This window comes from Callospermophilus lateralis, chromosome 4 (assembly GCF_048772815.1).
Source record: "Callospermophilus lateralis isolate mCalLat2 chromosome 4, mCalLat2.hap1, whole genome shotgun sequence".
In the NCBI taxonomy this organism is placed as follows: domain Eukaryota; kingdom Metazoa; phylum Chordata; class Mammalia; order Rodentia; family Sciuridae; genus Callospermophilus; species Callospermophilus lateralis.
This window is the reverse complement of record NC_135308.1, coordinates 77322496-77394584: the sequence shown is the minus strand read 5'-3', so window position 1 is coordinate 77394584 and position 72089 is coordinate 77322496. Positions and strand designations below refer to the sequence as shown.

At 36.4% G+C, this 72089-nt stretch overlaps 1 pseudogene; it reads right to left on the bottom strand.

Moving 5' to 3' along the window:
- Positions 1-55347: 55347 nt before the first annotated feature.
- LOC143398352 (serine/threonine-protein kinase NLK pseudogene) lies at positions 55348-56518 on the bottom strand (annotated as a pseudogene).
- Between the last annotated feature and the right edge of the window lie 15571 nt (positions 56519-72089).

Sequence of the window (72089 nt, the reverse complement as noted above, 5' to 3'; positions counted from 1 at the left end):
ATATTCTGCTATCAATTGCTGCATAACAAATACTCCAAAACTCAATGGAGTAAAACTGTTGGTCAGAAGTTCAGGTGAAGCCCAGTGGAGACAGCCATTCCTGCTCCATGATGTCTGAAATACAGACCAAAAGGGCAGCTCTATTCAGGTCAGGCCATTCTCACAATGAAGGGAAAATGTAAGAAGCCCATTCAAGAAAGGTTATGGTTCATAAACCAACTCAGTGTTGTTCACATGTCATTGGGCAATTCAAGTCACACATCAAATCCATCTTCAATGGGGAGGGAATGTATGCTCTCTCCTGACAGCATTGAAAGTCACACAGTGGTGGGCAGGAGTATACAACAATTTGGGGTAGAGTAGAAGGCAATAATAGACTCTATTATGCTAATCCTTGTATTTTTATAAAATCTTAGAGAATTCTTAAGGCAACATAGCTTTGAGGTCTACTGTGCTAAGCTTGAACTTCAAACAAACTCAAAGCATCACAAATGATATTTTTACAAAGCATTTCTTTTGAACCAACTCAATTTGCTATCTAAATGATATCCATAGCTTTATGAGTATGCCTTTGCCTGTAAAAACAATAACATACAAATGATAAATATTTCAGAATGGAAAACGATGATATGCCAATTTCTGCACTCACCTTCCAGATCAAACTGAAAATAACCAACAGCTGTCTGGGAGCGTTTCAGGTTTTCAGTGAAAAATTCTTCTGTAGGCATGCACGTGCTTAAACAAATATTTATTTGCCACCCTTTATTTTAATTTCAGCCACTTATTCTCTACAAGCAGTTGTTTCAAGTGAAAGGAAGAAGGGCTGCCAGAATGAGGCATGTCAAACTCTGAGTGTGTAACAATGAAAATGCAAAGTATTCTCAGCATTGAGTAATGACAATCTAATGAAAGATACTGATGATGAGGTTGTCCATAATATTGTTTGGTTATCATTAACAAATCACATTATCTTCCCCTTCTGTCTATAGCAATCAGTCTTCTGAAGCAAACTATATGGCAAATTCTTTTGACAGAAGGCAATTTCATTTCTCCATTTCCTCTTTAATTTCATAATGAAATCCTCATGAATACTAAAGGTTTCTGTGAGTAGTACAATAATCATCTATTGTATTACTGATTGAAAAGAACTTGCTGCACATTCAGAGAGATATAAAGGATCTGATTTTCAAACAAATAGTTTTGATAGGCAGATTCAGGACAAATCTAAATTGTATTTAATTATGCTACTGTGCAGGACTCTTATAACAGTTTTTCACATGTCAAGTTAATATCTTTAAGAACTATTCTAATATGTAGAGTGTATTTCTTGATTAGCTGCATCCATTTTAATACCATTTCTACACATCAGTACTTTGAGAATAATGGCATAATAGTAGGAAGTCAAAATATTTTCCTAAATAAAACCTTTAGGGATAACGTTTTGGAACATGTATGCCTATGGGAGTGGAGGCTTTCTAGTATTAATTTGATGGCCTTTCTAGAAACTGAAAATATTTTTGTTTCCATATACTCTGAATCTCCTACAGGTTTAAACTCAGTTTGTAAAGGAAACATATATATATTATAAAAAAATGTGCTGTTTCAAGTGTGTATGGTATGGCATCCCCAACCTAATGACCGATTTGCTGTAGTCAAGAGCTCCAGGTCCCTAACCTGAAATAAAAAAAAAAAAATATATATATATATATATATATATATATATATATATATATATATATATATATATATATCATCCTTTGTGCCCATTGTACCTTTACAGTGTTAATAGAGAAAAATATGAATGTTTCCATGAAGGTTTTTACCTAGAAGAAAAAGCAAAAATGATTTTTGAAATTAGATTTCAGAATAAACTCGGTGTAAAATTACCATCACATGGAAAATCTCACCTTCATTACATTCTAAGTCTTCTATAGTTCAGTAGTATCAAAATACACTTTTCTTGAATTTTCACCTTTTGATATTATTTCCTTATTAGTCCTTCTTTAATGCATCTTTTTTGCTTAATTAAATGTATTTTTGTATTCCTTTCTACCTAGTCATTTTAAAACTGCCTTTTCCCAAAATAACTGCATCATTTAACAAGTTGGTGAAATAACAAGACAGGAAAGGTGACCCAACAGATCTGTGAGTTGGACTACTTGGCATTTCACTTGTATCAATTTCTTTAACTTGCAAAATGAATGGCAGATTGCATTAGAATTTGACTGATAATAATATTCAAGATACTATTTTAGCTTGATGTTGTGACCAATCTACTACATTTTTTTTCAGTTGAATTTTCCAAATGAATAGCATATCTTCTTTGATTATCCTGATTTAACTCCACAATTGGCAAATCCTTAAGTCAAGTGAAAAAAAAAATTCTATAAATTTCTTTCTAAGACTCTTTCCTCTAAATTGCGTGCTTTTGCAAGACATAGAAATAGCACTCAGGAAGAAATATTGTAAGGCAACTTCTAATCGTAAAAATAATTATGACTTACATAATTACTAAGATCCAACTCAAAGTGAGCCATCTTAAGTTGGTCTTGGATTTCTGAAATATTCACTATACAAATGCATGAATTATCAAATACTCATAAAAAGATATTAAACAGCAGTAAAATATTATTTTAAAAGTTTAACTGAGAACTACAAAACACTGAAGTACAATCAAGGTGATGAGAGTCTAATCTCTTCAGTCAGCACTAGAATATGATTATAATTAAGAAAGGTGGAACCTAATCAACTGTATTATAAACTGTCATAAGAAGAAGTATTAGAGTGAAATACATGAAAGATAATTCAGAGATGTGAAAATACAAATGGCTAATGAAAAAAAGTTGCAAGTTCAGCTAGAAATGTAACAATTAAAATAATAATGTGGAGTAGAGGACTTAAGATGGCTGCGAATAGAGTGCATCACACCCCGTGTACTGTGCCACAGCGCGGGTGAATAACGAGTTAGAACGACAAAAAACTATCTTGTTAGGAACTTACAGCAAAAGGGGGATGCACCAAAACTTAGAGGAAGGATTTCCAGCACCGAGGTATGGTAATTGAGTCCCATACACGAGCCAACTGGGCGACCGGAGATCCTGGCTGACTGATCTGCATGGCCCGCCCGGCGGCTACAGGCAATGGGGAGCCCCTGAGAAGCGACCAGCAAGCTGCAGATTCTGTGGAATCCTGCCACCTGAGCACTCACGGAGCCCCGAGCTGAGTTCGGGATTTCAGATGGGGAAGGAAGCAGTACAGTTCTATCCCCCACAACGGAAACTCCACCAAGGAAACCAGCGGCCACCATCTTGGAGAGCTGAAGTAACCACCGCCACTCTCCGACAGATTGAAACAATAAAACAGGTGTGTTTTACTCAGCTCATCTCCCATACAGCGGGGAATTCACATAAAATCTCTCCTAGGCTCTCCCTGGGAGGGATTATCAGAGCAAGCCTGCATAAAGACTGGGGAAAACTAAGATACCCGATCTTCAACTCCCCCTCCCATCAGCGGGAAAAACGAAACCTGTATTGCCAGCGCAGGGGGAGGGGCAAGCAGAAAAAATCAAAACAATAGAGTGCGGGAGCTCTCAATAGCCACCCTCCACGCCCAACAAATGGCAGGCCCAGAGTACAATTTGACCTGCCGAGAGGCATCACTCAGGGGAAATCTTGTCTAGCAGGAGAAACCAGGGCTACCAGGAGAAACCAGGGGACTAGAGGCCAGGCCCTGGCAACTGGGCGGCTGGAGTCCACCCCTTGCCAGCAGCCGACTGTGCAACTGGGCGGCTAGAGATTGCCTGCTCACCAGCGACAGCCGGCCCATTGCCCCTGCGACTGAGCAGCTGGAAACCACAAGCCCGCTGGTGACCGATCACCCGCCGGCTGCCCGCGCAACTGGGCAGCTGGAGACCGCCTGCCCGCAGGAGACAGCCAGCCCATTGCCCCTGCGACTGGGCGGCTAGAGATCGCCCACCCACCAGCTGACAGCCGGCCCATTGCCCCTGCAACTGAGCGGCTGAAAACTGCACACCCGCCGGCAACCACACGCCCGCCGGCGACCACATGCCTGCCGGCGACTAATCGCCCGCCGGCTGCCCGCGCGACTGGGCAACTGGAGACCGCCTGCCCGCCTGCAACTGACCACATGACTGGGCGGCTAGAGATCGCCTGCCCACCAGCGACAGCTGGCCATTTGCCACTGCGACTGGGTGGCTAGAGACCAACCGGCCACCGGCGTCCGGGTGCTGAAACCAACCAGAGACAGTCCAGTCCCACCCCCCCATTCGGACACCCCGGCAAGGAGCCTGGGGCCCGCCATAGCAGACAGGTGACGTCACTGGAGCTCGGCCTTGAGAATTACTTCCCACCGGAATCCACGTTAGCAGGCAAAGTCTACCAACACAAAGGAGAGACAACAGAGATATAAAAAACCAAAACAAATTTATAGAAGAGAGCAGAAACACAGCAATCAAATAGAGCTGGAAAGTAGCATGAATATCATGAAAAAAAAAAAGGGAAAAAAGGAGTACAAAGAATGCAGGACAGCTTAAATCTACAGGAGGACCTAGAAGCATCAGAAACGTGGATAGGGAAAGAACTCAAGGCATACCTAACGCAGATGGAACGGAATATTAGAGAAGACATGAGACAACAAGTCCAAGCAATAAAAGTATATTTTGAAAATGAATTAAACAAACAAATTCAAATGACAAAGAATGAGCTTTACCAGGAGATAGAGATCTTAAAAAAAAATCAAACAGTAATCCTAGAAATGCAGGAAACTATAAACCAAATAAAAAACTCACATGAGAATATTACAAATAGACTAGATCAAGTAGAAGTCAGAACATTGGATAATGAAGACAAAGTTTATCAACTTGAAAAGAATATAGTCAACACAGAAAAGACGCTTAAATCCCATGAGCAATCTATTCAAGAGATATGGGATGTCATTAAAAAACCAAATTTGAGAGTCATCGGGATATAAGAAGGCATAGAGAATCAAACCAAAGGAATGGACAACCTATTAAATGAAATAATTCTAGAAAACTTCCCAGAGATGAAAGATGGAATGGATTTCCAAATCCTGGAAGCCTACAGGACCCCAAACATCCAAAACTGTAATAGACCAACTCCAAGACATATAATTATGAAGATAGCCAACATACAGAACAAGGAGAGAATATTAAAAGCTACGAGAGAAAGGAGGCAGATTACATTCAGGGGTAAACCAATTAGGTTAACGACTGATTTTTCATCACAGACTTTGAAAGCGAGAAGATCCTGGAACAATGGATTTCAAACACTGAAACATAATGGAATCCAACCAAGAATACTGTATCCAGCAAAATTAAGCTTTAGATTTGACAATGAAATTAAAATATTTCACGATAAACAAAAACTGAAAGAATTCGCAGTCAGAAAACCAGCAATGCAAAGCATTTTGAGCAAAATACAACAAGAAGAGGAATTGAAAAATAGTGCCCAAAACTAACAGCAGGAGGTATCCCAGTAAAGGGGGAGGAAAATAACCAAAAAGTAAAAACTAGCCAAACTAAAATAAATAAGTAAATAAACATGACTGGAAGTACAAACCATATTTCAATTGTAACCTTAAATGTTAATGGCCTAAACTCACCAATCAAGAGACATAGGCTAGTAACCTGGATCAAAAAAACAAATCCAACAATATGCTGCCTTCAGGAGACTCATCTGATAGGAAAAGACATACACAGGCTGAAGGTAAAAGGTTGGAAAAATCATACCACTCACATGGCCCTCGGAAGCAAGCAGGAGTAGCAATACTCATATCGAATAAAATCAACTTCTAACCTAAGTTAATCAAAAGGGATAAAGAAGGACACTACTGTTAAAATGAACCATCCACCAACAAGACATAACAACTATCAATTTGTACGCACCAAACAATGGAGCTGCAACATTCATAAAACAAACTTTCCTCAATTTCAAGAGTCAAATAGACTACAACACAATAATTATGGGTGACTTCAACACACCGCTCTCACCATTAGACAGATCCTACAGACAAAAGCTGAATAAAGAAACTATAGAACTCAATAGCACAATCAATATCCTAGACATAACCGACATATATAGAATATATCAACCATCATCAAGTGGATACACATTCTTCCCAGCAGCACATGGATCCTACTCTAAGATAGATCATATATTATGCCATAGGGCAACTCTTAGTAAATATAAAGGTGTGGAGATAATACCATGCACCATATCTGATCATAATGGAATGAAACTGGAAATCAATGATAAAAGAAGGAAGGAAAAATCCTACATCACATGGAAAATGAACAATATGTTACTGAATGATCAATGGGTTACAGAAGACATAAAGGAGGAGATAAAAAAATTCTTAGAGACAAATGACAATACAGACACAACATACCGGAATCTATGGGACACAATGAAAGCAGTTTTAAGAGGGAAATTCATTTCTTGGAGTTCTCTCCTCAAAAAAAAAAAAAAAAAAAAACAACAAATAAATGAACTCACACTACACCTCAAAATTATAGAAAAGGAAGAGCAAAACAACAGCAAATGTAGTAGAAGACAAGAAATAATTAAAATTAGAGCAGAAATCAACGAAATTGAAACAAAAAAAATTGAAAAAACTAAACGTTGGTTCTTTGAAAAAATAAATAAGATCGACAGGCCCTTAGCCATGCTAACGAAGAGAAGAAGAGAGAGAACTCAAACTACTAACATACGGAATGAAAAAGGCAATATCACAACAGACACTACAGAAATACAGAAGATAATTAGAAAGTATTTTGAAACCCTATATTCTAATAAAATAGAAGATAGTGAAGATATTGATAAATTTCTTAAGTCATATGATCTGCCTAGATTGAGTCAGGAAGACACACACAATTTAAACAGATCAATAACAAAGGAAGAAATTGAAGAAGCTATCAAAAGACTACCAACCAAAAAAAGCCCTGGACATGATGGGTATACAGTGGAGTTTTACAAAACCTTCAAAGAAGAATTAATACCAATACTTTTCAAGCTATTTCAAGAAATAGAAAAAGAAGGAGCTCTTCCAAATTCATTCTATGAGACCAACATCACCCTGATCCCGAAACCAGACAAAGACACTTCAAAGAAAGAAAACTACAGACCAATATCTCTAATGAACTTGGATGCAAAAATTCTCAATAAAATTCTGGCGAATCGAATACAAAAGCATATCAAAAAAATTGTGCACCATGATCAAGTAGGATTCATCCCTGGGATGGAAGGCTGGTTCAATATACGGAAATGGATAAATACTATTCACCACATCAATAGACTTAAAGACAAGAACCATATAAACATCTCAATAGATGCAGAAAAAGCATTTGACAAAGTACAGCATCCCTTTGTGTTCAAAACACTAGAAAAACTAGGGATAACAGGAACTTACCTCAACATTTTAAAAGCAATATATGCTAAACCTCAGGCTAGTATCATCCTAAATGGAGAAAAACTAAAGGCATTCCCTCTAAAATCTGGAACAAGACAGGGATGCCCTTTATCACCACTTCTATTCAATTTAGTTCTTGAAATACTAGCCAGAGCAATTAGACAGACAAAAGAAATTAAAGGCATAAAAATTAGGAAAAGAAGAACTTAAATTATCGCTATTTGCGGATGACATGATAATATATTTAACAGACCCAAAAGCGTCTACAAAGAAACAGCTAGAGTTAATAAATTAATTCAGCAAAGTGGCAGGATATAAAATCAACATGCATAAATCAAAGGCATTCCTGTATATCATCAACAAAACTTCTGAAGTGGAAATGAGGAAAACCACTCCATTCACAATATCCTCAAAGAAAATAAAATACTTGGGAATCAACCTAACAAAAGAGGTGAAAGATTTATACAATGAAAACTATAGAACCCTAAAGAGAGAAATAGAAGAAGATCTTAGAAGATGGAAAAATGTACCCTGTTCATGGATAGGCAGAACTAACATAATCAAAATGGCAATATTACCCAAAGTTCTCTACAGGTTTAATGCAATGCCAATTAAAATCCCAATGGCATTTCTTATAGAAATAGATAAAGCAATCATGAAATTCATATGGAAAAACAAAAGACCCAGAATAGCAAAAGCAATTCTAAGCAGGAAGTGTGAATCTGGAGGTATAGCGATACCAGAGTTCAAACTTTGTACTACAAAGCAATAGTAACAAAAACAGCATGGTACTGGTACCAAAACAGGCAGGTGGACCAATGGTACAGAATAGAGGACACAGAATCCAATCCACACAAATACAAATTTCTTATATTTGATAAAGGGGCTAAAAGCATGCAATGGAGGAAGGATAGCATCTTCAACAAATGGTGCTGGGAAAATTGGAAATCCATATGCAACAAAATGAAACTGAATCCCTATCTCTCGCCATGCACAAAAGTTAACTCAAAATGGATCAAGGAGCTAGATATAAAATCAGAGACACTGCATCTGATAGAAGAAAAAGTTGGCTATGATCTACATACTGTGGGATCGGGCTCCAAATTCCTTAATAGGACGCCCATAGCCCAAGAGTTAATAACAAGAATAAATAAATGGGACTTACTTAAACTAAAAAGTTTTTTCTCAGCAAGAGAAACAATAAGAGAGGTAAATAGAGAGCCTACATCCTGGGAACAAATTTTTACCCCTCACACTTCAGATGGAGCCCTAATATCCAGAATATACAAAGAACTCAAAAAATTAAACAATAAGATAACAAATAACCCAATCAACAAATGGGCCAAGGACCTGAACAGAAACTTCACAGAGGAGGACATACAATCAATCAACAAATACATGAAAAAATGCTCACCATCTCTAGCAGTCAGAGAAATGCAAATCAAAACCACCCTAAGATACCATCTCACTCCAGTAAGATTGGCAGCCATTATGAAGTCAAATAACAATAAGTGCTGGTGAGGATGTGGGGAAAAGGGTACACTTGTACACTGCTGGTGGGACTGCAAATTGGTAAGGCCTATTTGGAAAGCAGTATGGAGATACCTGGGAAAGCTGGGAATGGATCCACCATTTGACCCAGCTATCGCCCTCCTCGGACTATTCCCTGAGGATCTTAAAAGAGCGTATTATAGGGATACTGCCACATCAATGATCATAGCGGCACAATTCACAATAGCTAGACTGTGGAACCAACCTAGATGCCCTTCAATAGATGAATGGATAAAAAAAAATGTGGCATCTGTACACAATGGAGAACTACGCAGCACTAAAAAATGATAAAATCATAGAATTTGCAGGGAAATGGATGGCATTAGAGCAGATTATGCTAAATGAAGCTAGCCAATCCTTAAAAAAACAAATGCCAAATGTCTTCTTTGATATAAAGAGAGCAACTAAGAACAGAACAGGGAGGAAGAGCATGAGGAAAAGATTAACATTAAACAAAGATGAGTGGGGGGAGAGAAAGGGAGAGAGAAGGGAAAGCATATGGAAATGGTAGGAGACCCTCAATGTTACACAAAATTACATAGAAGAGGTTGTGAGGGGAAAGGGAGGGGGAAACCAGGGAGAGAATTGAACAACGGCAGATGAGGTAGAGAGGGAAGATGGGAGGGGAGTGGAGGGGGGATAGTAGGGGATAGGAAAGGTAGCAGAATTCAACAGTCACTAATATGCCATTATGTAAAAATGTGAGTGTGTAACCGATGTGATTCTGCAATTTGTATTTGGGGTAAAAATGGGAGTTCATAACCCACTTGAGTCAAATGTATGAAAGATGATATATCATGAGCTTTGTAATGTTTTGAACAACCAATAAAAAAATAAAACAAATAAAATAATAATGTGATGTCATTTTTAATTATAATAAATGCTTTCAAATATTCAAAAATGAATCACATACATTCCTGATGGTAGGAAAATTTTGTCTATTTTGAAATGTTATTAGCAAAAAGATAGTGATAACTTTTAAATGTATGTATAAAATGTTTCTATAAAATTCACTTATAAGAAAGAAGAATTTTCTAAAGATTCTTAAAATTATCAATGAATTTATTCATTCTAAGTGTTAATAATAAAATATTATAAATAACCTAAATATCAAAAACAGGAGAACAATTAAATAACTGGTATCATGTATTTACCAGTCTTTAAATATATTTTTAAAAACTCAAGAACATATTAAGTAAGAAAAACAAGTTATAAAACTGTGCACATGTTATTCAACTATGCTTTGTATTATATATATTTACATGTATAGAAAAAATGCTGGTTGGAAATATTGAAAATTAAAGGTTATTTTTTTGATATTCTGAAATTATATTTAATTTCGTTTGGTTTATGGCTACATAACCACCCCAAAATACAGTGACTTAAAAGAGCAATCACATTAGCTTACAATTCTCTGGGTCAGCAACTGTGGCAGGATTTAAGTGGGCAGTGCTTATCCTAGTTTCAATGTGCATGTGCATACAGCTATAATCAGCTGATAATTTATGCGAAGTTGGTTATTGAACAAAAGCATTCTTGATATGTCTGATGATCGGTGCTGGGTGTTTATAGGTTATTATTGTCACTGCTCAGGGAAACAGAATTAACTGGAAAACATGTTTCCAGCAAGATAATTTGGGTTTATAAGCATGGTGATAGTTGCAAGTTTTTCCATGAACAATAACAATTTCAATTATTATCAATAAATTTTTAAGTTTCTTCTTGTATCTATTTGCTATTGCCTCACTGTTTAAAGCTGAGGACATAGATTTAGGAAGGAACAAGAATATTTGGGACCATTACTGATAAAATCTTTAATTATCTTCTATGTAATTCCATGTAAACAATTTATTTATACTGTCCTATCAACAGACATTTAGTGTTATTATGAATGCTTTTGTACAGGCCTCCTGTTCACAGGTGTCAGAAGTTATCATGAATATATATAACCATGAGTGAAATTACTGGGGAAATATGGGAATGACCAATTATATGGGGGTGGTGTCATTTTTTTTCCTATTGTTCTCATTAAAGTCTCACTGACAGTGTCAAGGACAGATAATTGAAACACAGTATCACTAAGATCTATGTAGGTTTCTTTAAAGATCACTTTATCTTCATTATTGAAAAATAACAGTTGTATTAAAAAGTAACAAAAATAATTTTAGTTAAATAAGAAGTGAACTACATGAAATTTAGAGAATATGAATGTACATGGTATTATTTATTCATTCATTAATATATATGAAGTATCTTACAGGGCATAATGTTAAGGGCTAAAGTTTTCTTTTTTAAAAGGACATGATCACTGCCTTCAAGTCTTGTAATTTATTACAGAGTTTAGACAAATGAAATATTAATAGCAACAACTAACACATAGAGCTTTCTATCTTCCAGATGTTGTTCCAAGTTCTTGACATATATTAACTCAAGTAATCTTCACCATAGTCCTACAGCAGAGATATTATTCTCATCCCCCTTTTATAAGATGTTTCTATAAAATTTCAATAATGCAGAGGTTAATATTCTTCATGGGTCAGACATATAGTAGATGAGGGATCCAAAATTCAAATCCAAGAAGTCTGGTCCCAGAACCTCAACTCACAGTCCTCTCCCTTTCTTTAAATTCTGCTAAACATTCAAGGACTGGTGAAACAAACAACAAACATTCATACACCTACTATATTAACATATGTATTTATATAGATATCCTACCATATATACAGCATATTAATTTCTATAAAAGATATATTACATATTGTGTTACACATACATTTATATATACATGCATACATATATACACAATGAAAATCATTCTGTTTGTTGTCATCCATTTATGTTAGCAGCAGCAATATTTATTCTGAAAACTTTCAAGAGTGGTTTCAGTAGAACAGTAAATGTGGATGCCCTGCTTTTCAATTATAGAAGTCAAAGGATTACCTGCAGGGCACTTCTTTTACCACCAAGGGAGGATCCAAGAAGTCCTGTGAATGGCATCCTAAGTGTCATGAGTTTAGATGCCATTCATGATAAGCAACTTGCAGCTGAGGCAATCACACCCTGTGACTACACTGCTCACTACAAACATTCTTTGTTTATTATAATAATGTGAATATAATATATTATAATGATATTATCATGATAACATGGATAGTATAGTCATAAAATTTTATTTTTTAATAATTCTATTCATGAGATGTATTTGTGGATTGCAAACTACAAATAATATGAAGATTCAAGTAAAGTCCAATTTATATTAAGTCAGAAACTACTCATTTATTTACCAAAGCCCATTTCTTTTCTCTTGAGTATCAAGTATCTCAGCTTCCCATGTGGTTAGGTGTGGTCATATACCCAAGCCCTGGTCAGGGAAATAAGGAAAAAGTGAGGTATTCCATATATAGCACTAATTCATAAACCTTCCACAAAGTCCTATACCCTGTCTCTTCTTCCATCTATCATTCATTACTGTCTCTCAGAGCAATCTTCAAAGCCAAGTGGGAAGTTGCCAAATCCTTCATCAACTTAAGTCCCTGATAACAGGGTGGGCTATTGAAACTTACTATTTCTTCTACCTGAAAGCCCGTCTCTAGACAGCCTTATGTGCTTCTTCTCCCTCTGTTGGGATTCTGCTTAAATACCACTTCATCAATGAGGCCTTCCTGATACATCCTATTTAAATAAGTAGCCACCCATGAGAATACTTTGTGCTCTTTCCTATTTTAATTTTCTTCTGTGAAATTACTCTATTTCATATTTTTTTATTGTTGTTACTTCTGTCTACCTAATAGAATATGTGCTTTATGAGGGGCGAGTTTTTTTTTTTCAGTGCTACATTCCCAGAACCAGAAAAAGTGCTACAATGAATATTTGTCCAGTGAATAACAAATCACTACCAACTAATTATACTTAAATTTCAAAGATTTAATATATTCTAAAATAACATAAGCATGATGAGAGATAAGGGAGAAAATATGCACTTAGAAAATAGATTTAGAATATAAACATAAAAAAAGAACTAGAAAAATGATAGAGAATAATTACAAGGAAAGTTCAAAGCAGCCTGGCTTAAACTATACCTGTCAATTGTCTCTATTTGGATTAGCTGGAGATTCTTGTTCTGTCACATGGATTACAGAGCAGGAAAGAAGGTGAGGGGAAAAAAGAAATATCAGACACTTAAATTCTAACCCAGCAAAAAGGTCAAAGAAATGCTGGTTAACACTTTTCTTCTTAGGGTAGATAAAATATTAAAAGAAATTGTAGCTCAAAAATAGAAGAGCCTTTGCCACATTCATATTAAGTTCAAATTGGTGCCCAAAGGAATAATAAAAATGTAATTTTTCTAGCAAGCAAAAAGAAATGCAGAAATAAAAATGTGATATTACATATAGAAAACAACCATCTTCATAACTAAGTGTCCATTTTGTAGGTCTGTTTCATTGGTTCTTGTGTTTCTCAATCAGTTATCATGTTAAATATCACCCAACAATTACAATTCGTGGAACAGCTCCTGCTAACGAAAGTCATCATGATAATGGAGAGAAAGAAGTTCTGGGCACATCCCAAGCTCCCTTTATCTGCAAGTTCTGCAATTTTGAATCAACAAAACTTTGCAAGGACTAAAAGAAAAAATAAGGAATGAAAAAGAAAAGATAAATGTAATTTTCACCCTTTCTTTAATTATATAATTAATCTTTTAAATTAGATACAGAAAATTACAAAAAACTAGATAATAGGGGATTTGGAAAAGAAAATTGGGAAAAGAATGTTTATGTTATAAAACCAATATATATGACTTTTACATTTAATAGAGAAAGGGTAAACCAGATTGGGCCAATATAATAAACACCATCTCATGAACATAAATCAATAAAAATTTATTCCCATGTCATATCTAAGGGTTTGCTAAGGAATCTGCTCTGGTGGTTATTATGATCAAACATGTACTAGGATATTACCAGTAATCATGTTGGATTGAAAAAGAACATAGGAAATCTCACAGGTGACATATAGCCTTTTGCCTATATTTTCTTGACCAAAGCAGATATATGGCCATAGTTAACACCAAAGGACACAGTCCTACAATTCAACCAGGTTCATAGGAAGGATACCAGAACTATTTCCTGTACAGAAATCATAAATATTATAATGTTAATGAAGCCCTATTTAATATAATGAAAACTAAAACTCTGGGAGGTTAAATAACTTAATGACAAATAAGTGATCTACCTGGTTTTGAAATTCAGGTATTTCCAACTGTAGGAAAGAAAGAAACAGGTGAGAATGAGAGGTTGACCAACTCAGTTATTAGTCTGATGTTGCTGGAAGTGTTACCTGAGTAGTTGCAGCTGCAGCACCTGGAGATTAATCAGATATGCACAATCTCAACCCCACCCCAAGTACAAAATCAGAATTTACCTATTAGTAAGACCTCTTGGTGATTCATATACACATGAGAGCTTGTGTCTCTGAGCATACAATGCATGCATTGGAAATAATTCATCATTGTCACCTGCTCAAGTACACCTCTCAACTAGGAGATAAAATACCTTCTCCTGGATTTCTCTCCATCACCACCACCACTCAGTCTGTATGGGGGACTCCTATGTAGGGATATAATAAACACACTAGTCTTTCTTTCTTCAACTTCAACACACTTCCCTTCCCTTTCTCTATATTCCATAATCTCCAAGCACAACAGAATAATAAATATATTCTATTATTTGTGCCACAGTTGAGGAAACAGAAGCTGTAGAAATCATATTAAAGTTAGCCACACAGTATTTTTTGTGCCCAAATGTAAGTTTTTATGTTCACGTACACAGCTTATACATTTTTTCCTCTGAGCAACTTTTCAAATGACTGAAGACCCTTTTATTTGGACAAATGCTATGGCTTCAGACTTTTTCAATTAAAATGATTATCAAAGAGGACATTGTTCTCAAAAGTCTTGACATTTTCCTGCTATGCATAAAACTACATTATAGTTTTATAATAAAATCTATAACTAAGAAAGAGAAAAGGAAATAATAGGAAAAGGACAAATGGAAAGGAAACACCAAATAATAAATGCATCAATAGGACAAAATACACTACATGAACTATAAACAGACTTGGGTTTTTCCACTCAGCACTACCCTTCATTTTAGAAATGAGCCTCATCCCAAATTGTGTTTGGAATGCCCACCAAAAGACAGCATAACCCAAACATAAGACAAAGTTTTAACCAACATGAACATGTCTATGTTACACACTTAAAAGGAAGATACTAGGCTTCCTCTTATTCTTTGCTTCTTCCCAAGCCTAAGAAATAACAAAAAGCAAACCTTAACCTGGAATCGAGGCATGGAATATGTGCTTGATGGTGGGTAAGTGAATTTTCCAAATCTGATTTATTATATACCAGTTGACTTTTATGTAGAAGGAAAAATAAATCTTCTGTCATGTTTAACTCACTACTAATTTATCTCTCAAAGCATTTGAATTCAGATTCTAATACAGAAATTTATATTTTAAAATTTCAACAAAATTCTAGCTCATAGAGAAAAACTGTATAACTGAGGATCTTGCTTTGCCTGTTGAATGAGAACTGAAAACAACAGAATAATTATAAAGAACAGCAGGAAAATACAGCTGTATTTAACTTTGAAAAAGTAAATAAACTCTTTTCAAATGAATTTGGGAAAAGGTTTAAATTTTTTATAGGTATAATCAAATTTTTTTGCAAAACATTTTTATATGTAGTGAGCAAGTATCTTTTTAAGTCTTCAGATTTTGTTTATGCTTTATTCAACTGAATGTACAATGCAGAAATTTAAATCTCCTCTTTGGATCCTATTTCTTTAAGTGAGATGATTATTTTTCCCAGATTTAAACCATCATGCCAGTCTTTGTTCCTTCCTTTTTCTGCCATCTTATCATTCTCTTCTTGTAAACCCTCCCATGTGACTACTGCTCAGGAGCACTCCTGGAGGAGTATTCCTCTGTCAGTCCAGTTCACCCATCTAGGAGTGCATCCAGATTCCCCAGTGAAGTCAGAGGTAGAATACCAGTTTATAGAAACTGGAGAGGGAATATCCCAATACCAAAATGAGCAGTGGTCACACACTAGTGACCTTTGCCTCTTCAGTTTTACAGCTCTATCCAAATTCTTATGCACTTCTTCCAAAGGTTTTGAAATAATTAACCCTATGTGGGCATTTCTTTAGCCTCCAGCTGCCTCTAAACTCTTGACCTTATTCTTCTTCCAGTTCAGAACTTACTGGGCCATGTTTTTTTTATATGTATTATTAAGTTTTAGATGGACACAGTATCCTTATTTTACATTTATGTGGTTCTGAGGCTTGAATCCAGTGCCTTGTGCATGCTAGGAGAGCACTCTACCACTGAGTAACAACCCCAACCCCTGGGCCATGTTTTTAAAATATCTTCCCTGTGAAAATTACTCCCTACCTCAAATAACTTCAAAAGTTACTATATAAATTCCAAATTTCCTAAACATTATGAGTAAAACCTATTGTAATTTATTCTTTATCTTTTTTTTTTACAATAATCTTCTATAGAGTCCTTTGTGCTCCACACCAGTACAACAAAGGTAGTCACAATTCCTCCATTTACCTATGTCTAAAAAACACTATGGGTTTAAACTTCCCCTAATGCGTACACTTCCTGAAAATTTCATTGGGCCTCCACTCTTTCCATAAGACTTTGTTCAACTAACCAAGGACCAATCCCTCTGCTTCTGAGTTTCTAGGCTCTGATAAGATGCTGTTCCATTCATTTGGATCTTCTAATTCTTTTTCATCCCTCAAGGATCAATATCAGATGTCAATCTATTATAATATATATCTAACCTACTACATAAGAAGCACTTGCTTAATGGTATGAATTCAAAGAAATAAGAGATATGGTACTTTGAAAGGCTTACAGAAAATTTGGAAAGACATATCCTAAATATTTAACAAGGTTTTCAACTCAAGATTATACACAGCTCTTGTGTCAAAAATCAAACACTTCTAAGGTTGCCTCTCTTATCCCAGTTCCTGAGGATTTTATCATCTTGCTTGTCTTTCTTTTCCCCCAAACTCATTAGTTAAAACTATACAGAAAAATTTACTGTGAATGTTTTTGGAATTAATACAAAAAGACTTAAAGTGTTGGTCTCTGCCCAACTCAAAGCAAAGCAGATTCTTGTTATTAACTCTTGTGCTATGGGTGTCCTATTAAGGAATTTGAAGCCCGACCCCATAATATGTAGATCGGAGCCAACTTTTTCTTCTATCAGACGCAGAGTCTCTGATTTGATATCAAGCTCCTTGATCCATTTTGAGTTAACTTTTGTGCATGGCGAGAGAAGGGGATTCAGTTTCATTTTGTTGCATATGGATTTCCAGTTTGCCCAGCACCATTTGTTGAAGATGCTATCTTTCCTTCATTGCATGCTTTTAGCCCCTTTATCAAGTATAAGATAGTTGTAACTTTGTGGATTAGTCTCTGTGTCCTCTATTCTGTACCATTGGTCCACCTGCCAACCCATAGCACAAGAGTTAATAACAAGAATCAACAAATGGGACTTAATCTAAAAAGTTTTTTCTCAGCAAGAGAAACAATAAGAGAGGTAAATAGGGAGCCTACATCATGGGAATAAATTTTTACTCCTCACACTTCAGATAGGGCCCTAATATCCAGAGTATACAAAGAACTCAAAAAATTAAACAATAAGATAACAAATAACCCAATCAACAAATGGGCCAAGGACCTGAACAGACACTTCTCAGAGGAGGACATACAATCAATCAATAAGTACATAAAAAAATGCTCACCATCTCTAGCAGTCAGAGAAATGCAAATCAAAACCACCCTAAGATACCATCTCACTCCAGTAAGATTGGCAGCCATTAGGAAGTCAAACAACAACAAGTGCTGGCGAGGATGTGGGGAAAAGGATACTCTTGTACATTGCTGGTGGGACTGCAAATTGGTGTGGCCAATATGGAAATCAGTATGGAGATTCCTGGGAAAGCTGGGAATGGAACCACCATTTGACCCAGCTACTGCCCTTCTCAGACTATTCCCTGAAGACCTTAAAAGAGCATACTACAGGGATACTGCCACAACAATGTTCATAGCAGCACAATTCACAATAGCTAGACTGTGAAACCAACCCAGATGCCCTTCAATAGATGAATGGATAAAAAAAAATATGGCATTTATACACAATGGAGTATTACTCTGCACTAAAAAATGACAAAATCATGGCATTTGCAGGGAAATGGATGGCATTAGAGCAGATTATGCTAAGTGAAGCTAGCCAATCCCTAAAAAACAAATGCCAAATGTCTTCTTTGATATAATGAGAGCAACAAAGATCAGGACAGGGAGGAAGAGCAGGAGGAAAAGATTAACATTAAACAGAGACATGAGGTGGGAGGAAAAGGGAGAGAAAGGGGAAATTGTATGGAAACGGAAGTAGACCCTCATTGTTACACAAAATTGCATATAAGAGGTTGTGAGGGGAATGGGAAAAAAAACAGGGAGATAAATGGATTGTACTGAATGGGGTGGAGAGAGAAGATGAAAGGGGAGGGGGGGATAGTAGAGGATAGGAAAGGTAGCAGAATACAACAGTTACTAATATGGCATTATGTAAAAATGTGGATGTGTAACCGATGTGATTCTGCAATCTGTATTTGGGGTAAAAATGGGAGTTCATAACCCATTTGAATCTAATATATGAAATATGATATGTCAAGAGCTTTGTAATGTTTTGGACAACCAATAAAAAAAATAAACCATAAAAAAAACAAAGCAAAGCAGAGGGAAAACAGAAGAAAATGGTTTACTGTCATAAGGAAGTCTCATACTGTTTTGGTCTGATAGATTTAAAGCAGGCTTTCTCCTTCCTTTATATTCTTATGTGGTTTTTAAAATCTCACTTATTACTTTCTCTTACCTAATGTTTTCCTGATATAGACAAATATCTATATTTTGGTGTTGGCATATTCCCTCTCCAGCTTCTAGAAACTGGTATTCTACCTCTGACCCACTGGTGAATCTGGATGCATTCCTAGATGGGTGAACTGGATTGAGCAGAGGAATACTGCACCAGGAGTGCTCCTGAGCAGTAGTCACACATTGGTCACCTTTGCGTATGAAATACACCTTGCCATGGTGCAAGAATAATGATGAAAGTGCAGGCTAATCTTACACTCAGCACACCATTGGCTCATCTATCACCTCTGGGTATCCCAGGCATGTGCAAGATTCTGATCAATTGTGTTTCATAACTCAAGCTACACATATTAAACTCTTTGGTTAGATTTGTCAGGTTTAGTAAATCAAAGTATAGACAATCAGTTTAATTTGAATTTAAGATAAATAAAAGATTATGTTAAATATAAATGTGCACACTGCAATATTTTGGACATAGTTTTACAAAGATTATTATTCATGTTTATATGCAATACAAATTTAGTTTGGGTACTCCATATTTTATCAGTAAATTTTCTTTCTAGTCATTCTGTTGATGTCACTGTCTAGACTTGAGCTGGAGAGAAGACTCAGCTCCTGTCTTCTGCATTGGGCATGGGTCACAGGATCTCTCATGCCCAGTTTATACAAAAAATATTTTTTCACAAATCTATCAGTTTCTACTTGAAAACATTTTAAATAATCCACTTTATAGATGAAAATCTTTCTCAGTGTTTCCTTTGAAGGATTTCACTATGATTTAATGGATGTGCAAGAATAAATGCACTCATGAATTTCTGGTAAAAAAAACACAAAACAATTATTACAACTATGTATACAATTTGATAAAGTAAAAATTACATACACACTTTAGAAATCTCTCTCCTGAGAAGTATCTATCACAGATATACATAAAAATACATACATGTATATTATACATACACACAGAATGACAACAGTATAAAACATTTTATAATAAGAATATTCTTACAGTATTTGTTCATAGGAGCAGAATAAGGAAAAATTGATAAAAATGTTAATTACCACCAATATAAGAAAAGTGAAAAATTTTTAGAAAAAATCTCAGTCTGAAATATTAAAAAGAATAAATCAGAAACTATACTTTTTGTTAAGGTCTGTAAACAAGTCAGGATGGCACCTGGTATTTTGCCAGAGAAATGTTAGAGTCTGTAAACAAGTCTGCATGGTGCCTGGCAAAATGCCAGAGGGAGTGGTTTGTGAAGTAACAAAAGAGAGCCATTAAGTGTGGAGATTCCTTATTGGTTGACTGATGTATCTATTTTATGCTAATTAGATAAGCTGTGTAAAATGTATAAATACCACTCCTGTCCTACAATAAACGGCTTCCACTCCTGCTGTATCAAAGTACACAAGTTATTCGTCACCCCCCCCCCCAGTTATTTTGCTGCAGCTGGACTGTGGCAACTTTTTGATAGAGAGGAATTTGTATACAATTAATATATAAATATGTAAATATATATTAATTTTCAAATTTTCCTATAAATTTAGACTATAAAGGAAATAAGTTTGGAAGAATACATATAGTTGTGTTTATGATATAATCCATTAGAGGTAAATATGAAAGGGTTGGAGAATCAAGTGGGAGGGCTTATTTTAAAAAGTAAGTAGAATAAAAATAGATCAGGAAAAGTATATATGATATCAAAATATTTACATATTTATACATTTATCCATACATGCTGATATAATAAAAAATGAAATATTAAAATATTTTATTATCTATCATGAATAATTTTTCTAAAAATAAACTTCTCTTTTCCAACATAAACAGTCTACTTTCCAAAGCTCTTTATGACATATTGATCCTTTCCATTAAACCAAATCTGGATCTAGCCTTTATTATTGATTTTAGCATACAACCTTTACTCTAAGGCTTCAAGCTAACTTTGTATAAGAAAATTGTCCAATCATTAAAATAGTTTAAGTACCACAGACAGTGGCTTTTGTTTTTAAATAACACAGACAGTGGCCACTGTCTGTGGTATTTAAACTATTTTAATGATAGGTGCATATGGTAATCAAAAAAATAACTTTACTTTATAGATGCATATGGTATTCAAAAATAACTTTACTTTAAATCCTGAAAGGCAGACAAGCTAATTTTCAGGGTAATAATAATGAACAGAAAAAACTGAAATCATCCAACAGGAGCTCTCTCAAATTGCAACCACAACACTTACAAACCTCTTAATAACAGCATATAACATCTTTTTACCTCATAGTACATTAGGAAAGATGATATTTGTCTTCTAAGCACAGTCCTTTAATCTGTGCTTTGAAATCTATTCATTCTTTTATTCTTAGGATACTTATATTATTAATTATTGTTTCTAATGCCTGTTGATGGGCCAATTTCTCTCAGCTGGATCCCTGTCATCTTTCAACCCCATGTTTGCCTCCAGATTATTCTGATTCCTCTTGATCTAAATGAAACTCTTAGAAAGAAATGCTTCTAGTTATATCATCTTCATTTCTTTAGCTCTAGTCACTCCTCAATCCAAATTGGCCTTCTCTTTTCTATAGTAAGAACTCCTACTGAAATCCCTTTAAGCTTCATGCTACACAATTCAGTGGATATTTTTCTGTCTTCATCTTATGATATTCTACATCATTTGACAATGCTAACTACTCTATCATGCATATTCTTCTCTGCATTATCCTTATTTATTCTTGTTTTCCATAACATCAACCTCCCTTGGTTTCCCATCTGAACTTCTGCTGTCTTTTCAATCTCATTTTGTTTCTATTCTTCCATATCTGATTAATGGTGCAATTCCTCATGATACAGATGTTTTCTCTTGTTGCGGTATCTCTCCCTAGGCAGTCAAATCTAGTCCTGAAATATCATTTAACATGATTCCATCTTTGTAGTCACAGCTGAACTTCTCCTTTGGACCATGCTTCCAACTGCCTACTCAGCATCTTTACTTGGATAACAAAGCATTACAAACTCCTTATATCCATAATTCGGCATAGTATCATCTTCTCAAACTTCAGTAATTTCCCATTCTTGGGTATAATACCATCATCCTTCAGTTTCAGAAGCCAGAAAACTAAGAGTTATTCCAACTACCTCTCTTCTCTCATCTCCTCTTACTTAAATGATCATTGAATCCCTTAAGAAAATCACTTTAGGGCAGATTTTTCATCACTCTGACCAAACACCTGAGAAAATCAACTCAAAAGGAATAAAGACTTATTTTGCTTTGTGATTTCAGAGGTTTTAGTTCAGAGTCACTGGGTCTTATTGCTTTGGGCCTGTTCTGAGGCAGAGCATCCTGGCGGGAAGCATGAGGCAGATCAAGGCTGCTCCACTCATGGCTTCCATTGAACTGGGGACTAAGCCTTCAACACATGGGCCTCTGGCAGACATTTAAGATCCAAACTATAACTTCCTACCTCTGTCCCCAAAGCTAATGTCCATCTCACAATTTAAAATGCATTTATTCTACCTCCAAGAGTCCCCAGATTCTTAATAGTTCAAACATTGTTCAAGGTCCAAGTCCAAATTCTCCTCTGAGACTCAAGATAAACTCTCATCTGTGAGTCTCTTAATACTAAAAAGGTAAGTTATATACTTCCAAGATATAATGGTACAGGGCAGATACTCCTATTCTAAAAGGGAAGAATGGGAGCATAGAAAAGAAGAATTGGTCAAAGGAAGACCAAAATCCTAAAGGGAAAACATTCCATCATGAAACTATACATGGAGTATCCAGTGCACACATTGGCAGGATTTGAGCCTCCAAAGGCTTGGGCAAACCTGCTTCTATGGCCTTGCTTCTTGTAGCCCAGATGGTTTTTCTTGGGCTGGCTCCACTCACTGCCTGAAGCTTTCCATGACAGACATTCCATGTTGCTGGCATCTCATTGCAGTTTTAGCTTCATTCTCATAACTTCATGCATCACCCTCTCAGCAACTGTTTTCAGAGACTGTATTGCCTGGTTCCCAAGCTTTCCTTTGAAATCTTGGTGGAAGCCTCCATAAGTCCCAAACTCTTGCATGATTATAAAACCAGCATCACACTGCCAAGGTTTACTACCAGCATGAACTGTAGTTTAGCCCACTTGTCACTGCAGCAGTCTCTAAGTGTCTGGGTGGCTGAGTAGAGGGAAGCCAAGCCCAAGGAAACAACCCCCTAAATGTCCTTGTGCAAGCAGTGCATTCTGGGACTCTAATTTCAAAGTAAAGTCTTTGAAACTATTTTATACTCTTACACACTGTGACCAGTGATGGGTAAGATCTTGTAGTTCTTGAGATCTCCTGAAGGTAACATTCTTATTGTCTCAGTGCTAAGTACTTGGTTTTATTTTAATGGTAGTAATCTCTTAATAACCACATATTTTGTGACCACAACTTTACTGGACAAACTGCAAGTTTTTCAAATAACTCTAATCAAATGTTTCTCAACTGATTGACTCAATTGAGATGGAAAAAGTATATATTATTATTATTTTTTTAAATCCATATCCTCTCCAGAAGCCAAAATTTAGAGTTTAGATGTGACTAGATCATGAGAAGAATGTGTTAAGTTCAGAGAAAGTTCATTCAGAGGAGTAGTTTTTCAAAGGCTTCTTACTAGAGAGGTTAATTTTTCACTAGGGCTACTGATTTCCACAGAGACACTCTCATTGCTTACAGGGACATCTCTACATTTTTAAATCTATAAAATTTTAATAGCATGGTTCTTGACAGAGATTTAAATAACTGCTTTTCCAGGCTACTGACATTATTCATATCTTTTGCAATTTAATTATAGCTTGCACCCTAATATAAAAAAGGAAAACATAAGACAGTGAGTAATGAAATTAAAAATATCATAAAAGTTATATATCACCTTCTTATATGTTAAGAGGGATTCCAGAATACTTGTGATAGCAACTGATAAGCATTAGGTGTTTTTAATAAACATTTGTAAATATGTAAATCCCCACATGCTGCTAAAACAATAAGTTACTTGTACTTTTTGGTCAACATATATTTCTTTTCTTTTTTTCCTATTTGTTCCCATTGAGCCTTTTCACTGAAAAGATGATATCTTAAAAGCGAGAACTGTGAATATATACACATTCATATGTATGTTTATTCTATAAACTGGCATGGTTATTTGCCTAAACTTTACATGAACTTAAAAATCTTTTGATCAGTAGCAGGCTCCTATGTTGTTTTAGAATAGTGGTTTGTTGGTAGAAATTGGTTTGAAAGAAGAAAATAGAAGATAAGATAGATTCGGATATTGCTTTGGAAGTGCACTTGCATGACAAGTACATTGATTTATTGAGATGAAATGATTTTTTGGGTTATCTTTTGAGGGAACTGTGTGAGAGAATGGTGAGAAACTAAATCTTCCTTCCTCCTGCCTATTCTTACACCCAGTTTTTATGGTGGCAAACCAGGAGCATGTTTTGAATAATTGAAAACGAATATTTTATGTGTTTTTTGTCTTGCTCAAATCAGGAAAAAATTCTAAAATGGTAATATTATTATTCCATTTAGACAACATCTACTTAAAGCTTTGACTGGATTTTATCAGTCCTTAAAGAGCAGCCAAAACTGTGTTTATTTTATACAATATACATGGGTAAAGTCACTAAAGTCCTGAATTTTAGATAAAGAGCTTCTTTGCTGAGTTAAAAAAATCAATGTATTCTCCAGTCATTTTGAAATACTATGTTTGACTAAGAGTAAGGGGCATAAATACATCTTTTCTGCAAATTTGTCTTTCAGAAAATGTAGCAAAAATTGACAGTTCACTTCAGAAGTTCTAAAACTTTCAGTTTAGTATTTTCTTTCTATTCATGTAAGAACAAAGTTCCTTTAGAAACATTTTCAGGCACATTTTTAATCAAAAGAAAGATATGTTTAGGAAATCTGTATAACATTACAGAAATTAATACATTCACATGCTATTTCTAGCACATAAAATATTACATAATAGATAATACATAGCAGAGCTAGGTCATAATGAAATCATAAGATATCTGGAATATTTTTGATCATCAACAACATTGTCACTTTAATTTCTAAACAGTGGATAATATCTTTTCAAGTTTATCATTTTTCAAATGAAGAGGAATAGCAAAGATAGGCCAAATTGCTTCTCTAAGATAAAATCACCAGATATTAAAATATGCACCACTAAAATCAAAATTTCTTAATATATTTTTATTGCCTTGTTCCACAACTCAACTAAGAACTTGCGATTCTTCCATATGTTTAAAGAAACATCAAATATTCAGTTTTTAAAAAGAAGCTTCAGTCTTGTCTATAATAAATCAATTTCATTTAAGGATTCACAGAGAAACTGAATCTATCATTCAATCTATTCTAGACAACCTACAGCAATTTATGAAGTATCTGTATGTTGTCTTAATTTTTATTTTATTTTTGAAGCATAGACTGCAGAAAAATATGGGGAATTCATTTTACATCAGACAATAATGTAAAAGTGGAATAGAGTCTTAGAAACATACTGTCCAAATTATGATAGAATACAAATCTGACAATTAGTAATGCCCAAGTATTTTCTTTTAGTTTCTAACAAGTATTTGTGCAGAGTTCTTCTACACACAGCATGTAGAGAAAAAACAGGGACAATTGTGTAGTCTTGATAGTATGATATACTACATATACTCTCAATAACAAAATAATCATCATTGATGTAACAAACATTAAATTCTGATTATAAGTAATTAATACCTTTTAAAATGTATAATTAAGCTTGTAAATAAGTGAGAGAAATCTTCAGAGATTTCTCTGAAGCAAGCAGAAACCTAAAATGATGAATAAATGTAAGATATATTACAGGTAACTAGTGAGCTATCTTGGTAACAAAAAGGAATCCTGTAATTAAATTAGGGGGAATTGGAAACAGAAAATAAACCTAGAAGTAAAGATGGGAAGAACAGAAGGAAAAAAAGGAAAAATGAGGTAAGACATCAAGCAATGATGGAAGGGTGTATCAGGAACCTGTAGAGAGGTATGACTGATAATGACTAAATGCCCACATTAGATCCCATGGTCAAGGTCTCTGAGACCTTATTGACTCTGCTAAAACGTGAACATCATAAGCAAAGAGAGTCATATAAACACCAGGGGAAAGAGCATTTTCAAGCAGGGTAAATAATAATATCATTATCCATGCTATTTCATGCAGATATTGCAAAAATCACAGATTACCCAAAGAAAAATGTTCAAAATAGGTTTAAAATCACATTTTAAAAATCAAAATATGTATAGTATTACACAGTTCTCTAAAGAAAGAGGAGCATAAATAAGAAAAGAATTATAGGAAGCATAGATACACAGTGCCTTTTAGTGGTTATATCTAGGATAGAACTATGGTTAATGTTTATATTATTTTTATTTGCATTTATTAGATTTTCACAAGGAAGTTGAATTGTCTTAAATTTTTTTTAAAAAGTTCACATGAAAATGTTTACTATATTTAACCTTAAATTATTGTGGGAACCCCACAGTAAATTAACCATTCCCCTATCAAAGCACTGTGGCTCTTCATTCAAAATGACAATCTTTTTAATTTGAGGTAAGATGGACTAAATTAAAAACTAGGGAAGTGAAAGAAAAGGATATGTTCTAATCTCAGTAACTACGTGCAGTTATCTGTTTCTGATTCCCATAATAAGCTTTAAAGAAATTGGTCTCACTGCAAAATTAGCACCAGTGACTCAGAACAAGTTTAAGTAGGAATTTCCCCACCAGCCGTTTTAAGGTCATATCCCCAAGTGTGATCTGCCATTTCCCAAAGCTCACAAATGACAGTCATTAAGGATTTAATAGGCACCTTTTATTTTCAGAATCAAAGCAAATCTACAATTACTGAGGAAGCATGGGCTCAGGCTGATTAACATGAGAGCACTAAGTAAAGAAATCCAGTCTTTCTCTGTTTCCTTCAGGGAGATGCAGCTGGTATGCATCTCCCCCCTCACACCTCCCCTAGGATGCATGAATTCAGTGTGTTACCTAATCCTGCCTCTCTCTCACACTCCCATAATGTTCTCAGGATTTATGTTTACAGAACACTGACAAAATTGAAGAGCAGCATCTACAGCAACATAGAGAACATTACTTCTCGAGATACAGGAGATTATTTGCTAATGCAAGATTACTCACTCAGAACATAGCTCATTGCTGCTTTCTTGAACTTCACCCTCTTTAGAACATGAACAAATATGGGAAATAGTAAGTCCAACAACCAGAAGAATCTCTAGATGGTAGTGTTCTTTTCATCAATGCTATTTTTTTTCTGTTTTTTTTTTTTTTTCCTCTTGAGACTTTTCTACATGGATCTATCCTCAGTCCTATTTTCATCAGTATTTCCATCTTCCTATTGCCTTCCCAGAGATTTCAAACCAACACCTTAATTTTCCTGATGATGGCAGAATACTCTGGTTTTTCTTTCGGGTTTTGATTCCTCCTGTAAAGTACACAAGGAAATTCCATTTCCCAGCTTCCTTTGTAGTTAGGTTAAGGTCAAAAGGCCCATGAAACAGGAGTGGGTATTACACATCTAATTCCTAAAATATCCAGGGACAACTTCACCTCCCTTCTCTTCCACATTCTGTGGCTGAAAGAGAATGCTGAAATGGTGAATCCTCACTGTGCCAGGAGCCTGGATCCCACGGGCTCTCATAGAGGAAATCATCTCAGGAGAGGTTTCTCATCTCCTTCAGAGTTAAACTGAGTAAGAAATGAAGTCTTAAGATTTACAAGTAAAGCTAGCAAAATTGTGGGAGAGCATGAGGTAGTTGCATTGCTCTAACACACTGAATTTGAGTTTTCTCATCAAATTTCTCCTCAAATAAGGGCAATATTATAAACACCAAGGAATGTTGTAAGGATTAAATAAGATATACTCAAAATATATTCAATTGAGCTTATTATCCTCATTGATGTAGCCAAATAGTCCATTCTCTGGGTTTCTTTGTTTGTTTGTTTGGTACAGGCGTCAAACCCAAGGGTACTCAACCACGAGCCACATCCCCAGCCCTTTTCGTTTTTTATTTTGAGACAGGATTCTGCTAAGTTGCTTAGGGCCTTGCTAAATTGTGAAGGTTGCCTTTGAATTAACAGTCCTCCTGCCTCAGCCTCCCCAGCTGCTGAGAATTACAGGTGTGCTCCAAGGGCCATTCTTTGGGGTTTTTACTGTCAGCCCTGGTAAAATGATAAAGATGGACTCTTCCTTACCAATTCACATTCTTTTTTGGGTGTCCTCTAATCTCCATAATTATAACATCTTCATAAGCCATTTATTCTATCCCTTGGGTTTTTGTTTGTTTGTTTTGGTTTGGTTTTGGTTTTGGTTTCTCAAGACATTTTACTTTTAGATACCTGATTCATTAGAAACTATTACTTACAAGGTGTTAAAATTAATTCCAAAGGTAATCTTACCCAGGAGGCATTTGCATCTTAATAAATGGAGCTTAGTGATTGAATGGCCTTTGAGACACAAGATTGAAGTTCTAATTTTGTAATTAAAAGCAAGAAACTCTTGGGTATAGGGTGATTATAACAATTATATGTCTAGCACTAAATATGTACCAGGCTCTAAATTAAACACTTTACATTTATTATCGCATTTAATGGTCACAGAATGCCTATGAGGTAGGTACAATTAAACTTTTTTTAAGTAAAGAAACAGACTGAATGGGTTTATGTGACAGGACCAAGGTCACATGGTAAGTGGAGAAGCTAGAAAGAGAAGCCTGCTCAGAATGAATGCCTGCAGTCCCTACTCCGCCCCCCCCCCCACCGTTTTTAACCCTTTTGCTTTCTGAAATATGGAGTTGGTCAGTGAGAATATTTATAAATGTTTGTATTTCTTAATGTTTTTAAATATTGCCTCTCAAATCTAATCAGGTCCAGGCCCTCAGCTCTGCTTTGTGATAAGGACTTTACTGGTACTTGACAAGTAGAATTTAGATTGTTTTGTTGTTGTTCTTGTTTTTTTTTTTTTTTTTTTCCCTGAAAAAATATACAGCCTCCTCCATTCCTATGAAAGACACAAAACATTGTTTTTAACTAGATGTGCCTAACGACATAATTGTTTTTAAAAAGTAATTGATTATACACCACTGTTGGGGAAATTTAATTAAAAGGAAAATATTCTCCTGACACATAAAGCTCTCTACAAAGATAATAGAGAAAAAATAAATTTATTATTGAATAAGCATTAAATCAGAATATGATGGCCATCTCAGGCAATTCACTAAGATATTGGCAAGAGAGAACAAATCTTACCTTATTATACACTCAAGCAGAAGCAACTCTTTACATACATGTTCTCAGGACTAACAGTAACTAGTTCTCAAGTAAGAGAACTTGATGTACTCACTTATTACACATAGTTGCTCCTAAATTTACCTGGTAATTGGATTGACTATCTGTATTAATTCAGCAACTTTATACAAAGAAAAAACAAGTTTCTCCTATCTTTACATGCTGCTTGGAGCAAGGAATTCATAGAAATTAGGCTCCTACATATACTCCTACATATACCAGGAGATTTGGCACTATCTTCTTTCATGCTTATAAGTCAAAGAGATGACCCCAAGATCCTTCAAAAAGACATTCCTAGGTTGTAAAATGGACAAAAGCCTTTGTTTAGCTATTGGAAGGATTTACATATATTTTCAGTAAAGGAGAAAGAACTCACATGTTTTCTGAGGTAATGCTCTAAGAGACAGGGAAATCTCCATGCTTGTTTTCAATGTGGAGTGAAAAGCCTCTTATTTCTAATTTGCATTTGCAATTCATCATTCATAAAAGTCAATTGATTAATTTGTTCTGGGATGGAACCAAGGAGTCTAAATTGTGCTGAAATTAGCATCTGAGATAGACTAGCCAAATAGTTCCATCACTGTGCCTGACAATTTTCCCCAAAATAGATGTGAACAGGCACATAGTGACCATCTATTGTTTAAATGAAAACATGTTCTATAGTAGGAATTGGAGTTGAGTGACAGGGCAGTTTGAATCATTAAAATCATTCTGAGAACCACTGGCCCTAAGATACCAGGAGTTTGGGGTGTTTGTTTGTTGTGGGGGGTACAATCTCATGGATATTAGTTAAAACATATTTGACTTCAAGAAATACAATTCAGCACAAAGTAATAATTTGTAAAATATGGGAAACCAAACAGATATAGCAAGGTAGAGGGTGCAACTCCTGGGATATTCTCTCCACTTGTCTATTTTATTCTCATTTCCTGCCATGGAGGCTATGTGACTCTGACAGGTAAAAGGTAAACCAAGGCCAAGGCCATAAGTTGACTGATTCAATACATAAAGTTATGAAAGCCATGTTTTGTTTCAGACAATTTATTATTTACATGAGCAGTAAAAGAAGAGTAAGACCAAATTACCAGATCCCCAGGGTTTTTATACTACCCATCAAACAAACAAACAAACAAAAATACACGACACTGAAACAAAACAAGCCAGATGGCTACAGGGGGAGTTGTGAGATAGCCCATTTCTGAGGAGATGACTGTTATGGTTTAGATACGAGGTGTCCCTCAAAAGCTCAAGTGTGAGATAATGCAAGAAAGTTTAGTAGTGAAATGATTGTGTTATAGGAGTTTTAACCTAATTAGTGTACCAATCCCTTGATGGGGTCAGTATATATTTACAGAGGTAAATATTTTGTCCCTGAAATATATTGAGTGAAATACCCTCTCTGCTGACTGGTGCCATGTCCTGATCAGCTTTCCTTCCTCCACACTCTTCTGCCATGATGTTCTGCTTCACCTTGGACCCACAGCAATGGAGTTGGCTATCTATAGACTGAGACCACTGAAACTGCGAGTCCCCAAATAAACTTTTCCTTCTCTAATTGTTCTTGTCAGGTCTTTTGGTCACAGTGGTGAAAAAGCTGAGTACGACACTGACTCTAGACTGCAGTTCAGTATTTTTTCATCCCATAACTCTATTCCTAGGGACACAAGACAGAAAATCTCAGACCTCATCAGAACCAGGGAAGATATGAAGAACTGTCTGATGGCAACCCTCCTGAGAAAGACAGGGAGAAGTGAGGCCTTTAGCAGCTCCTTATAGGCTCCTCATTCTCTCCTGCCCTGGGAGGATTGAAAGACATTTGCTGAGACTGGGAATAGCTAGAGTTCTAGTGTTTTTGTGGTTTATGTAGATACATGAAAAGTTATCAGAGCATGATGGTGGTGAAGTTACTGCCCTATGATAGTGACTAACAATTCCTGTTTTAATAAAATCTTACTCATTTACTAGAGAAAAATGATTTAGAAATGCATTTTTAAAATCTATGTTGAAAGCAAAAAAAAAAAAAACAAAACAGAAAAGAGAGTCAGCAATCTAGCTTAAATTAGTTGTGCCCATTTAAATCACACTAAAGTCTCTCACCATTATGAACATATTTTATGATTTTTAAAAAGAGTTTGATGGGGAGATGAAGCATCTATCTCCACAAAAACCTAAAAAGAGGTGACCAGTCTTATGTCCTGTGACTCCTAACCATTTCTACCTTCACTCTCCACAAGAATTTCTAAGACATTTTTTTAATAGAAATAAAATTCAAGTATCCTTAAACGGGAATTAATAGCGGGCATGGTGGTGCACACATAAAATCCCAGTGGCTTGTGAGGTTGAGACAGTAGGATCAGGAGTTCAAAGCCAGCCTTAGCAACTTATCAAGGCACTAAGCAACTCAGTGAGACCCTGTCTTGAAATAAAACACAAAAAAGGGCTGGGGATGTGACTGAGTGGTTAAGTGCCCCTGGGTTCAAACCTTGGTACCAAAAAAGGGGAGGGATTAATAATTTTAAAGAGAGTAATGACCTTTCCCTCTTCTCTCTTGCTTCCCTAGCTCTTGAGCCAAGTCAGGGGGGACTCATGGGGACTCATGACAATCAGCAGATCTCCAGCTGGATAATTTTTGAGTTTCTGAACCTTAGAGGTCCTTCCAGTTATGGGATAAATTAAACCTTTTGGAATTTGGAGGCCAAAGAGAGTAGATCCTGACTTTGCTCTAGAGAAGTCTGAAGGTAAAAGCCTAGATGAAAAGGGTTGTGATGAGGTAGCATGGACTTCTACTGCAAAAGGCCCAGTGCAAATTGAGATGGAATCTTCTGGAAAGGGCTGCCTGTTATGGTGAAGAGGCCAAGGATATGCTACTAGAAATCAAGAGTGAGGATTTGATAAGAGGTTGGCTGGAGAGCACATCAATTATAAAACAATCTGGCAAATTTCACAAGATGATTCAGAAGAGACTGAATGCATTCTAGTATTGACAGACTTCTATGTTCCAAGGACAGAGAGCAATAGTATCCAGCACCAATGATATAGTAGTTTAGAACTCTTATAAATCATAACCTATGGTATGAAATACATTTGCAAGGCAATATGGCTCTCTCTATATATATCTGTCTCTATCTCTAAATCAGAAGTTCTCAATATAATGGTTATCCTTCTTGCATGAGATATATTCTAAAATGTTCTAGTTAGTGTGCATAATCAATTAGATTCAAAGTACAAGCTATAAATCAGTCTTGACCCTTCAGCTTCTTAGAATCCAAAAGGATCAAAACTAGGTGGTGGAGTAAAGAAAACAGTAAAGCAGATCGTTACCTGCTGTTGATCTGCAGAGTTTGGATTCAGGCTCTGGACTGAATAACAGATTGACATTGTGATTTTACACTTGACTGAAATTCCTTTTGTCTGCTCTACCACCCCCAAGAGCCTTGGAAAAGCTATGACTTCTACCAGACATATTATACAGGGAATGTGCAAGAGAGAATGATTTTACCATTTCAAAGATAGTATTTAAAAAATGAAATAAAGTTTTTTCCTCTTTGTATCCCTTTGAGCTCAGCCCATGGAATAAATTAATTTCATGGTAATAGTAGCCTTTATTAACTATTTGATAGCTGTTTGCAAAACCATCATCTCAAGAATTGATTTTTATTTTTATTTATTTTTGTTTGTTTCATCTTTACAATAGATAGTCACTAGGTACTCATTAAGAAGAGTGAAATGCTTTCAACTGGAGGGCTTTAGTTTTCTGGTTTCCTCACCCTTGAAGCACAATGCTTAGTCAACTGTTGGAGATATTTATTGTAGACAAGACACACAGAACAAAGCTAGAGGAAAAAGAACACAAATGTACTGGTGTCGAGGGTTTTTGGTTTGGTTTGGTTTGGTTTGGTTTGGTTTGGTTTTTGTTTTTTTGGGGGAGGGGGGATTGTAGGTAGACAGGGTAGAATCAATAAGGAAAAGTTTGAGGAGCAGTTCCTGCATGGAGGCAGAACATTAAACTGTACAAATACTGTTGGGGTTTGTGTGCAAGAACTAGAAATGGACCCGCATGCCATTGGTGTTACTTGTGGTTTCAAGAAGAAGTCAAGAAAGCTTCACCAACTGAGTTGAAGTAGAGCTGAGACTTGAATCCAAACTAATTCTCAAGTTCCTATAATTATTTTAGTTTTTAGATACTATTGACTATCTTCTTTGAAGTTCTATACCTGGCAATTATGTATCAAAGAACAAAGAATAACCCAGCTTTGTCCAATTAAGCAGAAAGAGATACCAGAATGGATAAAGAGTTAGCTGAAGAGGAGCCATGACTTTGGTAGGAATAGATAATGACACATGTGTGACAGCAATTCCTCCACCTGTGACAGTAACAAAGGAACGCTGTAAGGAAAGTTGTTTCATATCACAACGCTCAGTGATATAAGGACATGAATAGAGAGCACTGAAAATACACAAATTGAAATAAGCATTCTAACTCTTGGAAGAAAAGGCACCTACATTATATAGTTATGAAACTTATAAACTTGTCAATACCATTACTTAAAACTGTATAACATCAAATTATTTAAAAACCTAAAGAATTCTGGAGAGCTTTGTTTGTAACATTTACTCTGCCACAGAAATTACCAGTGTGTTTAGTGGCATAAATTACAGTAACAGGCAAATTGCACTTAATAAGAACATCATAGCCTCACTGTTTGTCCAAATCTACTTAAGAAATTGTTTGTGGCGAGAAGCCTTTTCTCTAGAGTAGTTCATCCTCACACACATATATATATATTTTGTAATTGTTCAGATCACTATGACTCAGCAATAAGACTCAGAGTAAGACACAGCAATAAGACTCAGCAATAAGACACAGAGTTGTAAAACATTTTGGTAATTGGCTTTGCCTTTCTAAGAAAAAAAATTAGAGCACTTCCATTTGGTAGCTCTATGCCAACACAAAAGAATGCTAAATGAGAAATAGCAAGTCATCTCTTCAAAATATCTCTAGAATAGTCCATGAATGTTAATAGGAAGGTAACAAATGTGTGTGAAAAACAAACTGATACACTGAGTCCAAACTCATAGGCTCACTCTGAAGCTCAGAAGCAATTCTCTACATTTTTCTGGTGAAAGAAAATGATACAGGAAAGATTATCGTAATGCCTTCAAAATGACTATTTCATAAGCGACTGTAACTTACAGCTACCTTTAACTGTTACCAAAATTCACCCTTCCCTAAGATAAAGGCTAAGTCCATGTCCACAACATGAAACAGTCATCACAAGAAACTCGAAATGTTCATTAGTCTAATAAAATCCCTACAAAGGAGCTGTGGTTTTGAGGCAGTGGGGCAGACAAAAGGGAAAAAAGAAGAAAAGTCTTTCATGAGCTTTGGGCCGCTGAAAGGACATCCTTTGCATATCATTTCCTCTTTAGCAGGGAATTTCAACCTTCCATGACAGAGAGAGTATACAAATAGATTACCTTCAAAATTGTTTCCAATAAGCTAAATTTAGGCAACAAACTTTCCCTCTAACCTAAGTAGCTTTCAGATATTTTATGTAAAAGAATAAACAGTAAAAATGGATAATTCTTCCATTAACCGTGCAACTTACTTTAAATGATTTTATATACTATTCTCTTAATGTTCCACTCACTTGAATAAGTTTTAGGAAAATAATTACTTCTCAAAGTGTCTTGGGATTGTATCAGTATTGTGTTTATCAGTATTCATTGTTTTTCATGATTACTTTCTTGTAAGGATGCCTGGGAAATATGAAGTATAATGAAGAAAAATATACCTTTCGAAAATAATAACAACAATAAGCCAAATTGAAGAATTATAGAAGTAAAAGAACTTTAGAGATTATATAATCCAATTGTCCTATTTTACAAATGAAGAAACTGAGGTTCAAAGAATTGTTAATTAATTAGCTTACCCTATTCATCCGAAAAACACATATTAAGTGCAATGGTTTGTTATCCCACATTGTCATTCTTTAAGAAAAAGTCCTTTTTGAAGCATTTTTTTTCCTTTAGTAATTTAACTTACCTTGTGAAGAATAAAGACTGCACTATAGTTTACATTGATGTCTTTGTTGAGTAAATTCTGGCAGGTAACCACCTATTAAAGTTCGATTGGGAGCTACCCTGCTACCCAATTCAAGAACAAGCATTATTTTATTAATTTTTGCTTGCCATATATGACCTTCTATTTTGTTTCACCAAATAAATGTTAAAAACTCATGAAAGTGTTTTTGTAAACAGCTTATTATCTATAAAGGGTATAGCCTTTTAAGAGTTACTTTAATATAAAATATGTATAACTGCCCTATAGATTTTTCATAAGTTCCCAGAATGTTGAGCACACTAGATGTGTTATAAAACCAATTGGAATTTTGATCCCAAGTTTTGTTTCAAATGTATTATTTTAATTGTGTGAGAATTTTCTTAAGCCATTCATTTCTGAATGGTGATTTGTAAATATGTATCTGTGTTTTCCTTTATTAGTAATATAAGTTAGATTGGTCATGATGATCTTATATTGAAGGTAAAAAAATAAATGCTTTTGTAACTAAGAGAACAATCAAATTAGTTCAGTGATTCAGATCAGTGATGGTAAATATGTCATATGGGTTAGATCAGAGTATAAAGCAAGTACAGTAAAACATTTCTCTACATGAATTTAGATTTATCTATTGGACACTTTTTCATCAATAAAAGAAGGATGTGAACTGTAACATATATGACCTAGATAAAACGATCAAGATGTGTTTCTTGTTCCTTGGTGACTGGACAAAATATGAACAGATGGATTTTTTTAAAAATTACTTAAAATGAAAAAGCAAATATGAATTTGGAAGCTGCTAATTAGAACTTGTTAAAAATCTTCAAGAGGAATCAGAGAGTTAAATTTCCAAATTATGGATTTCTTTATTGAGATAATACTATTCATAAAAAATTGAGTATAAATAGTTATATCAGGTACTCTTTATATCAAGTGCTCTTTTTAACGCTGATGATAGAGCATTGAAGAAAAGTCTCTGTCTTCATGGACTTTACATTTGACTACAAGGAGACAGATAAAAGTTTTATGTTGGTCAGTTTTAAGCATTGAGGAAAAAAAAGAAGGAAAGTAATAAGGAGAAATTGGGACTGGACGAGAGTGCTATTTTACATAGGAATGTCTACAGAAAGTCTCTCATTAGAAAGCTTTTTGAAGAGGTGCATCAATCATATACACATCTGGAGAAAAAATGTTCTAAAGTAGAGGCAATAGCACATACAAAGGCCCTGAAGGGAAATAAGTTTGGAAAATTGGAAGAGCATCAAGAGGCCTGCATGGTTAGAGCAGGGTACACACAAGAGAGAGTGGTATGAATGAGGTCAGGGAAAAACTTGGCCAGATTATGTATGGCCTGATAGAGCACTCTAAGGACTTTGGATTTCACTCCAAGTTAGCAGGGAGGCTTTAGGGAGGTTTTGAGTAAGAATGTGATGCAAATATGAATGATCTTTTAGGAGAAATACCTGGCATCTGTGTGAAGAACAACCTCAGAGACCAGGAGGAAGCAGTGAGACTAGTTAGAGGTGTAACCTGGGCAAGAGATGGTGGTGCTGGGCCATGATCACAGCAATGGTGGCTATGAGAATTGGCAGAAACTTGATGAACAAAGAATATAGAGAAATCAAGTCTTGCTTTGGGTAGTAGATGGAGTTGAAATGGTAAATACTGGAGTGATGAGACAAGATCAAGCTTCTAGCAAAACCAATAAGAACAAGATCAAAGACAGAGCACAAGTTTGAAGGGAGAGCTGTAATTTACATTGAAGCTTTGATCCTAGAAGCTGGATTTGGTGAAACAGAATAAATCAGTTCAAAGTGAGGGAAGACTCAGCTACAGTCCTGCAATTGGAACCAAAGTGGTATGAAACATGGTGTGACTAGATAAACATCTGGAGTTTACATCTAAAATATTTGACACCATATTTGGTTGGCAGCTGAAGAACACAGTAAAAAGCTACATAGAAAATTATGCTCTGAGCATCTCAAGTCCAGAGTAATGGTTTGATCCAAAGGCAATCAGACTGAGTTGGCAGGGGTTAAGGATACACAAACTTTGTAATTTCTTAGTGCTTCTGTGATTGACTTAAGAGTTAGGTTGGCCTGGACCAACATGGAGCTGTGTAGGAAATGGAAGGGTGTAAAAACATAATAGAGTTGAAATAGAAAAAAAATGTTCATTGAGTTAAAGTGGTGAAGTTAAAAGAAACTCAATTCTAAGATGAAAGGAGTAGCAGAGTTCAAAGGGAGAAAGTATAAATTCCCAGAGGCCTCCTACTTTTATTCTTTCATGCAAAACTGCAATCCTTCCCATCTGTCTCGCTGCAGTAGGAGCTTTTTGTCATGAGCCTGTCTACCATGTCTCTTCTGCATTGCTTATACCTCTTTTTTACCATTCTCAGAACAGGAATTAACTTTCTAAACTTGCCAAACAAATCTCAAGGTACTCTTTCAAGAACTCTATATGTAATCTAGTAATAATTTAAAAGCTTCTCTTTTTCAATGTATATCAGTCTTTGCTTTGGAGGGTATTAAATTTTATTAGAACTGATCACATCAAAAAGTACAACTTATCTCAAATAATTAAAGAAATATTCAGAATACCTTAAGCAGTTTTTCCATCTACAGACACCAGTGCTGCACACATTTTGCAATTGCTGCTCATCTCAGCACTGCCACCTAGGGTAGGGATTAGGATGTGGAGACTCTAGCATTTACCTTACTCACAAAATTTAAAGGGACATCAAATGTTTCAGTAATCATGATAAATCATACAATATTTTAAAAATCTAAATAATGCCAAAATTGCTTTGGAAAAATATTCGTTGATGATTAAAAAATCAAAATTTTAAATAATGACAGAATCAATAACTTAATCCTTTTTTTGCTTCCTCTGAGGGGCAGGGGGCAAGAATAGTTGACCATAGAAATGAGAATGTCTTTAAATTGTGTGTATACAAAAACATTTCCCAGACAATAAAAATGTAGGATTTAACTTGATTATTTTTTTATAAATGTTAGAGAATTAACTGCTTAATTTTACTTTCATTGAAGTGATCAAATCAGTTGTTAACTAATAAGTCACTGAATGCCTGTTAATTTTAATTTCATTTGTTTCTCATCTGTACTTATCTTTTTCTTATCACTTATCTAGACAAAACACATTGTGAGCACTTTTATGGGGTAAGGTTTGTGTTCAAGTTTCCATAAATTTGTGTCTTAAGATCCATTGCATATAGAATTATCAGAAACTTTTTAATGCTGTGTGAAATTTAAACTATGAAATTTTTGCATCAATGAAAGTAACATATAACCAACTATTAGACATTCACCATTCTCAATGTCTTCACATATCTCAATATCTTCCTAAACTCAACCTCAATTCATAAACTAACCCCAACCCCAGTGTTTTGAAGAAAGCTAAACACAAAGTATTTGCTGGGACACGTGGTGGGTCACTTTGCACAGTACATACCATGTCACAATCCTGAGGCTTTCCATGGATTCCTTGCCCTTCTTCCAGCCCTAGTCCCCAGAAATAAATGTTTATTTCTCCCTTGACCTTTTCTGCTACAGTAGAGCTCAGCTCATCTCCCCTCCACTCCTACCTTCCTCCAAAGGACAGCTCAGCTTCAACACCTCATCTACTGTGTAGTTGACTGTATTATAAAATGTGTTTCGAACAAAACGTCACTTTTCTAAAAGGAGTTTTCATGTCCTCTGCTAAAAAGATAAGTGTTTCAATGTATTGTTACCTTACAAAAGAAAAGAAAAACCAACTACCTCCAGTATTCCTTATAGAGAAGTGCTCCTCTTCTCCAGAAGCTAACATTGAATGGCATTTTCTAGCCATTCCTCAACCTACACTCTTCTCTTTTGCCTTTCAGTGAATCTGTGATTTTGTTGAGAGAATGTCACCTATCAGTCACCTCAGTACTCAAGAGTTTTTCTTCTTTACACTTGGACACATCTTCTAACTTAGTTAAATTCTTCCCTTTGCCACATTCCCTCCACAGTGTCAGCTTAAAAAGAAACTTCACAGGGATCCAAGAAAGAAAGCTGTCTCAGCAGCCAGAGACTTTTGCTTTGCTTTCTCTTAGTGTGAGTCCATCCCTCGGTAAACATAATGTTCGTTTCAGTAACCTACTCCATGGGTTCTGAATCCTAAAAGGGAAATTTTCATTAATATTCTTTTTGTTCATAGAACTAAAATTACTCATCACTCTAGCTTGTCTCTTGTTTTCCATCATTCATTTCTGAACCATCAAGTTACATAGTTTTCTTTATGGATACCCAGACTCCTAAGATTCCCACTCTTGTTCAACCCTGATCTTTTCTACTTTGCATACTTCTAGGAACTCCTTTATATGTTATCTCTGAATCTACTCACAAATTCAACTTCACCCTAAAGGTGCTGAAAATTCAAAGCTGGGGTAGTGGAAAATGGCTCTATTTGATCTAACAATTAGTGAGTTATACTATCTGGAAGCCAGACTGCAAACATTGTCTTGGACAGATTCCCTGGATCCTCTGGACAACTTCCTGCCAGAGGAGGATCATCTGGTCACTTCCATTCCCTGCAACTCTGTGTCTGATCAGGCTCAGGGAGCTCAATAATACCAGCATCCGTGTTAGCTCTGTCAATCTGAAATGTCACCTTCAATACCAGTACCTCATCTTCAATCTTCAATGTTTATTTCTTCCAGAGTGTTGTCTCCGCCATTTCCTCTACACAAATTTATTTTCTCCAGGGAGAAACTGCAGAACCTTCTGATGTTGCCTGGATCCTAAAGTTCTCTCCGTGGTAAACAGCTCCAACAACCAGCATGAAGCACACGTGATTTTCATAGTGCCCTGCACAAAACCTCTGTGCAAAATGCTCTCAAATCTTGACAGGATAGGCTAAGATTCTTCCAATGATGGGTGTTCACAAACTTGTCTTGCAAGTTTCAGCATCTACCTGCATTATTGACTAAATATTTGACTGATGTCAGACATTCTACTATGGAAAGTGAGGCATTTGTGATTTTTGAAAGCATATATAATTCCTAATGCCAGACTCTACCAACTTTCCATTAATCTCTGTTGCATCAACACCTTACAAATTTCTTACCCCATGAATATTTCAGTGCTATGTTCTAACCATAATTCCAAATCTTCCTCTCAAATTCCTGGCATTGTACTTCTTCAGTCCCACACTCAACTTTCTAATTATCAGATAGGAAGGATTCTCAACCAAGAGTCCAAACCTTGGTCGTAATAGAATTTTCAATACTAGTCCTGTTACAGTTAATAAAGCTAATTGGATCCCTTAATTAACTCAGCCAAGTATGCAACATACTTTCTTTTTTCTCACTTGACACATTCCAATTTTCTAAGAAATAATATCAAGCTTAGTTTCAATACAAATTTATAGGTGAATATTTTATGAAGGATTGTCATTGCTCTATTTGAGCAAACTCACAAAATACTGGGCATGTGTGACACTTCAGACAAACATTCAGTATTCAAGCATGTGTCACTTCAAGAGTATTTCTACAACATTTTTTTGACTTTCAGTTTCTTTACCAAAGACCGGGAATGCTCCCCTCTGGAAGATCAATCTCCACTCCTGCACCATTAGCCAGGGTGAGCAGGCACTAGAGGTTCTATTAAGAGTGACAATTTAATCTGATAGACATGTAGATGCCCTTTGTAGATAAAGAATCTCAGAAAATTCTCCAAGGTCCAGGTGTCAGATATACATCTTAACAGAACGTGTTATCTATTTCTGCCCAAAACCAATCCTAATTTTTAAATTAGAGCTAGCTCTTCATTTTAGAGGATATCTAATCACATCAAGCATGTTAAGAACTTTTCTTTTAGCTCTACTCCAAGTTTTATGGGAACATGTCATTTTCTCATTGCCTCCCGTGGCTCCACTCACTACTACCTCTATTTCCTAACCTTAATCTTACCCACACGAAGATGCTGAGTAGGCTGCCTGCTACATATATGTGGCATTCGGGTAGGTCATTTGAACTACAGGAATACATTTGGAGTTTTGAGTAGAAGAGAATGGAGTAGATTTAGAAGCCAAGCCCTGAGGCGTTCCACATTTTTTGAGGTAAGGGAGAACCAACAGAAAGGTTAAAAAAAGGAGCAATTATTAAGGAGAAACCAGGAAAAATCCAACAGGGGAAAAATGTTTAAAGGTGAGGGAGCTGTCAACTGTGCTCTATAATAATAATATCAAAGGCGAAAGGGTTGAGAATGAGAATTAGCCTATAATTTGAAAAGAAAGATAAGATGTCAGAAGTTATCCTGACAAGAACAATTTCAGTGGCGGTGGGCAAAGGCCTTCCTGGAATAGGTTCAAGACGGAATGAACAGCTGATGACATTGAGTACAGGCAATTCTTTTGAAGAGTTTTGCAAGAAAGTGAAGCAGAGGCAAGATAAAAGCAGCATACATAAGATCAAAATGAGATTTTTGTTTTAATTGAAAAAAATAGCCGAGTTTGTATGCTTATGGAGAGAAAATAAGAAAATCCTGGTGAAAGAGAGATGACAAGAGGTCATACACTTGTGTACCAGTGAAAAAAAAGGACAATGGCAGAGACAATACATTCATAGCAACAAGGGAGAAAGTCCAGTGTATGGACCCAGATGCTGCATGAGATTTGGTAATGGGTTGCAGTAATAATTCTGATCTGAGAACTTTGTAAAACTTGACAAAATAGGAAGCATGATCTTGAATTACTGAGAGTAAGGATGGGGTGGGAAGTTGGAAGTTTAAGAAAAAGCGTAAACATAAGAAATAATTATCCAAGACAGTAAAGGTTAACGGACTAGGGATATATATAATCTGATGGTCAGGCAATAGTCAAGGCCCACTTGAGAATAGTGATTGTGAATTTAAAGTGAGAGTGCTAGGAAGAGCATCAGCCAGCTTATTCAGTTGTGTGGATGCAGACATCCAGTAAGGGCAGATTTTGATTTAATTATGAATGCATTTCATCAAAGCAGTTATAAAAAAGTAAAAACATAATACAAAAGTTGAAGTTCATACAACAGAGTGACCCAAATGATTGATGAGAGAATTTAAGCAAACAAAAGAGAACACAAATGGCAGATAAAAGAGGCCAGGTGTAGTGGAGCATGCTTGTAATCCCAGTGGCTTGGGAGGCTGAGGCAGAGGGTTCCAAAGTTCAAAGTCAGCCTCAGCAACTTAGTGAGACCCTGTCTCAAAATAAAAAATAAAAATAAAAAGAGTTGGAGATGTGGCTCAGTGGTCTAAAAAAAAAAGCAGATAAAAGAAAATATAAAGGAGTAGAGTGAATGGATTGGAGGTCCTGCTGTGTATTATGTTTCTGGTTTTAGAATACAAAAGGTAAACAAAGTGATCAAAAAATGTATGCATTGGTAGATTGTAATAGAAGAGAAAGAGTAATATTTAAACTTGAGCTTAAGGACAGGGTGTTGTTTTTGGTAATGGAAAGGTCTAACCTATGACACTGGGGAAGGTAGAGAAGAGACAGTATAGGACAAGGTCATAGGAGGAAAGAAGGTCAAGGAACTAAGTAACTACATCATTATAGAGCCATCTATTTAGATGTTGAACTTATTAAGAATTAGGACAGGAGGCACATAGGAGAGAGAACATACGCTAGAAGTTAATTTCTTCAAGATTTCAAAAAATGACTTAAACTTTTATAGGACAGCCAATCTCTGTCTTTCACATCTGCTAAGAAAAATTATTTGTCCCCATATTGCTGTCAATATGATAAAAGGCAACAAATAAATACTTAGAGCAAAATGATCAGGACATTGTTATGGTGGGATTCTTACCTAACACTTGTTTATTGCTCCCGACCTTCTACTATGAACTTTGATTTTGTTCTGGTATGCAAGCCTTCTTTTTGATGTCATGTGCTATAAAGACTGACATAACCCCCATCTGCAGGTGATGTCTGGTTAAGGGTAATCAGATTTCCCTTATCAGCAACTGCTTCAGGAATGACATGGGTTCTGATTTGTGCCAATGAAATACCACAAACACTTTTTTTTTTTTTGAGAGAGAGAGAGAGAGAGAGAGAGAGAGAGAGAGAGAGAGAGAGAGAGAGGAGGTAGAGAGAGAGAGAGAGAGAGAGAGAGAGAGAGAATTTTTTACTATTTATTTTTACTATTTATTTTTCAGTTTTCGGTGGACACAACATCTTTATTTTAAAAGTCATCTGGTCCAATTCCATAGAATTATCTGTTTTCTATGGTGAGAAAGCAAAAGATAAATAGCCCTTTTTGGGCTGGGGATGTGGCTCAAGTGTTAGCGCGTTCGCCTGGCATGCACGGGGCGCTGGGTTCCATCCTCAGCACCATATACAAATAAAGATGTTGTGTCTGCCGAAAACTAAAAAATAAATATTTAAAAATTCTCTCTCTCTCTCTTTCTCTCTCATTAAAAAAAAATAAGCCCTTTTGATGGAAGCCTTTTCTTAGATAAAATAAGATACTCAATACATATGCAAAGAAGATTACAATAGCTGATGAAATTTTTTGTATTAGAAGCATGACAATAACAGAAAGTATTGAGAACTTCATGGGCTCAGATTTTTCAAGAATATACTAAATTATTGGTCATCTTAATTCTCAAGAATACCCATAAGTATTATATGTGTAAAAAAATCTCAAATTGGAACATTTAATTGTCCAAGATAATAATGAAATAATAATGTAAAAAATCTTGAACTGTCTCCAATGGAAACAAATTGGTCAAAGGCATAGCTAGAAATCATTACTAGTAATTAAAGAGATGCCAAAGAATATGTGTAAGTATCTTACATATGCATAGTAATCTCATAGAAAAAAGTAGTCCCCAAATAATTATTACTTAATAATATTTAAATAAATAAACATGTTCTTCAAAAAAAAAGAAAGAAAAGGAAATCAACTGAAAGTAATTTTTGGTCATATATCTCTGGAAGTATCAAAACAAACTGAAAACAGTATCCTAAGAACATCACAATTACTATTTTTCAATTATAACATATCAGTGGTGAAAATAAGGAGTAAAAACAAGCCCAGTGTATAGCAAACCAAAGAGGATAATACAAGGACTCAAGTACACAAACTTTACTAAGACATGGACAGAGGAGAAATAACTCTTGTGAAAAGAAACAGAGATTTTTAAATATAATTAAGGAAGCACTTTGCTTATAGGTTTACTAATCTCAATTATTCCATGCAACTGTGGTGAGAATGTTAACCTTCCCTCTCTATTTCCATGTTATTTTCAGTGTCCTTCCCTACAATGTCAGGTAGGGCAAGGACATATGAAGAGAAGTTTACTGCAGAAACTTCAAGAATAATTCTTAGACTCTGCATCTGTACTTTTTGCTCTTTCACAAGCAAAGTGTATCAGCAAAAAGAGCACATTATTAAGGCTTGATTCTACCATGAATCAGCATTCAGGATAAAATCAATGATAACCCACAGAGGATGCACAAATAAAAAAAAAAAAAGATCCCTTCTTTTAGTTATAAGGCAAAGAAATTTGAATTTGTTGCTTGTTGTTGCAGCATAATCTTGCAAACACTGACTAATATACTGTAAACAGTGTATTTACATGTGGGATTTAAACAAGATATTTTAAGCAATTTCTTTTTTTTTATATACCATTAAGTACTGATAAACTTGTAACCATTATATTATTTTTTATTGGTTGTTCAAAACACTACAAAGTTCATGACATATCATCTTTCATACATTTGATTCAAGTGAATTATGAACTCCCATTTTTACCCCAAATACAAATTGCAGAATCACATCAGTTACATATTCACATTTTTACATAATGCCATATTAGTAACTGTTGTATTCTGCTGCCTTTTCTATCCCCAACAATCCCCCCTCCCCTCCCCTCCCATCTTCCCTCACTACCTCATCTTTTGTTGTTCAGTTCTCTCCCTTGTTTCCCTCCCCCCTTTCCCCTCACAACCTCTTATATGTGATTTCATATAACATTGAGGGTTTCCTTCCATTTCCATGCAATTTCCCTTCTCTCTCCCTTTCCCTCCCACCACTTGTCTCTGTTTAATGTTAATCTTTTCCTCATGCTTTTCCTCCCTGTCCTGATCTTTGTTGCTCTCATTATATCAAAGAAGACATTTGGCATTTGTTTTATAAGGATTGGCTATCTTCACTTAGCATAATCTGCTCTAATGCCATCCATTTCCCTGCAAATGCCATGATTTTGACATTTTTTAGTGCAGAGTAATACTCCATTGTGTATAAATGCCACATTTTTTATCCATTCATCTACTGAAGGGCATCTAGGTTGTGTCCATAGTCTAGCTATTGTGAATTGTGCTGCTATGATCATTGATGTGGCAGTATCCCTATAGTATGCTCTTTTAAGGTCCTGAGGGAATAGTCTGAGAAGGGCAGTAGCTGGGTCAAATGGTGGTTCCATTCCCAGCTTTCCCAGGAATCTCCATACTGATTTCCATATTGGCCACACCAATTTGCAGTCCCACCAGCAATGTACAAGTGTACCCTTTTCCCACCATCCTCGCCAGCACTTATGGTTGTTTGACTTCATAATGGCAGCCAATCTTACTGGAGTGAGATGGTATCTTAGGGTGGTTTTGATTTGCATTTCTCTGACTGCTAGAGATGGTGAGCATTTTTTCATGTACTTATTGATTGATTGTATGTCCTCCTCTGAGAAGTGTCTGTTCAGGTCCTTGGCCCATTTGTTGATTGGGTTATTTGTTATCTTATTGTTTAATTTTTTGAGTTCTTTGTATATTCTGGAAATTAGGGCTCTATCTGAAGTGTGAGGAGTAAAGATTTGTTCCCAGGATGTAGGCTCCCTATTTACTTCTCTTATTGTTTCTTTTGCTGAGAAAAAACTTTTTAGTTTAAGTAAGTCCCATTTGTTGATTCTTGTTATTAACTCTTGGGCTATGGGCGTCCTATTAAGGAATTTGGAGCCTGATCTCACAATATGTAGATCGGAGCCAACTTTTTCTTCTATCAGGTGCAGAGTCTCTGATTTGATATCAAGCTCTTTGATCCATTTTGAGTTAACTTTTGTGCATGGCGAGAGAAAGGGGTTTAGCTTCATTTTGTTGCATATGGATTTCCAGTTTTCCCAGCACCGTTTGTTGAAGATGCTATCCTTCCTCCATTGCAGGCTTTTAGCCCCTTTATCAAATATAAGAAAGTTGTAATTTTGTGGATTGGTCTCTGTGTCCTCTATTCTGTACCATTGATCCACCTGCCTGTTTTGATACCAGTACCATGCTGTTTTTGTTACTATTGCTCTGTAGTACATTTTGAAATCTGGTATCGCTATACCTCCAGATTCACACTTCCTGCTTAGAATTGCTTTTGCTATTCTGGGTCTTTTATTTTTCTATATGAATTTCATGATTGCTTTATCAATTTCTACAAGAGATGCCGTTGGGATTTTGATTGGCATCGCATTAAACCTGTAGAGAAATTTGGGTAATATCGCCATTTTGATGATGTTAGTTCTGCCTATCCATGAACAGGGTACTTTTTTCCATCTTCTAAGTTCTTCTTGTATCTCTCTCTTTAGGGTTCTGTAGTTATTTCACCTCTTTTGTTAGGTTGATTCCCAAGTATTTTATTTTCTTTGAGGATATTGTGAATGGAATGGTTTTCTTCATTTCCATTTCAGAAGTTTTGTTGCTGATATACAGAAATGCCTTTGATTTGTGCATGTTGATTTTATATCCTGCCACTTTGCTAAATTCATTTATTAGTTCTAGTAGTTTTTTTTGTAGACCCTTTTGGGTCTTCTAAGTATAGAATCATGTCATCCGCAAACAGTGATAATTTAAGTTCTTCTTTTCCTATTTTTATGCCTTTAATTTTTTTCATCTGTCTAATTGCTCTGGCCAGTGTTTCGAAAACTATATTGAATAGAAGTGGTGAGAGAGGGCATCCCTGTCTTGTTCTAGATTTTAGAGGGAATGCCTTCAGTTTTTCTCCATTTAGAATGGTGCTAGCCTGAGGCTTAGCATATATAGCTTTTACAATGTTGAGGTAAGTTCCTGTTATCCCTAGTTTTTCTAGTGTTTTGAACATAAAGGGATGCTGTACTTTGTTGAATGCTTTTTCTGCATCTATCAAGACGATCATATGGTTCTTATCTTTAAGTCTATTGATGTGGTGAATAACATTTATTGATTTCCATATATTGAACCAGCCTTGCATCCCAGGGATGAAATGGTGCACAATTTTTTTGATATGCTTTTGTATTCGATTCACCAGGATTTTATTGAGAATTTTTGCATCTAAGTTCATTAGAGATATTGTTCTGTAGTTTTCTTTCTTTGAAGTGTCTTTGTCTGATTTCGGGATCAGTGTGAAGTTGGCCTCATAGAATGAATTTGGAAGAGCTCCTTCTTTTTCTATTTCTTGAAATAGCTTGAAAAGTATTGGTATTAATTCTTCTTTGAAGGTTTTGTAAAACTCCACTATATACCCATCCGGTCCAGGGCTGATTCATTCAATTCATAAAAGGCTTCCGGGTTCTGTATGCATATAGTGATTTTTTGTTTGTTCTTAGGACTTTATGTTTAGATTAGGTGCTATGATGGTATGAGGGTTACTATGTCTTGGCTACTTTAGAAGATTGCTGTACTGAAGGGGGATACTAACAAGAGATTGGATCAGGGAGTTGGTAGTAGCTAGGGATTTAGGAGCCCTATAGACAGCCTCAAAACATTCACCTATTTGCATTTAGACAATTACCCATAATGGAAGACGTAATGCTTGGGATGAAAGTTGGGGGTTAGGGGAGGGAAGGTGCTCTTAAAAAGAAAGAAGGAGAGAGAGATAGATTAGAGGAGGATGAAAAGAACCATAAAACTTGAAATGGGAAAGAAAGAAAGAAGGAAAAGGGGAGAGAAGAACAGAGAGAGAAGAAAAAAAAATTGAAGTCTTAGAGATCCATTTTCTTCTCTTCAGTAGGCGGAGCTGTGCCCTCCGAGCCGAGCTTCTGCCCTCTATGTGCGGATAGCAATCCCTGTAAGGCGGTTCCTGGGAGTCTCTCAATCTTGTCAGTCCAGAGCCGTTTCACTTCTCTGGCCCCTCCTCCCCTTCCTCCTGTCAGCCAGCCAGCCAGGTCCTCTTCACTGGAAGCGGTTCCCCAAAGATCTAGTTACACTTGCAGCCCCACCGCACGTCCCATTTAAGCCTCAGTGCTGTGGTAAACCGGCGGCTAAGACCTTGGGAGTCGCCGCTGGTGATATGGGGGGTTGGGGGTTGGGAATCCCCTCTGCTTCCCTACAGACACGCCCCCAGAGAGATCCGTCGGCGGAACTTCGGTGACGTCACCTCTCTGCTATGGCAGGCCTCAGGCTCCTTGCTGGAGTGTCCGAAGGGAGGGGTGGGACTGGTCTGTCCCCGGTTGGCCTCAGCTCCCGGCTCGCTATTTCATGAAGTCTTGGCTAAAGACCTCTTCCTGCCAAGCTGCGTCTTGGAGGCTAGCCACCCAGTCACGGTGGCTGTGGGCGGGCGGCCGTGCCACGGCAGCGCGCGAATAGCGGCTGGCGGGTCTGAACCTCTGCGTCTCGTGGCAGGGATTCACTCGTCTGGGGCAAACTGTCATTTCCAAAAATTCTAGTAACTCCTGGCCGGTCTCTCTTCAGTGGAATTTTGCTAGGAGATTTTCTGCAGGTAGAATCTAAGTGTATCTATGCGTCTCTCTGACCCCATCACTGAGAGGGTACTGAAAGCACTGCCTCTCTGCCCGCCGCCATGTTGGATCCTCCTCTATTTTAAGCAATTTCAAGAAAATCCATGTAAGGATCCTTGTGAAAGAGCTGATATTGTGTATCATAAATCATAGCACAATGGATATAAAATTAGATTCTTGTTAATACTGAAAATTAAAAATTACTTTTTCTGCCCCAACTTGCTTTCCATCCTCTTGATCCTCATGCATGAATTCCTTCCAGTTATTTCTGGAGACACTTCTGGAATATTTAAAGGGAGATCAAACATTAGTCTTCTTGGTTATCCTGCAGCAACTACCATTTCCTCCTTTCTGGCTCAGCTTGCTGCACAGATGTCTTTTGTATCTGCCAACACAAGAAAGATTATTTCCATAGCTAGTGCACACCAGGGGCACTGTCACTGCTGTTGGTATCTCCTGGAGTCTGTGGTGAGGCTTCTGATGCCAGACATCCAGGGAGCTGATGTCTGCAGGAATGCATGGTCTATGTCCCTGCTAAAGTGACAATCACTAACTAAACCACAACCACAGATTCTGTTGAGCCATTGTGCTAACAGGTCCCCCAGAATTTTTGAAAAAACAGTTCCTTTATTTTAGATCGTTCTATCTACCAATCAAGCTATCTATTTATCTTTTGCTTTCTCACCATAGAAAACAGATAATTCTATGGAATTGGACCAGATGACTTTTAAAATAATTAGTTTTATTCTGTATTTAAAGTGGTCTCTTTGCTTCCTTGCTATCCTAATCCCTTTGAACCCAATACCTATAACTTCACACAAAACCAAATTCTTTCTTCTGGAGATGGAACAATAGATAAGAATTCCATCTCAGTCCTCAAGAAGCTCTTGGTCTGTAAGCAAAACTGAAAAGTAAGTAGAAAACTGTAATTGGGTTAATTTCAATATGTTGCAATAATCTAATGAGAGGAAATAAACTAGTGTTAGTGGTCACACATAGGACAGAGAGAAGGTGTGATCAGTTTGGAGAAGTGATCGTCAAGATGATGTATATGGCTCCATGATGAGCATACATGCTATTGGGGCAGGCAGTGTCACTGCATCCACCCAGGCATGGAATTTGCCTGAAATAATCACTCTAGAAAAAGAATGAATGTTCACAGGTGTGAGGGTCTAGACGGCTCATGATATACTTGACTAGAAATTTTACTGGAAGCAAGATCTGGAAGACTATTGTAAGGTACTTTAAGTATTTTTGGACTCAAGAGTAATTGATAATCATATAAGGGATTAAATAAGAATATTCAAGGACATAATTGGAATTACATCCACTTGTAGAGTTGGAATGATTTAGACTTATGACTGAGAATTTAAAAAGTATTTTACTTAGAAGATCATTTTAGTCACCAGCTAATCTAGGTAAAAACTAAAAATTATTTTATATTTTTTATATGCTATTTTATATGTTTTACTTGTATTATTTAATTTTATCTTTTAAAAAAACACAAGAAGATAGAACACATAATTTTACACTTTAATAAAGGAAGAACCAGAATCCAGAGAGATTAAGCAATCTGTTCCTGGTCAAAGAGCTAGTAAGTAGGTAAATAGTAGAACCATAATTCAAAATCAGACATCCTAACTCAAAAATCCCCTATTCCTAACCTCTTTTTTCTTATATTCCACATCAATGGAAAAAATGCAATTTATCATTTTTTTGAAGTCTAGTACTGGTAGTGAAAATATCAAGTAACATGTTAAGGAAAACAAATTAATGTGAGTTAGGAACAAGATTAAATGAATAGAGTATGAGGAAGGAAAGCAAGGTTTAGAGTCAAATCCAAGTTTCTAGCTTTAGTAAGTCAGTAAGTACAAAAGACAGATGTTAGAGACAGGGAGAAGTGGGTTTAAGATATTAAGTTGTATGTACTTACTAGATACTCATTGGAAATGTTGACTAGGTGTTTAAACTAGTGGTGTGGATGGGTATCTGAAATGAAAATTTAATTCCACTTATCAACTTCAGATGGTAACTACGTGATATATACTCATTCAGAGATTTAAACAGTGAAAAAAGAAGAAAAATAATATAATCTTGATATATGTAAAAATTAAAAGTATATCAAAAGGTCCCACAAAAGAAACAGATATTAGCAATTCAGGATAGTGTGATATCACAGAAACCAGTGGAATCCTTTCAAAAAAGTAGCGCCAGATATTAGAGTCAAACACTGCAGAGATGTCAGCTAAAACAACCCAAAGTTATACAATGAATTTAACAGCAATGAGATATCTTAAGACTCTGAAGAGAATAATTTTGGATAGAATCTATTTTGGATAGAATCTACTGATAGAAGTTTTCAACTTATATTAGATGCTCCAAAAAAGTCAGGTTTTATAAAAATGCAAGGAAAAGATAAGAAGAACCCAGTGAAGAACAGAGAGATTAGAATTAACAAAGTTTTCTTCAATTAAAGTAGCATAAATCAATTTCAGCCAACTTCAAAACATAGTGGGAACGGTTTACAGGTCCAAAATGTTTCAATATAATCTAGGACAGAAATGTAACCCATTCTCAGAAGAGAGTGGTAGGGAATCTCCAAAAGGCCTCAAGATTTCTATCTCCCAGGATTCATGCCTTTTAAAAATCCTTTCCCCTTAAGTATAGGCATGATGTAGTAACTCATTTCTAATAAATAAAATACAAAAAAAGTGATCCATGTTATTGCCAATATTAGGTCTTAAAAGTACTGTGAAATCTGCCTTTATACTTATAGTTTCCTTTCTCTCTCTTCCTCCATCCCTCCCTCCTTCTTCCTGTATTGCAACTTTTACTCAGGGGGAAGTCAGCAGTTATAATTAGCCATAGAATTTTTTGTTTGTTTGTTTGTTTTGAGGAGGGTGAATAGTTAACTGTTCTCTTCAGTTTTAGAGCTCTAAAAATTTACAGATAAGAGAAGCTCTATCCCAGGAACCATACTTAAGCAACAATATCTAAGAATCCTAATCTGCACTTGAACCTGAGGTATATATAGTGCTTCTGGACTTTGATATTGTAATAGAATGAGACTTTTGAGGACCTTAGGAGGGACTGAGTGTCTTCAATATGTCAGGGACGTGCATCATTGGTGAATTGAGGGAAGACTATAAAAGCAGCTATTAAACTAGCACTTAATAATCTTCCCCTCCTGGTATGCATGTGGGTAATCCCCTGTTCATAAGTATGGGATGACCCTAGTAACTTATCTGTAATGAATAAAATAACAAAAGCAATGGGATACAAATTCCAAGATTAGGCTACAAAAACACTGTGACTTTTGCCTCGTTCATTCTCTTGAACACTTTCTACCTGCAAGCCCCAGCTCTGGGAAAAAACAGCTCTGGAGAAAGCAAGTACCTATGGAGAGGTCCACATGGCAAATAAATAATATCTCAGCCAACAGCCAGAGAAGAAAGCAGGACTGACAACAGACAAGGAGTGACTCTGGACATTGTTCTGCCAGTCAAACCCTGAAAGGACTACAACCCAGTCAATCCTTGATTGCAGCATTGTGAGAGACCCTGGAGGACATCCAAGCCAGATACTATTTGGATATTCAATCCACAAAAAAAAAAAAACATAGAATATAATAGACATTGTTTTATTACATTGTGTTTTAGAGTAACTTACTATTCTAGTAAATAGATTGCTAGTAAAAAAGAAATAAGACCAGGAAGCATAACTCTCACCTCTCTATGTTCTGCATTTTTTTTTACTTCTATTTCTGCATACATTATGGTAGAAAACATAGATGCCCTGAGGGCCCAAATTCTTGGGGGAGTAACTGGTCACACTTCACTCAGTTGGTTGCTTTAATAAAATCAATATTGTCAAGGCAGCAGATCGCACTGTATACCCACCACAGCTCCCCTTGTTCATGGATAAGAGAAGGGTCAGTCAAGTGAGGTCCTAAAGAGCCAAGCACAGAAAATATGAGCTTAGATATTAAAAGTTCAATTTGGAGTTTCTTAAGAGCCTAATTTTACAACTTACATGAAAAACATCTTGACATTTCTGTTTCCCCAACATAAAATGCCTATCATGAAATTTAAGCCTGTTAGATCATTCAACTATATGGCTTTTTAATTGCTTTTTGCATGCCTGGGGAAAATCTTTCTTGAAGTCAGAAATTATTGTCACTTTCTAAAATATTTAATACAAAGGAATACTAATCACTCCTGATCTGACTCTCAGAGCCAAACAGTCCCTAGGTAGTTGATGTAGAAATAACAGAAAAATTAAGTGGGAAATATGGCCTTCTTCATCCCACAGGTAAAGGATAGAAAGCATCAATTTGAATACCTGAAGACAATAATTGAAAAGTTAATGTATGTATTAAAGCACTATGATTAGTTTTAATAACATGAAAGAATGATGAAAAAGTTCCTGGAGAATAAAACTATCATTCACATAGCTTTAAGGATAAAAAGTGTCCAATAGGCAAATATTAAACTTAGCCCTGTTGAAGTATTAAAGACTTAAAGGAACTATATTATAACATAATATTTGGTAATATTAAAATATGGGTGGAGGCAGAAGAAGGCCATATTTAGCTGAGGTGTAACCTTCCTATTTCTCAAAAACTTTGAGATGGAGAACAATAAAACCTTAGATGTAATAAAACTAAAAATATGTGGTAAAAAAATGTGATAGAAGAAAGGATATATTTTTTTCAATTTTCTTGTCTTTTTATTTTTAATATAAAATTTGGAAGGGACATTCAAGTTTCAAGTCTCCACATTGAACTTAAAGAAAAAAATAGTCATCATCAGCATGTGGAGGTAAACAAGCCAAGTTGTATAACTCCAGAAAGTAGAGACCTTCAATTTGTATTCATATATACATACGCACAGAAGAATTCAGTGTTCCAACAGAAAAAAAGAATTTGTCAAAAAGTAATAAGTTATTTACTACTGTGACATTTCCAGACTCTTACAGCTTTGCTAAGGACACAAACACATTTGACATAATTTCCTATGTGCCTTTTTTGTGGCTTTAAATGTATTAAAAATTTGTTTTTGTCTTTTATTTATTATTTTTCACTGTCCAGTGCATGAAAAGTCTCACAAAATTTCACAGACCTAAAATGTGCAAGCTAATTCTCTCGCTATACATCAAAATTGGAATTCTTTTGAAATTAGCCTAGAAATGAATTATTTACACACATGAAAGATGCATGCTTGGGGTTCTTTTATGTAAGAAAGAGCAGAAAAACTTCTAATAAAAATAGATTTTATATATATATATATATATATATATATATATATATATATATTTATATATATATATTTATATTTATTTATTTATACTGGGTAAGAAAAACAAAAGTTTAGTCTCTCCTAGTCAAACTCATTCTCTCTACCCCAACATTGGTTTTTAGACAGCACACATCACCATCACAACTCTAATGAGAAGCTAATTATAGGGCTTGATCTTTAGGTGGCATGCCCCTCCTCCCTCCCCCCCTCCCCAGGCACAGTCATGATCAGCTCACGTGGCTCCATGGCTCCATGATTGGTAGTAGGCAAGATTTCTAGATTCTTTAGTTTTAGAGAATCCCAAATCTTTAGGAATGGCTCAAATATCAAAATGTATGACTGTCCTTTGTGCGTGTGCGTGCATGTATGTGCGTGTGCGTGCATGAGTTTGTGTGTGTGTTGAGTATATGTGAACAATCTCACTTCATTGAAAAAAAAAAGAAGAAAAACAAAACAAAAACTCCCAAATTTGGTTCAATTCTCTTTTATTCTGAGGTGAGCCATAACAACTGCACTAATTCATAAAACATGTGCAACTCTGGGTAAAATATTTTTTCTTCTAAAAGCACAACCACTTTATAAGATTAAAAGCCTAGTAACATTTCTAAATATTATTCATATCATACAAGTAGTGGTTGTTAATTTAAAACTTCATTAGTAAAATTACAGTACAAGCATGATTAACCTCCAGAATTGCAAATCCCAGAATCCAGTGGAAAGCTACATTACATCTTCAGTAGTACATTATCTTCCACTGTCACTCCCACACCAGGGGAGATGGGGGCATCTCAGACGGCTGAGCAACAGTGCAACTAATAAAGCTCTTAAAAGCAGCAGACTGAGGGTTGATGCAGAGAGGCACTCTGTTTCCTTTCTGGTGTTCCAAAATGAGCTGGTGAATAATTTCTTTGACCTATCGACAGAACTGAGGTTCTTCTCAAAAGTGTTATCAAATTTGGGATTGGAGATGGGCTAGGGGTAGACTAAGGCATCCTTAGCGGATATTCTTTTTGACCGTTTATGAGGACCCCTAAGTATGTGTGCCTTAACGCCTTCACAAGCCGTCCTCCTTGCTTCCAGTGATGGTGTGCCCAAGAGATCTGTGATCAAATCCAACTGCTGAATGGGACTCTGTGCCTGAAACAATATTTTTCGTCCTAGTAGTTCTGCAAAGATACATCCAACAGATCAGATGTCAATAGCATTGCTGTAAAGACTGCTGCCCATTAGGATTTCTGGAGCTGGATAATACTGAGTGACAACTTCCTGAGTCATATGACGGGATTCATCTAATTCTTCCACTCTGGCCAATCCAAAATCACAAATCTTAAGAACACAGTTGCTGTTCACAGGAATATTCCCTGGCTTAATGTCTCGATGTAAAATGCCAGCTGAATGGGGATATTTCAAACCTCGAAAAATCTGATAAAGAAAAACTTTGACATGATCTAAGCTGAGTGGCTGAAGAGAGACAATAATTTTATGTAGGTCACTCTGCATTAATTCTGTGACAACATATATTTCTTCAAAATAGTCAATGTGTGGAGGTTGGAGTATGTCAAGGGCAGAGAGTACATTATCATTTTTAAAAAAACACAACATCTTCAATTCCCGGAAGATTCTTTTGCAAGAGACCAGATTCCGGAAGATGTTGGGCATCTTTTTGAGTGCTACTCTCTTTCCATCTCCTGGATCTGCTACTGACCAGACAACACCAAAGGCTCCATATTCGATAGGCCTATCCGGCACAATATCCAGCTGCTGTTGTGGATGATGTGAGTGCTGATGATGGTGCAGCAGCCTGTACCTGAGCTGGAGTTGCTGTAGCTGGTCCAGGAGCCTGACCCGGTGCCGGTGATGGGAAATATGGCTGTTGCTGCCCAGGGTTTAACATGGCTGCAGCTGTGGCCGCTGCTGCGGCTGCCGCAGCAGCAGAAGAGGTATGCTGCTGTACAGGGTGTACAGTAGCAGCTGACCCAGGATGAAGATGGTGTTGAGGGTGATGGTGGTGGTGAAGGTAAGGAGGAAGAAGGTGTGGAAAGTGGTGGTGATGGCGGTGGTGATGACCTGCTGCTGCTGCAGATATACCGCCATTGTAAGCCGCCATCATTTTTGCGTTGGCTCTTGCGCCACAAAGAGACATTCAAAAAAATCCCCTGTGATTGGAAAGCAAACTGGGTCAAGCTGTCATTTGCCCATTTAAAAATAAAGAAAAACCACTCACTCCACCTCAAAAATCATACAGTGTAACTGGCTTTATGTCTTCATCAGCCAATCCAAATAAGTTAGAGGATCTTGGTGTTTGATTTTTGGGTGAGCATATGTGGAAAGGTGTAGGTTGCCAAAAAAAAAAAAAAAAAAAAAAGGGGGGGGGGAGGGGAGGGGGGAAAGGAGATAAAAGGAAAAAAGGACCCCTTCCCCCCCAGGATTCCTGCCACAAGTGGTACTAAAACTCCATTCTTACTTTGGGGGAGGTTCCAACTTTGAATATGGGAATAAAGGCCAAACCTCCCGACCCCCTGAACTCCACACACGAAAAGGATCAGGTAATACACCACCCTTGGAATCTTGTAAGAGGGTTGACTCATCTACTCCTTCCATTCCCACATCCTTTTCTAAACATCTACTACTTCCTCAAAAACACAATTTTAAAAAATTCCAACCACCCTAAATAAAAACGACGGGGAAATTTTCAGGGAAACCAGCTTCCAGCTTCCCCTCGCCCCCTAGAACTCTCAGGCCTTCCTACATCTCCCCCTATTCTTAGTCTGGCTGACCTGACTGGGGGGGGGGGGGATTGTACCCAACTTTCCTGGACAGAATGAGCCAGGGAAGAAGGCTGGAGGAATAAGTGAGGAAAAGAGGCGACAGGCAGGGCAGAGAGGAGTAAAGAGAACCAGGGCAAAAGTAAAAGTAAGGAGGTGCAGGGAGGAATGAAAGAGATGGACACCACTCAGACGCCCAGACACAGGGAACCGCCCCGTAGGAGGTTAGGGTCCCGGGGCCAAAGAACAGGAGCCCGGGGAGGCGGGCGGGGTACAGTCGGAAGCGGGCTGACTCCTGCCCCGCCGCCGGCTGCTTCTGCTGAGGAGGGTTGGGGGGAGAGCGAGTGGGTCCCCCCGCGCGACGGCCCCTGCAGGGCTTAAGGCTGCTCCGTCTCCCCGCCCCCCGCTTCCGGCTTCCGTCCGCGCGGCTGCCGCTTCCTCCTCAGCCGCCGCCACCTCAGCCCGCGGTGCCTCTGCGGCCAGACTCACCTCCCCTAGCAAAGCCGGATAGAGTGAAGCCTGCCAAGAAAGGATATTTTTAACCAAAAAAAAAAAAAAAAAAAAAAAAAAAAGGACAAGGAGAAAATCAAATATTAAAAATACTTGTTTTTAGCTTTAAATTGAATTTTTAATAATTTTTCAGAAGGCATACAAGCACTCATTTATCAGGTGTACATTGAAGCCTCCTTTATGTCAGGATTTCTGATAAATTATGAACAAGAAAGATGTTACACCTCCCTCTTAGTGTATTTTTAAAAGTTTTTCTTTAAACAAATATCTAGATTCTGAAAATTCTACAGCCCTGAGCAAAAGAAGGAAAATAGAATTGTCGGCAATGCATTTTATAAATGCTGAAATATGTCTGAGAGTCAAAAGTACTTTTCTCTTGCTAAATCATTGATGGCAAGATTTCCAACACACAGTAGATTAGAGAGTGTGAATACATGATGATTATTTAGCTATTCTTAGGAATTAAGTATTCAGGAAGTGCTGCAGATTACATTTGGAGACCTTGGGGACACTCCAGTATTTGATAACCTAATTGAGCTGAGTCCTGTTTAAAGAGAGCAAAGCATAATATATACCTCTCATTCACAAACAGACTTAACCTAATTTTTGCTTAAAAGATTTTCTATTTTTAACATAGTGTTGTTATTTTTATTTATTTATTAACATAGAAGCATGCACAAACACATACATACACAAAGGAATTAAAACATGATTTGGGTGGTTAGATTTCTTTGTGATAAGTTATTCTACTCTGTTTTCTTCCTTTGAGGGGGTCCATATTTTAAGACTTTCAAAAACCAGTATAAACTGAGAAGGCATGTAGTTTCCCTGTATGTGTTAGGTAAGCAATTGGAAAGCAAAAATAAGTCATGAATAAACATCCCAGTCATCAATACTAAATCCAGACAGAGGTTAATAGTCTTAAATACTAGTGGCATTCACTTATTTCATTAATTCATTCAGAAAATGGTTATTGGGTAGTTACTGGCATGTCAGGTACTAATGGTATAGGGATTTAGTGATGTCAAGGTCACACCCCTTTTCTCATAGAGTTTATAATCTAATGGGAGAGATAGATGTGCATGTCCATACACAAAGGCACTTACTAATGTGCATTCACTTAGTGTAACTGCTTTGAAGATCATCACAGCAGGTAAGATGATAGATAGTAATGAGGGGTATTAGAGAGGTATTAATAATGTGGGGTTGATTAAGGTTATAAAGGAAGATGTCTCTGAGGGGATGGCCTTTGAAGAGAATCTACATGAAGTAATATGAGAGAAAGAACATTCTAGAAAGAAAGATCAGTTTGATATAGACTGCAACAGAAACAGGTCTAACAATAATAAAATTTCAGAAAAGATGAAGATATATTAGAGAATTAGAAAGTAGGTTAAAGAAGAAAAATATGACACAATTTCTACACACACAACAGAATTAACACAAGATTTTTTACCATTAAAAAAGGCTTAGAATTTATTGTTCATGCAATGAAAAGGCATTGAGCACAATATGGTCATCTCCAGTATAACCTGTGGCAAAATTTCCAATTCAACATTATTCTAACCAAACTCAATATCTATTCCATCCTTTCCATTCAAAGTTTTATGCCTTCTAAACCCTCTCTGACATCGAAAAATAAAATTTTGTATGCACATATGAAATATAATGGTCACTATTGACTTCTTCCTTACCTACACATAGAAAACTAAACTAGAAATCTGAGTTCCTGAATTGTAGCTTTTGTTCTGTAACCTCCTTGCTAAGTGACATGTAGCAGGTCACACAACATCTCTAAGTCTCTGATTTCTTGGTTTTAAAATAAAAATAATAGATGGCTCTTGTCAGGATTATTCTTGGGACCTCAGAGAGGGCCTTCACTGAGAATCCAACTAGCTAATTTACTCATAATTGATCAGTTTATAGATAAGGAATCTGAGGAATAGGTGGCAATTTGTCCTAGATGAGGCATCAGTAAGAGGTGGGAGCTGGGTCCAGTGGTGCTTGCCTATAATCCAAGTGACTCAGTAGGTTGAAGTAGGTCAGCCTGAGTAACAGTGTGATCCTATCTCAATATAAAAATAAATAAATAAAATGGGTTCAATCCTTGGTGAAAGGAAGGAAGGAAGGAAGAAAAGAAAGAAAGAAGTGGATTGGGATGTGAAGAAAATGTTCTCAAAGAAACACTTAATAAATACACCATCCTCCCTTCAAAATGAAGTTGTGTATGACAATCTGCTTTGAAATAAAAACCAATGTCCTATCTTTTTCATATGTATTCAACTAATTTTATAGCTCTTACCTTAACAATTATTCTAACATTCTGATTCATGTTCAGTCTTAGCAATAAAAATATAAAAGGATCCAATCTTGTCCTTAAGTAATATTAAAGATTTCAAAAAATCCTTTCAATATATTGAAAGAGCCTTATTCCAGTGCGGAATGGAATAGGTTGGGAAGGTTGTATATATAAATTGGCACATGAGTGAAGTCTTGAAGGATAGTATTTTATGCAAATTTTCACACTTGATTCTAACACCCCATTTTCCCAGTCATCATGCTGGTTCACATCCTCACTTCTTCAAGAAGCATTAAAGTTGGAGGAGACCTTAGTGCTATGGCCTGGGTGTTTGTGTCCCCCACCCCAATATGCAAATAAAACTTAACCCTCAATGTGGTGGTATTTGGAGGTTGGGCCCTTGGGGGAACTAATAAAGTCTGAGGGTGGAACCCTTATAAATGGAATTAGAACCCTTATAAAAAGAGACAGGGACACAGATCTCCGGCTCTCTGTCTGTGCCTGCACACATCAAGGCTTTGTGAGGTTAGAACCAGGGAGACGTCCTTCAATAGGAGCCCAACCACTCTGCCACCCTGGTCTCAGGACTCCCAGTCTCTACCATGAGAAATAAAGGTTTGCTATTTAAGCCACCCAGTTTATTCTGTTGTATTAGCCTGAACCAATGAAGATACTTAGGAATCAACAAATTTCAGGCCAATTAGTGTCTGCTTTTCAGAACCATACTGCCTGGTGCTTATGATTTGTGTTCCTCTCTTTTTTATCCACAGCACTATCATTTTCTGCTCCTCGGGGTTTACTTTGTAAACCTCCTCTTTATTTCCTTATTTATTTGTTTGTAACATTGATTTAGCAGTTCCCTATCTCTAATTGTATTTTAAATGATTTAATGTCATATTTTATTGCCCCTGAGCTTTGTTCCTTAGTGCTACTCACATTTTTCCTTCATCTAAGCTTCATTTGTTGTTTCATACTGAAAGTGGAACTGTTCCATTTAAAACTGCACTCTGACTCTTGTCATCCTAATTCTGCTTTATTTTTCTTATTGGCACTTATCTCTGCCAAACCTACTATATTCTTATTTATTTTCTAACTTCCTCATTCAAATTTAGCAGAATTCTTTGTTCATTCCTGTCATCCCGATCATTGATATGTGCTCTCACAAATGGGATGGGATATGTATTGAATTAGTCTAATATTTTTAAAAAATTTTCCAGAGGTAAATGTTTTCCCTTTGCAGGCTATATTTCTTTCTTTCTTTATGCTGCAATGACTTTTAATAGATTTGATCTTGGGGTAAGTTACTTTTTTGTTTATCTATAACTGTGGGCAAATTTATAAATACCTAATTCTGACTCAAAATAAAGCAGTATGTTCCACTTGCTTTCATGACCTGCTCTACCTGAGTATCACTTGAATCCTCACCTTGGACCTGAACTTGGAGGGTTGGGTCTTGAAGTTTTGCCTATTGGTGGATGTGGGGGTGGGAAGGATGGTGGAATGAGAAGGTCATTATTACCATATATACATGTATGATTGCAGGACCATTGTGACTTTGCATCATATACAGCCAGAGGAATAAGAAATTGTGCTCCATTTTTGTACAATGTGTCAAAATGCATTCTGCTGTCATGTATAACTAATTAGAACAAATTAAAAAAAAAAAGTTCAATGAGTTAAAGAGAATGTTAAAGCCACTGGCAGCCCCAGTTACAGAATTTTATGTCTACACTGTTTGTATGTTCATTAAAAAAAAATCTTCCTAAGAGTAATTAATATTTACCTATTGAGTTGCAAACACAAGCTCTCTAATTAAGGTAGCTCATGAATCTGATTTCCTGCCTTGGGATTAAACTGGTCATCTCAAGGAGTAGTTTTTGAAAAATGTGGATTCCTTTAAAAGTGTGGTACAAGTCTTGTCTTGGCAGTTTCTGTTGTTGATCTTTAGTTATAAAACTGGCTTTAACAGGTTGTAATTCACACTTCTGCCCTGTACCCTTATAGTAGGTTGAAGGGTAGCTCCCCAGATGATATATCTGCAATTCTGTAAATACAAACTTACTTGGAAAGGGAGAAGGCTTTTGAAAATGTAATTTAATTAAGGATCTTGAGATGAGATCTTCCTGGATTATCTGGGTGGGCCCTAAATCCAATGACAAATATCTTTAAAGGAAACACACCTAGAGAAGAGAAGACCATGTGGAGAAGAAGGCAGAGATTGGAGTTAGGCAGCCACAGTCCTGGAGCCAACAGGAGCTAGGAGAGACAAGAAAGAGTTCTCCTTGACAGCCTTTGGAGAAACTCAATCCTGCCAATAACTTGATTTCAGACTTTTGGCCTCCAAAACTATGACAAAATACTTTCCTGTTGTTTTTACCCACCCAAGGTTTTAGCAAGTTGTTATGGAACCCCAAGGAAATTAATACAACTCTTTATCCCAGGTCTTGCTCCTCCAGGTAAGGAGGAAATTCTCTCCTATGGGTTGTAATAATCACTACAATTATTAAGAGTAAAATCAGGAAAAAAATAAAGTAAAGCTAGGTCACATGTCTTCTCTTGAATTCCACCCATTTAAAATTGAGGTCAGTGAGACAGTAATGTACCCTCAGGATAGCAGCTTCGAGTAGAGGTGTCCCTTCTTCCCCTTGTTGGTGCCCTACTCCCTGTTAATTCTTCATTGCAGCACTCTCTTGCAGAGTGTTTTGGGTACAGTTTTTATAGGCAATGGTTTTTGTAACAGTCTCTAATATGTCTTGGATTCTATCTTCATTTTTTTTGCAAATTAATTGTATTTAGCTGGTAGTTCAAGAAATATAAGTGGAAGGGGAAAATAATACTGTAATTTGGAGGTTAAAGATTTTTTCCCAGAATTTAAATTTTTCAGTTGTGTTTTATCAAAAGAAAGATAACCACATACTTTGAAGTCCTGTATTTTGGGGCATTACTTTATTTTGCTCTTTGAGCTAAGAAAATTATTGGTATAATGACTGAGACTCTCACTTTTGTCAAGTTTTTGACGGATATTTTAATGTGTGTTTCATACAGGTGTTAATAAACGTAAACATAAATACCAAAAGTATGAATATTTGATCTTATAAAATATCTGAGTTAACAAGTAGGAAATCAATAATAGCATAAACCTTAAAAGTTCACTGCATATTAGACATGGTTATGTCATAGGGCTTCCCATACAGTCCCTGTGACTCTCCCAGACTGTTCCACATTTCATATGACAGGTGTTCTTGCAGAAGACTGGATGTGATATCACTGACTGATTGCTCCACTCACCTCAACAGCTGACTCACTGATTTATTCTAAAATGCGTATTCTACTGTACCACAGATTATAATATCTCCCAGAGGTGACTAAAAATATGCCAAGACTAGAACCATATGATTACTTTTGTAAAAATAAAAATATTTCTTTAACATCTCATATGCTCGATTTCCAGAATGCATTCATTGCCACACAGCATGAATACCTGAAAGCAATGCAAAAGGATAGAAATGCTGTGGAGAAGCTTTTTCCAAAAATCCCCCTGGGACTCAAGATAAACCCTGATCTGTTCTGATTTAACCTCCTCATTAATGACCTGGAAAAGGTGGGAGTCAACAACACAATAATTAAATTCACAGCTGTTTTGTAATTGAAAGGTGTAGCACATACCAGCAAAGGACAGAGATTTTGAGGTTAGAAACAGGAGTACAGAAAAAAAATATGTATTTATATTTGTTATATCGATATAGTCATACTTATATATTCATATATAATATTTAAATACTTAGATATATTTATGTCCAAGAAGAAACTAAAATTAACATTCCACATCTTGAAAATACTTGAGATGTTGCTTGTAGTTAAATGATACTTGATGGAAGATGACAGTACAGACTGTGACAATACTATGATCCATTTTAAGTGGCCATGAATCCTGCCTAGGACAGAAGAACACTCAGAAGGATATCATATAACTCCCTAAAAGACACATATAACTCCCTAAAAGATGTGTTAATGTCAAGTTGGTAAAAATGTAATAGAAGGTCTAGTTTAAAAAGTAGCAAGAAGAAGTAGCTGAAAGAACTAATGACTTGTAAAAATAAGAATGTATGTTTGTTTCATAACTAATCTGAAATGCAAGGAAAAGTAAGAATTTATGTTGATTTCATAATTAATTTGAGCTTTCATGTGGTAAGACAGATCACATGATCTTAAAGAATGCCTTCAGTTCATAGATAAGGGATGTGACACCAAGAAAGTTGATAGCACCAACCCATGGTCTTAGATAAAATGTTTCATAGAACCTGTGCTCTAGTTAGGTCTTCTCACTTTTAAATTGAGTGCTGGATTCCTGCACCATTACCAGATTTTACTTGACCTTCAGTATCAGGGATGTGAAAATGTGCGATTTTAATACAGAAGTTTCCCAGTAAGGAAGATTTACTAAAAACTTAAAATTTTATAGTAATTTCTTGAAAAAATAAAGGAAACAGAAAGAAAGGCTTTCTATCAGGGTGATGGCAAGAACAGTCACTTCTGTAGTTTCTTCTCTGTAGATAGTGATGGGTGCTAAACTGACTAGTGAGAAGCTACAAGTGTACCATAGGAGCATACAGGTGAATTTTATTTGGAACCTGGAACTTTTGTTTCAATATTACAGTTCTCAGCTACTAAATTCACAAATGAAAGCTTGTATCTGTATTAACCTCTTGACAAGACTGTAGTGATAATCAAATTTTTAAAAATGGTGTTGGAAGGATTCTATGAAAGAGATAGCCCATGTAATTCAAGATATAACATTGTCTGAATCCTGACTCATCCTGTGCTCTAACTTCTAAGCAGACTCACTTGTGGAGGCCATGCAACTGCAGGAACTTGTACAAAAAGACCACACAGAAAGGGAGTGGAGACACAGGGGAAGAAAACTAATGCAAGCTTACTGAGATGTCTTGTAAGCACAAGGTGTCCACCTGTAACACACCCAGAAAAGAACAGGTTGATGCCCTGTACGTGAATAAGAAAAAGAAAAGCTTTGGAATTCTTAATTAATAAGGAAGCCCAGAAGAAATCAGCTCAGACATAGTATGTTTAGGATCCAGCAAGATGTAGAAAAATGAAACAAACTTTAGAACCATACAATCTGGTTTTATATTCTGACTTCACCCCTCATGGGAAGTGTGACTTGAAAAAAGAAATCAAGCTTGAGTTACTTAACTCATAAAAGGAATAATTGTATTATTTCCATAAACAATTAAAGGATGAGGGAAGTACAGGTAAATTCTCCAATACAATGCCAAACCTCTATCACACTAATATTTATATCTTTCAAAACAACTATGGGTAATTTCATCCAGACCAGAAAATATTCTTGTGGACTGCATGCATGGAGGTCAATTTCTTGAATTTCTTGAAACCTTAAAATATAAACTGAGCTGTCAATATTCAAAAAATTGATGACAAGGGTCATTGTATGTGCCTCATTTAACTCTGTCAATAATATATAATCATGCTGTGAGAAAAATCTTGGCTCACAAGATGATGTATTTTAGTTAATTTAATAAGCATTTTCATTTCTAATCTCTCTCTTTGTGATTTTCTGTTAAAGTACAATTCAAAGCTATATTGAAATAGAGAAAAGATTGTTCAACTAACCTTTTGCTGTGCTATTAGTTCCACTAAAACCAACTTATTAAATGTAGGCAGGTCAAGTCCAGTGAACACTGAAAATCAGAAATAATATGTCATATCTTTTAGGTAGTCTGAGCCACAAAATAATCCCAGCCATGATTTTCCCAGAGGTAACCATTCATTTGCACTCTAGCACTTATGAATCATTGTTATTGTTTTCCTCTTAATGTTTGCTATGCATTGATAATCATAATGGATGGAGATTGATGGGGAATTGAGATTGAGCAGCAACTTAGTAATTAAAATGCTCAACTTGTCTTTCTTCTGGTGTTCCCCAGTGAATAAGGCCCTGTTCATTAATCTGCAAGTTGATTACATCCACTGTGTGCTATTGATCTGTATTTCCCAGCACTGTGATTATAGGAGTATTAAGTTGCCAAAGGCATCTATAATAACTCATACCTCTGAATTTAATACTACTGATAATTAAGCAATGAAAAAATTATAATCACCTTTTGTTCTGACTTGAAGACAGCTAAGGATATTTTCAAAACCTACCTAACTCAAATTATTTTATTCAATTGATGAATGGAAGGCTAATTTCACTTTAAACCATAGATATGGTTTTAAAATTGTCCAGATAGGAGGACCGACACCAACCCCTTATTGCTGCCCTTGCGCTCCTTCCCCAGCCCAGAGCCAGCAGCTTCCGGCCCCAGCTGCCAGCCTCGCAGCTGCGTTCCCTTTAGCCACTTCTGCAGGCTCATCTAGGAGCCCTCAGAGGTAAAAGCCAACCGAGCCTTCATAGGCAGTGGCCACAGGATTGAAACGGGGCTTGGGAGAGACAGTCAGGACCCACCTGTTGCATTGGTCACCCAGCAAAGGGAACGAACGGTCACCATTTGCATGGGATACCACTATGGCAGGGAACTGACGTCATGAGCGGAGGAGATATCTTCATTGAAACCAGCGATGACAGGTGTGTAATCCCCTAGCCATCCCTCTCCACACAGCGGGGAAACCTTAAGGGCCCTTCCCAGCTCTCCTGTAAGGGCCCCTCCCAGCTCTCCGTGAGTGTGATAGCCAGACCAAGGGAATCAGAAGTGGCGCGGGACTCCCGGCTACCGCTCCCACCAGTGCTGACAACTGAGGCCTCTTGCACCAACTACCGGGGGCGTGGCTACCAGAGGGCATGCAAATTCGCTGGGGGTTCTCAGCCCCAAGCTCTACAAACTTAGGGTCTGAGGGAGGCAAACAGGGAGAGTGTGTTCAGGCGCTCATGAAAACAGGGCTCCAAGGAGCAGCAGACCTGGCGTGTAAAAACTCAATTGAGAGTATCACTAACAGAGTGGAGCAAGTAGAAGCCAGAACATCAGATAATGAAGACAAAATATATCATCTTGAAAAGACTCTAGCCAACTCAAAAAGGCTGGTGAAAAATCATGAGAAAAACATCCAAGAGACATGGGATAACATAAAAAAAAAACAAACTTACGAGTCATCGGGATAGAGGAAGGTACAGAGATTCAAACGAAGGGAATGAGTAACCTTCTGAATGAAATAATTACAGAAAACTTTCCAGAAATAAAAAAGGAAACAGATATACAAATTGTAGATGCATACAGGACACCGAGCACACAAAATCACAGTAGACCAACACCAAGACACATTGTTATGAAGATAGCCAATATACAGAACAAAGAGAAAATATTAAAAGCTACAAGAGAAAGGAGGCAGATTAAATTCAGGGGTAAACCAATAAGGTTAACGACAGATTTTTCATCACAGACGCTGAAAGCGAGAAGATCCTGGAACAATGTATTTCAAACACTGAAAGACAATGGATGCCAACCAAGAATTCTGTATCCAGCAAAATTAAGCTTCAGGTATGACAATGAAATAAAAATCTTTCATGATAAACAAAAGCTAAAAGAATTTGCAGCCAGAAAACCAGCATTGCAAAGCGTCTTGAGCAAAACACTACACGAGGAAGAAATGAAAAACAACAACCAAAACCATCAGTGGGAAGTGCTCAGTAATGACAGAGGGTGGGGGGAAAGCTAATCATGGAGAAACAAACTAAATTTAAAAAAAAAAGATATATAATCAAACATGGCTGGAAGTACAAACCATATATCAATAGTAACTCTAAACGTTAATGGCTTAAACTCTCCAATAAAGTGACATAGGCTGGTAACATGGATTAAAAAAACAAATCCAACAATATGTTGCCTCCAGGAGACACATCTGATTGGAAAAGACATACACAGGCTGAAGGTGAAAGGTTGGGAAAAAATATACCACGGACACGGTCCTCGTAAGCAAGCAGGGGTGGCCATCCTCATATCGAATAAAATCGACTTCAAGACTAAGTTAATCAAAAGGGATAAGGAAGGACATTATATACTATTAAAAGGAACCATTCACAACAAGATATATCAATTATCAATATTTATGCACCAAATAATGGTGCTGCGACGTTCATAAAACAAATTCTCCTCAAGTTCAAGAATCAAATAGACCACAACACAATAATTATGGGTGACTTCAACACACCTCTCTCACCATTGGACAGATCCTCCAAACAAAAATTGAATAAAGAAACTATAGAACTCAATATCACAATCAATAACCTAGACTTAACTGACATATACAGAACATATCAACCATCACCAAGTGGATATACTTTTTTCTCAGCAGCACATGGATCCTTCTCAAAAATAGACCATATATCATGCCATAGGGCAACCCTCATTAAATATAAAGGGGTGGAGATAATACCATGCATTTTATCTGATCATAATGGAATGAAACTGGAAATCAATGATGAAAGAAGGAAGGAAAAATCCTACATCACATGGAAAATGAACAATATGTTACTGAAAGATCAATGGGTTACAGAAGACATAAAGGAGGAAACCAAAAAATTCTTAGAGATAAATGAAAATATAGACACAACATATAGGAATCTATGGGACACAATGAAAGCAGCTTTAAGAGGGAAATTCATCACTTGAAGGTCATTCCTCAAAAAAAGGAAAAACCAACAAATAAATGAGCTCACACTTCATCTAAAAGCCCTAGAAAAGGAAGAGCAAAACAACAGAAAATGTAGCAGAAGGCAAGAAATAATTAAAATCAGAGTGGAAATCAACAAAATTGAAACAAAAGAAACTATTGAAAAAATTAACAAAACTAAAAGTTGGTTCTTCGAAAAATTAAATAAGACTGACAGACCCTTAGCCATGCTAAGGAAGAGAAGAAGAGAGAGAACTCAAATTACTAACATACGGGATGAAAAAGGCAATATCACAACAGATGCTACAGAAATACAGAAGACAATTAGAAATTATTTTGAAAACCTATATTCCAATAAAATAGAAGATAGTGATGACATCGATAAATTTCTTAAGACATATGATTTGCCCAGACTGAGTCAGGAGGATACACACAATTTAAACAGACCAATTTCAATGGATGAAATAGAAGAAGCAATCAAAAGACTACCAACCAAGAAAAGCCCAAGACTGGATGGGTATACAGCGGAGTTTTACAAAACCTTTAAAGAAGAATTAATACCAATATTTTTCAAGTTATTTCAGGAAATAGAAAAAGAGGGAGCTCTGCCAAATTCATTCTATGAGGCCAACATCACCCTGATTCCGAAACCAGACAAAGACACCTCAAAGTAAGAAAACTACAGAACAATATCTCTGATGAACCTAGATGCAAAAATCCTCAATAAAATTCTGGCGAATCGGATACAAAGGCACATCAAAAAAATTGTGTACATGATCAAGTAGGATTCATCCCTGGGATGCAAGGATGGTTCAATATACGGAAATCAATAAATGTTATTCACCACATCAATAGACTTAAAGATAAGAACCATATGATCATCTCGATAGACACAGAAAAAGCATTCGACAAAGTACAGCATCCCTTTATGTTCAAAACATTAGAAAAACTAGGGATAATAGGAACTTTCCTCAACATTGTAAAAGCTATCTATGCTAAGCCTCAGGCTAGCATCATTCTGAATGGAGAAAAATTGAAGGCATTCCCTCTAAAATCTGGAACAAGACAGGGATGCCCTCTCTCACCACTTCAATTCAATATAGTTCTCAAAACACTGGCCAGAGCAATTAGACATTTGAAAGAAATTGAAGGCATAAAAATAGGAAAAGAAGAACTGAAATTATCACTGTTTGCGGTTGACATGATTCTATACCTAGAAGACCCAAAAGAATCTACAAAAAAACTACTAGAACTAATAAATGAATTCAGCAATGTGGCAGGATATAAAATCAACACGCATAAATCAAAGGCATGTCTGTTTATCAGCGACAAAACTTCTGAAACAGAAATGAGGAAAAACATTCCATTCACAATATCCTCAAAAAAAAAAATAAAATACTTGGGAACCAACCTAACAAAGAGGTGAAAGATTTATACAATGAAAACTACAGAACCCTAAAAAGAGATGTAGAAGAAGATCTTAGAAGATGGAAAAATATACCCTGTTCATGTATAGGCAGAACTAACATCATCAAAATGGCGATATTACCAAAAGCTCTCTATAGGTTTAATGCAATGCCAATCAAAATCCCAAAGGCATTTCTTGTAGAAATAGATAAAGCAATCATGAAATTCATATGGAAATATAAAAGACCCAGAATAGCAAAAGCAATTCTAAGCAGGAAGTGTGAATGAGGCGGTATAACGATACCAGATTTCAAACTATATTACAGAGCAACAGTAACAAAAATAGCATGGTACTGGTACCAAAACAGGCGGGTGGACCAATGGTACAGAATAGAGGACACAGAGACTAATCTACAAAGCTACAACGATCTTATATTTGATAAAGGGGCTAAAAGCATGCAATGGAGGAAGGATAGCATCTTCAACAAATGGTGTTGGGAAAACTGGAAATCCATATGCAGCAAAATAAAACTGAATCCCTCCTCTCGCCATGCACAAAAGTTAAATCAAAGTGGAACAAGGAGGTAGATATCACATGAGACACTCTGCGTCTGATAGAAGAAAAAGTTGGCTCTGATCTACATATTGTGGGGTCGGGCTCCAAATTCCTTAATAGGACACCCATAGCACCAGAGTTAATAACAAGAATCAACAAATGGGACTTACATAAACTGAAAAGTTTTTTCTCAGCAAGAGAAACAATAAGAGAGGTAAATAGGGAGCCTACATCATGGGAGCAAATTTTTACTCCTCACACTTCAGATAGAGCCCTAATATCCAGAGTATATAAAGAACTCAAAAAATTAGACAATAAGAAAACAAATAACCCAATCAACAAATGGGCCAAGGACCTGAACAGACACTTCTCAGAGGAGGACATACAATCAATCAACAAGTACATGAAAAAATGCTCACCATCTCTAGCAGTCAGAGAAATGCAAATCAAAACCACCCTAAGATACCATCTCACTCCAGTAAGATTGGCAGCCATTATGAAGTCAAACAACAACAAGTGCTGGCAAAGATGTGGGGAAAAGGGTACACTTGTACATTGCTGGTGGGACTGCAAACTGGTGCGGCCAATTTGGAAAGCAGTATGGAGATTCCTGGGAAAGCTGGGAATGGAACCACCATTTGACCCAGCTATTGCCCTTCTCAGACTATTCCCTGAGGACCTTAAAAGAGCGTACTACAGGGATACTGCCACATCGATGTTCATAGCAGCACAATTCACAATAGCTAGACTGTGGAACCAACCCAGATGCCCTTCAATAGATGAATGGATTAAAAAAAATGTGGCATTTATACACCATGGAGTATTATGCAGCACTAAAAAATGACAAAATCATGGAATTTGCAGGGAAATGGATGGCACTAGAGCAGATTATGCTTAGTGAAGCTAGCCAATCCCTAAAAAACAAATACCAAATGTCTTCTTTGATATAATGAGAGCAACTAAGAACAGAGCAGGGAGGAATAGCAGGAAGAAACGATTAACATTAAACAGAGACGTGAGGTGGGAGGGAAAGGAAGAGAAAAGGGAAATTGTATGGAAATGGAGGGAGACCCTCATTGTTATACAAAATTACATATAAGAGGTTGTGAGGGGAAGGGGAAAATAAACAAGGAGAGAAATGAATTACAGTAGATGGGGTAGAGTCTGAAGATGGGAGGGGAGAGGAGGGGAGGGGAGGGAGGATAGTAGAGGATAGGAAAGGTAGCAGAATACAACAGTTACTAATAGGGTATTATGTAAATATGTGGATGTGTAACCGATGTGATTCTGCAATCTGTATTTGGGGTAAAAATGGGAGTTCATAACCCACTTGAATCTAATGTATGAAATATGATATGTAAAGCGCTTTGTAATGTTTTGAACAACCAATAAAAAAAAAGAAAAAAAAGAAAATTGTCCAGATATTAAAAACATCTTTCCTCATTGACTTACTTTGTAGATTTCAGGTAAATGCTGTTTTTATATTCAATTATTAGTTACTCCATTACATTAGGTCTAAATTTCTCTCCTCTGT